At 41.5% G+C, this 72089-nt stretch overlaps 1 protein-coding gene across 3 annotated transcripts; it reads right to left on the bottom strand.

Moving 5' to 3' along the window:
• Positions 1 to 12928: 12928 nt before the first annotated feature.
• Positions 12929 to 62749, bottom strand: CA8 (carbonic anhydrase 8). 3 transcript variants are annotated; one of them, XM_054020835.1, is made up of 9 exons: positions 62337 to 62746; positions 61432 to 61623; positions 56910 to 57034; positions 29857 to 29952; positions 26089 to 26151; positions 23845 to 23893; positions 21901 to 22013; positions 14601 to 14774; positions 12929 to 14202 (listed from the first exon to the last, which is right to left on the bottom strand). In XM_054020835.1, exons 1-8 carry the CDS (start codon positions 62635 to 62637, stop codon positions 14640 to 14642), a joined length of 1074 nt encoding a protein of 357 aa, XP_053876810.1. In that variant the 5' UTR covers positions 62638 to 62746; the 3' UTR covers positions 12929 to 14202; positions 14601 to 14639. The 3 variants fall into 3 exon arrangements, with proteins under 3 accessions (XP_053876810.1, XP_053876811.1, XP_053876812.1); XM_054020836.1 differs by lacking the exon at positions 26089 to 26151 and having other exon boundaries at positions 62337 to 62747; XM_054020837.1 differs by lacking the exons at positions 12929 to 14202; positions 23845 to 23893 and having other exon boundaries at positions 14687 to 14774; positions 62337 to 62749.
• Between the last annotated feature and the right edge of the window lie 9340 nt (positions 62750 to 72089).

Genomic DNA, 72089 nt, shown 5'->3' with positions numbered 1-72089 from the left:
TCCAAGCCACCTCTGACAGCTTTACTTTACAAGATATTTTCATCATCTAGGCTGCAGGTTTCATCAATCTGGCTCTGCTTCCCTTTCCAAAAGCTACTCCCTTCTTCCCTGTGTTGTGTGTGGACTGGGCTTAGACACCAGATAGAGCTGCCCTCACTGCAGTATACAGTGCTAAGGGGCAGCACAGCATTGCACCGGTTTTAATCTAACTTGCCCCTTTCATCAATGTGCAGCACCATGTATAACCTCTCCCTTCCTTGTGAATGACACAGCACATACATGGATGAAGCCCTGTAATTTTCTGCATAAGGATAGAATATTTCTCTGCAAAACTCAACTATTCAATGCGTAGAAAATAATTAACACAATTCAGTTTATTTCAACATCAGTTAATTTTCCATACTTTAAAAAGAATCCTAATAATGCCAATTGCATTCTGCTACATTTCAAATAAACTATGCATTGAGGTTTAAGGGCACAGTTTTTGCAGGGATGCAAGTTCTTTCCATCTCTGCAATTATTTCTGAAGTTGTATAAACTTCCCCATGAACAAACAATGATTTTAGTAACATTGTAGAATGCATCTTTGATCCCTCCTCTACAAGAGAAATGTTGGCTAGTGACAACACATGAAGAGATACTACTAAATAAAATTAAAAAATCAAAATATCCAAAACATGTGAATTTGATGTGTGTGTGTGTGTATATTCACATTCAAACTTAAAACTAGTATTATTTGCATTGTAGACAGCTACAGAGTGCTACAATACAGAAACTGTAGTATGTCAGTAACCGTAATTAAAATGTAAAAAGATAACAGCGGTGACTGGGAGGTTTTTAATGTGTTTTCCTTTTTTAATGTACAGCCCATTCCCAGAATTTCACTGGACCATGTGGACAGGCCAACTGTCACAGCTGTCTATCAAGGCTGAATTAGATGAAGGCAGACAATACAGGCTTTGTGGTTAAACCGAAGCAGCAGTCTCAAAAGTTTCCATTTCTCATCCCAGGGCACTGTGGGAGCATTGTCTTCCCCCTCTCTGAAAGGAGAGTGGAACAATTATGTTACTGAAATTCCTCCACAGTGGGTCTGAAGGACTGTTTATGTCCTGCTAGGGAGACCGGGGAAACTGAAGCAGGAGTTTAACGACAGCAGGTGGGGAGAGTTGCAGAGTGTATCCTTCAATGACAGGATGGACTGATACTCACTTACACCAGTGTAAATCAGAAGGAAATTCACTGAAAGCAATGGAGAAAAACTGACGTGAGCAAGATCAGTCATGCCTGATATTTCTGAGTAAGTATTCCACAAAACCCACTGAAAAAAATTAAGCCTTTGTTGATCTGAATTTTATAGCAGTTCCTTCTCTTCTGTTTCCAGGAGAAACTGAAACATTTAATAGAGAAGGAAAAAAGTCGACATGAACATGTCAAAATGTTAAGCATACTAGTAAAATAGTACCATCATCATAACTTCAAACCAACCCTAATGCTGTAGCAAGCCCTGTGTTTCCCAGCGGACCAACTGGAAAACTGCTGTTAATGTGCATAATACAAACGGTCACTAGAGAAATAAATGAAACTGTATAGCCTGGATTCAGGGGCCCAGCTGTGTGAAGTGCTGAGCACCCTGCAATCATTGTATGTTTCTGGAGGTTACTGTGTACCTTGCAGGAATTGCTCAGCATGTAGCAGGCTGAAGTCCAATTTTCAATTAATAAGGAGATTCATTTAGGTCTATCGTCTAGACATACCTAGGGAAATAATATTATTATTTATTATTTGTATCATGGCAATATCTATGACCTCAGTCATGGATCAGGTTCCCATTGTGCTAGGTGCTGTACAAACACATATCATCCATATCCTTCCAATCAAATAACCTGTGATGCTCTTCACCTTACCTGTCCAGAAATGGCTGGTGTGAATGTAATGAACTATTTCATTGTATTTGACAAGTAACCTTACTTTACTGTTAAAAATACCTCATCTAAATCTATAAACATGGAGCACCAAACGCTGAGATGTGAATGTTCCTCTGAGAATGTGTTGGCTTTTAGACAGAACCTCCTCCTCTCTGAAGAGCCCCAATTCTTTAAAAGGTCCGGGGACAGCTACTGCCTGGCAGTATGGCTATGCTGTGGCTGTCCTGTCAAGGAGCGAGGGAGAGCTGCAGGGAGCTAAGGGTCTAATGTGGAGGAGGCGCAAAGGCATCTATACAACTGTCCCCATGCTTCCATGTTATTCCCTAATCTCCTCACAACTCTCAAGGGATCCATGGAGCTTGGGGATAGGCCCAATGGAAGGATGTGAAGTAAACACTCTGATGGCAGCCTTGCCAAGTTTTCCTCCCGGCAGGCTCCCACCACTGGATGTATCTTGGATTGTAAACTCAGGTGTTTATGGAGTGCCCAGCACAACACAGTGGCCCCCACAGCCTTACACATGGTACATAACACTGCCCTGGGAGGAGGAGGGAGGAGCAGTTTGCCTCAAGCCCCCATTTAAGAGGGTCCCCACAATGAGTGGTGTTGTGACCTGGTGCACTAGGCGGCAATGCCACTCAGTAACATTTGGCCTGGTGGCCCCTCCATCATGACAGAGGGGCAGCTGGGCCAAACCTGAATGGTGCTATGTTAAATTAAAGTGCGAGTGGTTCAGTTGTGTGTTCTGTGTGAAAAATGTCTAGGGGTGCCCCTGCAATGGATCCCCACTCCTCACTGTGGCTTCCTTGGGGCCATAGCCTAATAGCATTTCAAAAAATAAATAACTGGTATTGTCGGCATAATTATTGAGGGGGTTGTTAGGCAGGTAGGGCATAATCCATAAATCACTGAAGTGAAAACATCAATAGCCTTAGTTTACAAGTTCTGGACCACAGTTCTCAAAGACAGCTCTATGTAGGCAAACCTACGTTATGACACACTGACACTTTCTCAATCTCAATTAGTGCTAAACTAATTAACAAAACTGTTCTATACACTACAGTGAGTAGATTCTCTCTTCTTTCTTGGCTAATCCCTCGTGTGATGTAAGGGTGATTGAGAATCTAATTACTCCTTAATTGAATGCACACATGATACATTTTTCACTACTTCAAGCTTAATGCTTTTGGTCCAGAAATCAAAGTCAGTGAAATTAAGTTGAATTGGGATTTGGGCAACTATTGTATTAAAGGAAGGTTTGTGGCAAAGAGTCTAGTTAAGCATAAATGTGAGGATTTTGTATTGTGTTTATTATGCAAATATATGTAAAGTAAAGTATTATGCGACAAAATGTTAATTTTGTTAATTAATAGTGTTACAAGTTTACCCTTTATTCTTGTTTAAGGATAATTTTACTACCATGTTATATTAAAAGTAGTAATGTTCTATTAGATAAATCTTGCACTAGAGATAAATATTGTACAAGATTTTTATCAGCCAAAACAACAGCTTTTTTTTATGTGTATGAAATGAGTTTGGAAAAAAATGTGTGTGTGTAAAAATCAGAAAATTCCCCAGGTGAAATGTTTCTTTTCAGTTTATGCCCCTGATCCTGGAGACTGCTTTCCATGGGTAGAACCTGTATCCATATCGAGTCTCATTGATTCCAGTGAGGTACTATGCAGGTAAGTTCATAGACAGCAGCTTGCAAGATCAGGGCCATAAACTGTAAACATTTTACCTGGGAAATTTTGGGGGCCTATTATTAGAATACCGCAATTTAAATCAATTGCAAAAGAAGTAAATATTAACACATATAAAATAGCCATAAAAAGCAACTGATAATTCATTCCAAATTCTGAAAAGCATTGTTTCCAAGGCAATTCTGCTGATCTCTTATTTCAAAGGTCATTTCTTGCATTAAAGAATTTATTGCTTAGGAGATTACAGAAGCATCTTGATCAAAACTTTTGAAATCACAATGCTCCACCCAGTCGGTAGTTTCTGTGTCACAAACATAAGACTGGGACTTCAGATAGGAAATTAACAGTGGTGGAAGTAGAAATCATTTCTTGGCAGCATGCTGCACTCATGGGAGGGACGGGGGGGGGGCATATGACCTCTCCATGTGACCCGCTACATGACTCCTCCCCACCCTGCCCCCAGCCCGAGATCCCCGCGCTCTCCCCATCCCCTCCCCATGAGCCATATCTATTCCATGCTGCCTGGGGTGGACTCTGTCCTCCTCCCACTGAGCTGGAGACTTCTGCTGTACAGACTCCAGGCGGGAGGACTCAGGAGACGCAGCTGCATGGAAGGGCTGTGGGCTGGGCTTGGGACGGTACAGCCGCGCCTGAGGAGCTGCTGGTGTGGGGCCACCTGGCAGCCCCACATTCTGCTCCTTTTGCTGCTGGGGTTCCCAGGAGATCAGGGCTCTCTGGAACCTCAGCGGCGAAAGGAGCAGAAGATCATGGGGCTGCTATCGGTGATGATGGTTTTTATGATGTGGATTCTTGTTTAAGTGAAAATATGTACTAGTAACCTAAAGGTAATGACCCCAGGCCATCTCTTGATTTTGTTTAGCTTTAGAAAGAAAGCAAAATATTTTGTTGTTGTTGTTAATAGTCTAAAAGATTTTGACATGCTATATATGTATCTCTCTACCTATCTCTATTTAGGTATTTATAAAGCAGTTCAACTACAGGTTAAACAAAGACAATTTCAACACTGTGTTCATTCTGAAAATGTAATTCCAGCTTAGAGACAATTCCCTCCTTCTCATAGGGATTGATCATACCTGGTGAGAAGCACTCTGGCCCAGATCCAGCGACACAAAATCATAGAAACGTAGGTCTGAAAGAGATCTGGAGAGGTCATCTAGTCCATCCCCCCTGTGCTGAGGCTGTTTTAATTATACCTAGACCATACCTGACAGGTGTTCATTTAACCTTCTTTTAAAAACCTCCAATGACAGAAATTCCACAACTACTTAGATAACTTCCAATGCTCAACTACCCTTACCGTTAGAAAGATATTCCTAATATCTAACCTAAATCTTTGCTGCATACTGTCGATTACTTTTTGTCATATCCTCAGTGAACTTGGAGAACAACTAATCACAGTCCTCTTTCTAACAACCTTTTACATATTTTAAGACTGTTACGTACCTGCTCAGTCTTCTCTTCTGAGGACTAACCAGGCCCAGTTCTTTTAACCTTTCCTTACAGGTCAGTTTTTCTAAATCTCTTATTATTTTTGTTGCTCTACTCTGGACACTCTCCAGTTTGTCCACATCTTTCTTAAAGTGTGGCAACCAAAACTGGGCACAGTAATCTAGCTGAGGCCTATTCAGTTCCAAGCAGAGCAGAACAAAAACTACCCATGTCTTATATTTCTGTTAATACATCCCAAAATGAGATTTCCCAACAGCATCACAGTTGACTCACATTCAATATGTGATCCACTATCTCTGCAAGATCCTTTTCTGTGGCATTTCTATCTAGCCAGTTATTCCCCATTCTGTATTTGTACATTTGATATTTTTTCCTTCCTGAGTGTAGAACTTTGTACTTGTCTTTACTGAATTTCATCTTATTGATTTCAGACCAATCCTCCAACATATCAAGATCGTTTTGTGTTCTAATCCTGTCCTCCAAAGTGCTTGTAACCCCTCCCAGCTTGGTGTTATGCACAAATTTTATGTATTCACTCTACTCCATTATCCAAGTCATTAATGAAGGTATTGAATAGTATTGGTTCCAATACATATTTAAGTACACCCAGTGTAAGTGTAACGCTGACAGACCCTGGTTGTCGGTGGGTGGGTGGCTGGGACCTCTGGAGCTTAGTGCATGAACCTTTACTGCATGACCTAAAAGCCACATGGCCATTAGCTAAGGCTGTAGAGCAGACTCATTAATCTCTAAGTGGTTTCGGTGCCACTAGAGGGGACAGAGCACCACACCCAGGAAGTGTGTGAGTTACATAAGCATGTAGGTTGTCCTGTTGACTTCAATGGGACTAGTGCTGTGCTCAAAGGTAAGCGTATGTTCAAGTACTTTGCTGAATTGGGGCCAGAGAGCTAAGCCCCACACAGCAATCTTTGCAAAAGGAGGAAGCCCAACACTAGATTTTGGCAATATACAGTACAGCCTTTTTTAAACCTGAAACTTAACCGTAAAACTAACCTGTTTTTTAAATACTGAACCTTAACCAGTGGATACAGTAAGAGGAATTGAAATGGCTGTGATGGAGTCATTAACTGAAAAATGGAACAAGGTTTAAATGCGCAAATGTTCCTATTTCTTCATTTCTAAGACATCAGCCTGTACTTTTTGAACAAACACATGTTGATAGTATTTCTTAAAACTAGGGAGAAGAGAAGAATGGTAATCACATCAGAGTGATGAATGACTGATGAAAGCTTGTTCCAGCTTCTGTATCAACATAACAGGAAAGAATAAAATCCCAATGTGTTGGAATTTCCCCAGGGCAGCTTCTTTGTGAGCTTCAAGAACCGCAAAGGCTTCTAGTAACTGGGAAAAAAGATACTTATTGATTGGTAATGTCAACATCTGTGAAATGTCAAGTTTGCAGAAATCTGCCTCAGCTGTTTACTCAGCAACAACAAACTAACAGAACCATAGTTTCCTTAATTCAGTCTCATAATGGCAATGCATTGCTGCATATACCATCCCTTGCCTGGGTTTCCATTCATGCTCTGCAGTGTGACATACTTTACAAACATTATATGAAATGTATGGATCACATCTATTTATATGATGCTCATTCCTGTGGGCTACACTGACCCTTTCCACTGTGTAGGGGGAGGTGTCTAGTTGCACCACCCCAGGACAGCTCTCTGGCTCATGAAGGGAAGCATTTGCACCACCTGTTTATTGGGGGTAGACTATTACAGTGTCTTCTCCCCTCACTCTGACATCCTGCCCACTCTACTGACTAATATGTTAGGGGTGCACCAAAGCTCCACACAATCTATGCCCCTGCTCAGACATGCAGGTCCATGAGGGCAGGGGACTGGACTCGATGACCTCTCGAGGTCCCTTCCAGTCCTAGAATCTATGAATCTATGAGTCTACTTCTCCCCACACCAAGTTACTCCGTTCCCTGCTCTCCTGTGCAGCCATCAGAAGGCCAAGCCTAATTTCACCCAATGGTATTTTAACACCTACTGTTTATTTTTCCTACTACTTCCATTCCAGAGTTTGGAACACTAGTGATTTTACTGATCAAATTATTTATAATCCAAGTTACTTTCTGTTACTGCAATAAAAGCTGGTGTACATTGGACAAACATTCAGTTATTGACACATTTAGTATTAGTTAAGGCTGAGTACATCAGCAGTTCCATTGTAAATAACATGTTTTCAAAAACTTTTAAATCATCCATAAAAATCAGCATAGGCTGTGACTTGGAGGAAAAAGTGTTGTTATATCTGAAAAAAATCTATTTGATTTAGGGTTACAATATAAACAGAAGATACTTTTAACTGCAAAAATACTTACATCTGCAAATATTTGTCCACCAACCATTTTTTTAGCACATGAACTTGGGGCCTGATCCCATTGCAGTCAATGGAAAGATACATGGCCTTTAGATCAGGCACTCCTGGCCTCATCCTGCACCATCCAGGTTTATGGGAGGTCTGCCATTAACTACAATGTGCACAGGATCAGGGTCATAGACCCCAGTTCTGCAAGGTACTTAAAAATGTGTCTAACTTTCCACTGAATGCAAAAGTTAAAAGTGGGAAACATGCTTAAAGACCTTGCTGATTCAGGTCTAGAATGTTCAGCACCTTCAGGATCAATAACAAAGGGTACGTCTACACCAGGGGTGGGCAAAATATGGCCCACGGGCCGGATTCGGCTTGTCTAACATTTCTGTCCGGCTGCCATGACTAACTTATCTGTCTGGCCTCCTCTTCCACCTCATGATCTCCAAATCTGGGCCACTAAAAGTCCCGCTGTGCAGTGGGATGCTCAGGCAGGCTGTCTGCCTGCCATGGCCCCACGCCGCTCCCGGAAGCAGCTGGCTGCTGCTGGCATGTCTCTGCACACCCATGGCGGGGGGAGGCGGCTTTGCATGCTGCCCCTGGCCCCAGCACCGTCCTCACAGCTCCCATTGGCTGGAAACTAGTCAATGGGAGCTGGGAGGCAGTGCTTGTGGGTGCGGGCAGTGCACAGAGACCCACTGCCCTCCCCCCCGGGGTGCGCAGAGATGTGCCAGCAGCAGCCATCCACTTCCGGGAGCGGCGTGGGGCCATGGCATGCAGGCAGCCTGTCTGAGCCCTGCTGTGCCACCGGCCAGGAACTGACTGTGGTAAGCGCCTCCCAGCCACAGCCTGCATCTTGCACCCCCTCCGACATCCCAACCCCCTGCCACAGGTCAGAACCCACTCCTGCAACCCCTCCTGCACCCCAATCCTCTATCCCAGCCTGGAGCCCCCTCCTGCACCAAACTCCCTCTCAGAGCCCACACCCCTCACCCTATCCCTGCACCCCAACACTCTGCCCCAGCCTGGAACCCCCTCCTGCACCCAAACTCCCTCCCAGACCCCACACCCCCTCCATTTCATTCATTGAATTTCATTCAAAATTCATGGAGTGGCCCCCCTGCACAAATTATTGCCCACCCTGGTCTACACTGTAGCTGGTGGTGGCACAGGTGGCAGCTCAGTCTAGCTGCCCGAATATGTACCCAAAGGTCTGGGTGGGTTTATACTCAGGTAACTAGCCCAAGCTGTGGCTCATTCTACCCCCAGCTACTCTGGTATTTTTAGTGCGCTAGCTTGAGTAGAGCTAGAGCATGTCTGTCAACCCGGGCTGGGAAGCATGCTCCCAGTTGCAGCGTAGACATACCCTTACTGAGTATTCAAAGAGGCCACATTGATACTATAGAGCAAAAGCAGAGCAAAAGGCATGTCTATCAAGTCAGTGGCTGACAAAATATTGAAGATTATCATGAAAATAGACGGTAATAGAGCCATAGGAAATTATATACAATGCAATCGCCAGTCAAAAATACATGATTGAAAAAACGCCTATCTGCACATTAGATAAATATGAGCCCATTTCTGTGTTAGATCATTTGTGTGTAAGACTCACACATTCAAAAATTGTGAGTCAGGCCCCAAATGACATTATAAACTCATGTGTTTTAAAAAATAATAAATAGGAGGGTTTTTTTATTTGCCTTCTAGTGTTGCAGCATTTAGGGTTCACAGTTTGTAGCTTTTCTCAGCACCTCTGGAAGCTGGTAACATACTTTTTTCTAAAGACAGCTGAGATTATTGGGTAACAATTGCATTCCATTAGAGGAGGCTCTTGGAAAAACACCGTATATTGAAAGATTTGCGATATCGGTCATAAAGGTTCACAACACTGCTCCTGTTTTCAGTTGCTCAGAACTTCCTGAAATGAATTGCTATTGAGCTGAAAACTGCTTGTGTGATATTTGCCCCAAAATGATTTTTTAAATAAAAGTTTTATTGGAATCTGTTGATTTTTTTTTTAAATCCTGCGTGTCGTAGGACAAATATACTGCAATGAGCTTTTTCTGCACTAGTTGTGTTGCAGGTGGTGGGTGTGGTCTGAGAGAGACTGGAAATGGAAACAAGTCTTCTGGGATATGTGTGTGTGGTGGGGGAGAGGGGCTACCTGTCACCACCAGCTCTAGGAGAGGCAGGTACTATTGTGTAAGGGATCTGGCTCTGCTATGGTCATGCTGACAATATGGCTTCACCTCAATTATTTGAAACCCCCTGCGGCAACATCTTTTCTCATGGGTAATGGTAGTTCAGAAGAGGGGACCCAGCTTCAGCAACATCATATAATAAACCCCGATCTCAGATATTAACACTATCAGGTACTGGTGTTAACTGAGAAGTTGAGATGTCAGACTACTAGCACTGAGGGATAACACTACCTGGGTAATTTTCACTTTATAGAGCTGCTAGTGGATTGTTGAGAGTAGAAGGCAACTGCAAAATAAATGACTCATTTGTTTAAAATTTGAATGAAAAACCCCTACCAAGAAATATGTTCTCTATATCATCTCTTCCTTTAAGTTTTGTAGCTCATTAAATCCACTACCATATATTGCCATCAATGTATAACACATCGTTTGATGATAATCGCCTAGATCTTTGCTCAGCTCTGTAAAGATTTCAGTCAATGTTGAGGAGCAGATGTTCTGCAAATTTATGAATGTGGCATACACAGAGCCCACATCCTGATTCACTAGGAAACAATGAAACCTTTCAAGCACCCTCTTCTCTTCCTCGCTACACAATACATTCGTCTGAATCATTTAGTTCCTCCTCCCCCGATAGACTGGTGAACTCGGGGGGAACTCTGATGTTACTGGAGGGGGCCTCCATACTCAATGGCAGCAAGCCTGCTGCCAAACCATGCTAACTTAAATAATGGGAGAAAATGGTCAGCTCACCTACTCATAGGAATACTGATAACCCTGTGTGTACAGAGTCTGCCAGCCTTTATAGATATAATAGCTAAGGAACAATAAAACCAGAAATATATATGAGTGGAAGTGACCCTCCAAAAAGTTACCTTCCCTGCGAAGGGAGGGAGCACTCCCTCCCTGGCCATTATGTAGATGCCACTCTGTGAATTACTGGGGGGAGAGCTGGGTCAAAGAGATGTGCAATACAAGAGATGGTGCTATCACTGGCATCATTCACTGTTCTTTTCCAGTGGGAGCTCTGAATTCCACAGCTGCTATTAAGTAGAGCTGGTCCAAAGCTTTTGGGAAAACATTTTTCTGTTGGAAAATGCTGTGTAAGCAAAACTGAATTTTTTTGCCAAATTGTTTAGATTTTGACAAAAATGGTTTTGGAGAAAAACTGTTTTGAAAAGGTTAAAACATCCTGTTTTGATGTTTTCAGAATGAACATTTTCATTTTTTTATTTCAAAATGTCTTTTTGTTTAGCAATGTACTTTATTTTGTATAAAAATAAATAGGGTAAAAATCACAATGAAACATTTTGATTAACCTGAAAAGAAAAAAAATTGTTTTGACATTTTTGTCTTTTCATCCCTATTTTAGATGCTTTTTTTCCCAAATCTCCAAATTTTTCATGGGACAGAAAATCCATTTTCCGACTAGCTTTAATAAAATTCACAGTAGGATCCAGCCAGTGTCAACACAGTTCTTATTGACACTACACTGTCATTGAGGAGAAGAAAATGCAGAGCATTAGCCATCCTGATGTGATTGCTCTACATAGTAGGGTAGGTGCCTTCCCCATGGATCCCTGATGCTACAGTCCCTCAACCCCTCCCACCAGTGAGGACAGTGCCAGGAACACTCTAGAAAGTGAACATAGAAGTGAGATCGGGGAAGAAGACAAGAATCTCTTTTCTCTAGACAGGGGTGATCAAGGCTGGACTGTGAAGGGGCAGTTTTTAGCCTTCATAAATCATACTCTGAGTTCCTCAGAGACAAACTCAGCAGTGAGGATATACTCTTCCCCCTTGATTAGCTTGATGCTATCTGGACTAATGCATCCAAAACTAAAAAGAAGACTGCCCTTGGCAAAGTGAGTTTCTGATAAATAATTCAATCAGGTGTAGAGTCGAGATCCATGTCTTCTGTAGACTTATAAAATGCCCAGAGCCACAGATCTTTCTCAGTACTGTAGAGTCCTTAACTAGCATAGCCCGACAGCGAATACTAGCATTTTACATATAAAAATCCATCATTTGGAAATTGAAACTGCAAGTTATTTTGTGAAGCAAGGCCAAGGCAAATCTGATTATTTAAAACCATTATTTGTAGGTGTTGACAAATGTAATAAAATTTCAAACATAAAAGCAAAGGGGGATGTTTTCACATTTCAATTCCAACAGTTATAAAAGAAACTCTTTCATGCTTAAAATTCAAAGTCAGCATGTAAAGTAATTTCACTGTTTCGGAGACCTGAATTACCTGCAATGGCCTTAGGGCATTATTCACTCACAGAGGAAAAAAATGTAGTTAAATATTGCTGTGATTTTCCTAAGTAATTTTTCTGCAGGAGACAAGTTGATTTGAATCACCCATTTCAAGATTAAAGTGATGACATTTTGTGACTGCAGAGGCCCATGTAATTGAGGTTTCAGTGGGCTTAGGGATGTGTCCAAAAATTAAATATAGGAGTGTGGAAGCAATGCTGACAGAGAGACCAGTATTTCATTTTCACTGTTAAAATCTGTGCAGCCGGTCCATGACACAGATATGAAATACATGGTAAGTACTTACCTAGAAAATGTTTTTAAGGATTGATTAAAGCCCTCCACCAGAATGCTAGGCCTCTGCACTAGCCTGTTTAACAGTTTCTGTCATTCATATTATCTCTATATAAAGGATTACTACACTAAGAGAGACCATTTATAACCCATTGGTTTTAATGTCTACATTTTCTGATCGTTTCAAGTTACCAATCTACCTGAGGGGCCATCTTCTGCCTGATCACTTGTTATGCCAATCAAGATTCGGAGCTGGAGCTCAAAATATAATCTCATAAAGATGAGGGATGAAATCCTGGTCCCACTGAAGTCAAGTGGGAGTTTTGCCATTGAATTAATCAGGCTAAGATTTCACACTCCAGCAGGATTCTGAAGTACTCTCCCCTCTACGTATAACAAACCAAATGGTGGCATTCTTCCAAGTGAGGTTCAATATGTGCTTGTTTTCTTTTTAACCAGTGGTTCCTGGGGCTACGGAAATTGTTGCTTTTATGTATTTGGATTCTTCCTGCAGAGCTGAGCAGTTTATTGGATAACTGTGGCCTAATTGCTCTTGTATTTTGGTACAAAACTCAGACACTCCAGGGCTAGAGAAGTTTTATAGATGTTCTACTCATCCATTTGCCCAGGGTGAGAACTTTTCTTAGTGGTTGAGCAGAATGTTATTAGTTTTTCTCTTTTGTTTGCAGTGTTGTTGTAGCTGTGTTGGTCCCAGGATATTAGAGAGGCAATGTGGGCGAGGTAATATCTTTTATTGACCAACTTCTGTTGTTGAGAGAGACAAGCTTTTGAGTTTACACAGAGCTCTGCTTCAGGTATGGTAAAGTTACTCAGAGTGTCACAGCTAAATACAAATTATTAAGCATAAGGAGTTAACACAAGTTGCCAGAGACCATTCAAGGTGAAGTGGGCAGTTAACACCTCTGCGGTCATAGAACAAAGGAGGGTTAGTGAGTTACCGATTGTTGTAATGAGCCATAAACCTGATGTTTTTACTGAGTCCATGATTTTTAGTGTCTAGCAAAGTTATGAATTTAAGCTCCCAGACTCACCTTTTGAAAGTATTGTTCAGGTTTGCTTTGTGGCCTGAGAGGTCAGAGATGGAGTGATCACTTTGTGAAAAGTGTTTGGCCATGGATGATATGATGTTTTTGTCTTTTATCATTTTTCTGAGAGTTAATTCAAGAAACATAATGATTGTCTCATTTCACCCACTGGATGAGGTACATCACATTATTGTGACAGGTATGTGTAAGACCTATGGATCCTGAAATGTATGTTGTGGGGGGAGTGTGTTGATCATTGTAGCTATGGAGATATGTCTACTTATTTTGCATCGTCAGGCATTACAGAGAGCAAGTGAGTAGCTTGTGCATCTGGAATGGTCCATTTTCTTGACAATGTTGGAGGGCTGTTAAATAATAATGTTGGTTACCAAGTTGGGGCTGATCCTATTGTCTGCATAGTAAGTTCTCTTTTATTCAGTGTTAGTATATCCCATCACCAGGCTGCTGTGTAGTACACTGGTTATCTAAGTGTAATGAGGGTTGGTGAATTATGCTGGAATATTGAGGGATTTTTAAATGTAAGGTCAGGGGAAATAGACTGTGGGAGTTTTGATTAACTGACGTGTGGGTAGTGAAGGTTCAAATGTGTATTTGCACCTATGCACGGGACCCAAAGTCATCTTTTACTTCTTGTTCTTCAAGCCCGTGGAAGCTAAAAACATTACTGAGGCAAGAAACAATCATAACTACTCTAATTAATGGAACAACAGATTAACATTAGCCATGAAAAGGCCAAATATTCAGCATCCTCTTCTGCATGCATTGGCTGTGCCTAACTAAACATGCAGCATTTGGAGTAAAAGAGTAACATTTTAACAGAGGACAGAGGAGATCCAAATGAAACAATCCTCCTTTGAGACGAGGTCATTTTCTTCCATCTTTATCAGTCTCAAGGAGTGGAGCTCTGTAACACTAAAACGACTCATTGGTGACTGGAGTCCTAAAAATACAAAATGTAAAAATCAACCCGTGCATCCAACTAGGCAAATCTCACTTGTCCTCAGGTTTAGCACACTTCTTGTCACAGGAAACCAAATTGCTCTAACAGGGCCCAATCCAATGTTCACTGAAATCAATGAAAAGACTCCAACTGACTTTACTAAGTATTGGACAGAGGCTATATTGAACCTAATTATTACAAGGTGTTTGGGAGTGCAGATAAAGGCAAAACATATTGTGGTATCAGATGAAAAATTAAAATAATGCAATGCTCAAAGTACATGGGTTACCCAGAACATTTGTCTAAAAGCATTGTCTCCTAAAACACAATCTCTATCATGAAAATTGTTTGAATAGATTTACTTTCCACTTTGGTTTTTCTGCTGAACTTTCCCTTACCTGAATAAAGCTTTGTTTTCATTGTTGTTTCTTCTTTTGCTACTGGAATGCAGCCCTGATGACTCTGTCGCTAAGTGGCTGAGTTGGTCTAAAGTTATCTCCTAACATCCCATCACAGCCTTCTAAAAGTTCTGCACCTTTAACGTGTGTCCTCAGTCTTCGAAACTCTTCTATCTGAAAAAGTAAAGAAATTACATGCAGAATATTTTAGATATTTTGTTCACTGTGGGGCCAATGATCTAATCTTAACTATAGTTGAATGTGTGGTTTTCAATGCCTAAATATCTGAGCATATCAATTCTCATAATCAAGTAATTGTGAGTGGATAAATTAATTTGTACACAAAAACTGCATTTGCCTGGGCAAAATGATTAGCAATTACAACAGATGTCAAACTATTCGATTGTGTGCATAATGTCCCAAAGAGTTCTAGCTCAAACTACAGCTTGCTCTTGAAAAAGTGCTCGCCAAATATTTGGACATTCATACCTCTCCATGCAATTTTAGAAACTTCTTTTGAAAAATTAAATCAATAGATTAAAAACTGAACATAACTGGGGAAGAAAATGCAGATTAGCCAATGTCTGTATTTTTTAAATTGTTGGTATAACATGAATATGGTATTTTGAGCCAATTATTTTTAAAATAAGTGCCTACATTGTAACTGCAGAAAAATAATTGCACATGTCGAATATGTAGCTGTGTGGGCAAAAGAAGAAAGTGTGCGCATATGGTTTTGAAAGCTAATCTCTGCATATCTTATCACCACTTTTTTTAGAGCATAAATTCAGGGCCAGCCTTTGGGGTGGGCAATTGGTGCAGCCACCCTGACTGCCAACATTTAGGGGTGCCAAATGATCACATTCAGGGGTGCCAAATCCCTGGTGTGTTAGTTTTTTCTAGTTGTTGTGTTTTGCTTGTGCATTTTGGGTTGGTGCAAAGGGGCCACCGAAAACGTTTTCTGCCATGGACAACAAAGCACCTAAGGCCTGTCGTGCAGATATTTCCCTATCTTGCATTTCATTTTAGATCTCCTCCTATACATGCAATAACACAACAGACAGGGGGCCTCTTTCTGCTCTCACTTAGAGGATGGTAAATCAGGGATAGCTCCTTTAATAGCAGCATAAGTCTGCTGTGATATCAGAAACGGTGCCAGAGGGTGAGTTCATAGTGACATATCTTCATTTGTTAAGCATGAGACAAAAAGTAGTCTTGCAGCATTACTGAACTAGTCTGTGCACGTTGCTGCAATAGCACACTCTTTTTGACAGTTTGTTTTTAAAATAGGATTTTAAATGAATGCAAATCACATGTATTTTAAACAGAAAAGAACATCATAGTAGAAGGAAAGTAACATGAAAGAGTGATCTGTTAAATAATTAAACTTCATAGAAGAATTACATTTCTTATCTTTTCTTTGGCATAATAACAAAATATAGAGGGTAGATTCTCCCCACTCAAAGTAAAACCCACCCAAGGGGGCTTTTTGCATGGAAATCTCTATAATGATTCTCTCACAGAGACTCCATTGTGTGTAGAAAACCATTCAAAAACTTTGCATTTTACATTGAGCTTCTGTATCTCTGCCCTGGCACCCAACTCCCCAGCAACCCAACTCCATTGCATCCCTAGACTGGAGCTCCACAGAAAAAGTGATGGAGCCTAGGATCATATCATCATTTCCATGTAACGTCCGTGAGGCTAGGGTGGGGGGGATGATGGGTATTCCTACTATCCGTTCATCCTCCTGCATGACTCTGTTTCCACACTGATCCCCCAGCATGCAGAAAGGGCTCTGCCAGCCCCAAGAAGGGAAATGTGTCACAGAGGACTCCTCTATGCATGTATAATAGAGACCAAGGGGCATGTAAATCTAACCCCAGATTTTTAGGAAAGTGAAGTGTTCCAAGATAGCTAGTGGTATTTTCTAGAATCTTTGTAGCTGCTATATTGGCTGGGGACACAGTTTCCAATTGTAATTCAGAAGATAACCACGATCACTGTTATTTACTCCAAAAAAGTACAGAGTCGCTTCTTTTCAGATGTATGTGTTTGATTTAGCAGCTAACTCTTCCCTGTAGCTGAGATTCTCTTTCCTCAGAGAGCAGCATGTTGTGCCTCTCACAGCTGAGATGTAAGGAAGACAGCTTGGACTGAAAAGATGAAAGGAGGGAAGAGTGGTGAGGCTCTTTTAGAATGCTTTTTAAGGTAGAGCTGTTGTATTAATTTAGCTGGAATACAGACACCTATTCTTGAAGATTTTTTTTTTTATTATTTTATGATTATTTAACTCGAACTGAAAATAAACACATTACAGGCCTGGGGACTGAAGAAACCTGCAGAAGTCAAGTGCTGGTAGAAGCAGTGAGCGGCTTTTCTGAAGGTGGCCTCTTCCACCAGAGCTGAACTGAATCAATAGTGGAATCGTCTGAAACCACTGTAGTTTGGGAAGAAGCATTTCACAAGAGCACAGCTTTCGTTTGATCTTCGGAGGCTTGGAGACTTCAAATAAAAACAAATCAAGCAGGAAAAAGCCTTTCTGTAAAGCCAATATTTTGGAATTATCCACTGCTGCAACTTCAAATGCGCTGCAGTGTACGCCGAGCTGGATCACTCACCTCCTGGAGGCTTTCCTCACAGAGCAGCTCCAACACCATTCAGTCAGGAGGGCAGGGTTCACCCGAGTCCCACATACTGAGTTCTGGGGCCCTATCACAAACCTTTGATCTGCAGAGGGTCAGAGCCATCACACTGAGACACACTGTGCGTCTGCATCAGCTTTGGAGCCCCCACTGTCTGCCTGCCCAATTCCTGATAGCGTGGTTCCAGGCCAGACATACTCCATGGGCTCTGCTAGCCACGGCTGTCCTCATGACCACTGAGGAAGTGGCTCTGTGGGAAAGATAATACAGGCCCAGGCTCTATTACCTTTCCCAGATAACTTCCACAGGGAAGAGAAGGGAAACTGTGTAACCCATTGGCTCTGTCCCACCCAATGTGTAGTTTGCCACCCTCTGCCAACCTTCCCATGCCTCCCTCCCCCCCCCCCCCCCAGACACCACCATTTGAAACACACTCTGCAAGGCCCTGCAGGGAAAAAGGATGTTTCGGTAGAGGTGGCTCCCTCTCCCAGCAAAAACCCATTCCACCTGGGAGCAGGGAGATCCAGGCACAGAGGGTTCCATCCATGTTCAGATCCAGGGTGCATGAGCTGACCTTTTGAATGGAATAAGAAGGCCCAATCCTGGTCCCACTAAAATGCATCCTAACAGTCCCTTAGAATTCTATTGAGAACCAATTCAAGCCCAAAATGTTAACTATATAGAACCCTAAACCAGATTAAAGCTCTTTGCTGTATTATAAACACTGTGTAGACACGGCTCATCATTTATATCACAGCTGGTGACAAAAACACCATTAGCTTCTATTTTTCAGAATTAACATTTAGGTCAGATTTCCTGATTTCAGACTTTAAATTTTGCTTTATTTATGGTTTCAATTAAATGGTTATTTTCTTCATAGCACAACACAAACCCAAGAATGTTTCCTCTGTGAAAATCAGATTTGCTTGGAAAATGGACCCATTATCATGTAGGTGTTTTTTTGTTTCCAGTTTTCTTTGAAAATTGCATGTACCTTAGTGACACATTCTATGAAAACAGGTACTTTTTTGGGTGAACAAAATACTATGAATCTCCTATAGTTCTTTATTTTGCTGAACATATTTCCATACCACTCCAGCCACAATCATCTATTCCAGTGACTATTTATTTTCTTTTAAAATTATTCGGTACGAATGAGCTAGACAAAGGGGCTAGAGATCTAACCACTCAATTCAAAACTAGCTAACTCTGGCAGTGAGTATAGTGGAATGACAGCTGCTCACTGTATCACTGTTAGAAAGCCACATTCTGATTGGCTCAGAGGATGCAATTGTTCTGTGCTTCAGTGAACCACAAAGTAAATTCTTCATAAGTGTCCAGTTAGAAAAACAAATTGTCCAGGAAAGTCTGAACAAGCTTTTCCCTATTTTTCCTTTCCTTTGGGAACATCATAAGGGGGAGAATACTATTCTTATTACAATGTTATATTTCTGTAGTGCATAGGAATGTGCTCGGTGTCTCCCAAAACAAATTAAGACATTGTCCTTCCCATTGAAATAAAGGTAACATGAGACAAGTGAGGGTCATAAACAGACAAGAGAAGGGAAGGGAGGAAGAAGGAGAAGGTTGACACTAGGAGGGAGCAGTTATCCAGTAAAGGTTTGATCTTCTTCCTATTGACATGAGTGAAAAAACTCCAAGGGCCAGAGTGTGAACCCCTTGTTCCCACTGCTGAACTGTGACTGGCAAAAGCCATCCAGACTTCAATAGGACTGCTTGTGAAAACAACTGCGCAGTTGGGTCCCAGTTGACTGCCGGGGGAGTAGGATCAGGCCCTAGCATCCTGATAGTTCTGTTCCTTGTTTGTTCTTTTGTTACTCAGGTAATTAATAGGTTCCAATCTCAGCTACCAAAGTGACAAATATGTATTGGACCTGATTCTCCTCTTACACTGGTGTAATCAGGAGAAACACCACTGCAGTCAATGGAATATAAAACTATTATAAGTAAGAGGAGAATCAGGCCAACTGGTTGGAATCCTTATCAGCCACTCATAATTAAGTCTAGATCAAACCAGTTTATATAAGAACTTCTCTACCATCTTTGTGCCCATATTGAGCAAAAATGAAAATGTGTTGAAATGTATAGGAATGGGAGATCTAAACTTATGTTACATAATCTTTATACCCTTCAACTGAGGTGATATTCCCTAAGCCGTTTAGGCCAAGTTAAGGCCTAATCCAACCAACAGTGCAGCTGAAAGATCTGGCCTACTGACACTAATCACTTTTCTTTCCTTTCTCTGCACATCGTGTATTACTGCTTTCTTTCTTAAAGAAACCTGACTGAAAGTGAACTTGGGTAATCAAGGTGAGAGGATGAGGCTGAACCATTGATTAATATAATGGCAGCATAATATGGGCCACATTAAGCTCTATCTCCTTCACAATACATCCTAGCATCTAGTTTGCTTTTTCAACCATTGCTGTGAATTTGTGTGTCTTCATTGAAGTAGCCATGACCTCTAGAACTTTTTTTTTCTGTGTGTTAACTAGTGTGGAATCATCGGTGTGTAGATAGCTTAAATTGTGCCAGCCACTGTGCACTAATTGCCTTAATTTGCCTATCATACACTGAATTACTCATGGCTAGCTAACAGGACACAGGGTTGCCTGAGCTAGTGACTTAGGGCAAAATGGCCACCTATCGAGATGAATAAGGGACAACTTAGTCCTTTTATTTCATCATGAGAATAGCCTCTCTCATATTGCTAGCAATATTTCTCCTAATAAATACCAAAATCTCCAGGAATTTCTGTGATGAAAAAAGAGATTTAGTAAACTTTTCTCCACAATAGCCCGCAAAATCTATTAGCATTTTCAGTTGTGTGCATTGTGTTCAAGGTTTTGTATTTACATACTAAAATATTTTATTAACTATCAGGAAATACAGAATATAGGCTAAAAATATCTAAGTAGTGTAAAGCAGAATGTCATTCAAGGCCTCAATCTGATAGCCACAGTATTATTTGATGCAGCTGAAGAAGTGGTTTTTTATCCACGAAAGCTTATGCCCAAATAAATCTGTTAGTCATTAAGGTGCCACCGGACTCCTTGTTGTTTTTGTGGATACAGACTAACATGGCTACCCCTCTGATACTTGAGTATTGTTTTGTTTACATTCATATTTAAGACCTTTTAACACTATCATACTAGGATGGTTATAGCAGGTGACATAGATTAATACAGAGTACATTTTTCACAACAGTTATTCTGAGTCTGCTGATATCAACAGATGTGTTTTCATTCAATCAGTGCTAGACTGTCATGAGACCTGTCCTTTCAGCAAGAAAAGAAGTGTCAGACTCATGATTAAATATTTTTTAGTTGCAGTCACTTAATTTAAAAATAAGTTTACTGGGAGCTAGTGCTTTTATTCTATGATCAATCATAGAATATCAGGGTTGGAAAGGACCTCAGGAGATCATCTAGTCCAACCCCCTAATCAATGAATTATATTGTTGAATTAACCTCTCATATTAAAACAAACACTGTCAACTTAAAATAAATTGTGAACAAACACATTTCTTTACTTGTGTTACAAGTAACACCTTAGATCAGGGGTAGGCAACCTATGGCACGCCTGTCGAAGGCGGCACACAAACTGATTTTCAGTGGCACTCACAGTGCCCGGGTCCTGGCCACCGGTCCAGGGGGCTCTGCATTTTAATTTAATTTTAAATAAAGCTTCTTAAATTTTTAAAACCTTATTTACTTTACATACAATGATAGTTTAGTTATATATTATAGACTTATAGAAAGAGACCTTCTACAAATATTAAAATGTTTTACTGGCACGCGAAACCTTAAATTAGAGTGAATAAATGAAGACTCGGCACACCACTTCTGAAAGGTTGCCGACCCCTGTCTTAGATTATTAAAAGTGAAAAAAAAATTAAAAATCCAGTTTGTCACTGTTTATGTTCTTTTGTCTCTACTGTTTTGCCTTCTCTCAGCACGGACAATGAAAAATCAATGCATTCATATTCTGTGTTATAGTTAGGTTCACCTTGCTCATTGCTGGTGTTCCTATGACTGGGTTTCAAACACTGCCAGGGAATATTTATGTGTTCAGCACCAACAGTTTTCTTTGGTATTTTTGATTTATGTTGTGCAGAAAGGCTTATATATATTATAAAAGCATATTTTTTTAAAAAATGGGCCAAATTTATATTGACTGTTCATTTGCCAACTTTTATTATGTAGGATTAGGAAAAGAGTAAGATAAATTAAATATAGTCCAAAGTAATAGAGTTAACCTACACTATTAACAATTTCATTCTCCAGGACACACTGTCTCCTAATGTGTCTTTGTTCCTTTAATATCAAAAAGAAGTGCTATTTGAAAGCTTTTGATTACAAAGGATTGAATTTCTTTAGCTCATTGATTTCTTGCTTTCACTTTAGTAAAGAATTATTTTAAATTCAGATGATAAATGATAACAAGATTTGTTTCCATCTTTGACCTTTCCGTGCATTCACTGACTCAAAAGGTTTAACATTTACTTGAAAAGCCATGTACAGATCTAATGGGATCTTCAAGAAAAACTAGGTATAGCATCCTGCTATATATTTGTACGCTATAACCTTTAGCTCAGAACCATATTCTCAGGTCACTTTAAGCATAGTTATTACCTGCAGTTGGGATACAGTCAATGGATATCGAAATAATATCCAGGTAACACTTTCACTGCAAGGAGGGATGGTAAGGGAGCCCTCATATACCCAATAATCACGTAGAAGAGGATCTGAAATTAAAAGGATAATTTAATGTTAATGTAGTAATTAAGGAGTTTCTATTCACATATACACAGATTTTATTATAATAATTTATACTTACTCTGTCCAAGAATCTAAAACTGCTAAAATCTACAAAAATGGCTATTATTATCCCTATATTACAGATGTGAAAAACAAGTTTCAGAGAGTGTACGTCCTCAGTCACACAGCAAATATATGTCAGAGTGGAAACCCGATTCCAGGTCTTTTGATTCCCTGGTTCTCTGCTCTAATCATTAGTAAGTGCTGCCTCCATTGTGCCTAACCCTGCCTGTATAAAAGGGAAGATGAAAGAATTATTTCCTTTCTTGTTCCCTGGTCAGAGGAGATCAGACACAGTTTCTGGCTCTGATCCTGCAAGGAGCTCAGAGCTCTTTGCTGGATTGGGGTTTAAATTCTTGTGCTCCCACAGTGATAGGGCCAAGAGCAGCAACAGAAGCCCCATGAGGAGAAGCAGGTATGGCTAGGGCTGTAGTTATACACTCCCTCCATATCCACATGTGCACCTTGGCCATCATAAGGAAGAACACTTGCTGCACCCCTGTAAAGGTGCCACTGTATGCATTCTCCTAGTTCTCCCGTAGGCATTGTTCCATTGCAAACATCTTCACCCTCACCCAACATGGGCACTGACTTAAAGCCACAATCCAGTCCTTAATTTTAGGCAGAGCTGGTAGGCAAGGGTCCTGTGGAAAAAAAACACTATGTGAGCATGTAATTAAAGACTGTATCATAATGCATATGCAACAGGGGGCTGAATTAAGGTTGCATTTGCAGCCTTAATTCTGGCATTTCCTATCTTTTGAGTACTTGACTTTCCAACCTTAAAAATGTTCTTTTAATGTAGTTTTGGGTCTGTACTGTGGAAAGAGACTGCCACAATGGCATGGAATTTGGCATGGAGGCAGCCCTTACAACGGAAGCTTTGTTCTGAAGGAAACTGGTAGAACTGGTCAAAAAAGGGGTCAAATTTTCATGACACCCTGCAATGGGGTTGGTTACACTTATTTGTCTTTGTTGATCTAAGACTTATTTGCTGTGTGACTTAGAGCAAGTCACTTAACGTCTCTGTTACCCATGTGTGATGTAGATATCCTAGCATTTGGGGCATGCTTTCCATTGACATCAAGCCCAACGGAGCTGTGGGGATTAATTATCAAACGTTGTACAGTAATTGTTTAGAAAAACAGCTCTGTATAAAGAATTACTCGTATCTACCCTCTGAAGCCTGGAGGAGTAGAGAGCACTGCACGAAGAAAACACAAAAAGCCAGCAGGGATGGGAGATTATTAAGTTGGCTGGCCAGAGAGTAGTAGATGCTGTACAATCTTAAAGGATGTACTGGCATCCACACGCCCCAGGTACACTAGAATGCTCAGGGAAACACTGTATCTCCACATCACCTCAGGCTGGGTCTGTGCCTCTAGGTGACCAAAGAAGCCACTGATGTAAATTGTGACTTCCTGTGAGTATCACAGTTGTCAACTGCATGGCAGAGGCAGCAATCTTGGAAACAATGATTCCACACGATGAGAAATATAATGGGTACTCAATGGGTAAATTGCTGATTGCCAGACACTGTTCATCTACACTGTTGGTCAATGGAGCACTCATGTCCAGATCTACAGAGAGTTTTGCTGTTGATTGAACTACATTAAAGTTCTCCAGGAAAGAATGAGTTGCAACAGGATTTTATAAAGTGGCACAAGGCGTTAGACTGTTCAGAATGCAGATGTAACATATGTAACAGTACATCTACACTAGTAAGTAAAGGTTTGCTGTATATGAAACAACACCTACCTGGTAATAAAGAGTTGGGATTAAAACAGGGTATTGTTTTGGACTTCCCCTGAAAAATCAATACAAATCCATCTCATCTCCAATTCTCATTAAAAAGATGTTGAAGGGGAAAAAAGGAGCCTTTGAATGTTGTCATCACAGTAAGCCTTGAATTTCTGTCCCTGGCAACCACTGATGACAGTCTCCATTGAATCATCATTACATTAGTCCTTGCAGCTATACAACCCTTTTATTTATTTATTTTATATTTTCTGTCTAAGGCTACCCAGCCCATTTTTGTAGATCTCTGCTAGCTTAGTCTCTCCTTTTGGCATGGAGCCCTCTGTAAGGCCTTGATCCTGCAGCTCACTGCATTAGCTTCAGTGGGGTTCCACATAGGTGAAGCTGCGTGCCTGCACGCAGTGAACTGAAGGACTGGCCCCTAAGTGAGCTTTGTCCCAAACAGCCTGTTTACTCCATTATTTCTAAGTGCCAAATTCTGCCCATAGATTTCTAATAGCAGGTGGCCTTTGAGATCATGGATGACAACATGTGCATCGAAGGACAGAGTTAACTGCACAATTGAAAATGTCTTTGATTTTCAAAAGTGAATTTCAAGGCTTTTGGGGGTTTTGCAGAAAGGTGTTTTACACCAACATTAATGCTTTATAAATGTAAAAATTACCAGTGAGTGTGGGGGGGGGGGAAGGGTTATCCCCTAGAGGAATATTTTGTTATATGTTGCATGTGGGTTTTTATTTAGTAGCAGATGGTGGGATCTCTGCAGTGGCTGCCTTGCTCAAGGAAAGGGGAAGCATTTTAAGGAAGATCCTTTTAATTGTTCTTTGTTTACATTTGATTTAATTTTTATTTTAAATTGGAAGAACCTAGAGATTATTAACAGGTGCAGTAAAATTAATTAACTAAAAATGCATTTTAAAACAAAGCAGCTGAAAATCAGTTCCTTCCTACACTTACATGCCAAATCCTGAGCTTCTGGATTTGTATTTCCCACATAAAAATGCCTAACACAAATCCAATCCAAAGCCCATTGACTTCCACTGACTTCAGTGGGTTTGGATCAGGCCCACTGAGCAGGAAGTGTTGTGCTTCACTCTGTGATTTGGAAAGCTTATTAGAAAAACATGTAACATACCAATTCTAAGTATTCGTGAATATATTATCATAAACTTCTCATTAATCTCTTTTGATTATGGCAAAGTTGGGTTGAAATTGAAGATGTGACTTTTGGGTGTGACACTTTATAATATAAGACTATGTTGATGTGCTTAGTGCAAATAAAATGTATATATGCACAAAGCATGTATCATGCTGGCCCTCTGAATTTATGAGTGAGCATTCATGATCTTCCTATTTTTATCTGTGCTACCAATAGAGTATAAAGAGTTCTATACAATCTCTCTCTCTCTCTCTCTCACTCTCTCTCTCTCAGACACACACATACACAAACACACACACAAAATAATAGTTTGTAGAAATGAATGCTACACCTGGAGTACATGAGATATTGTTCAACTAAAACAAGATTTAAAATTCAGATTAATTAATAATAATACATAATTCCTAAAATTCCTATACTTCTGTCTTTTCAGACCTATACAGTGCTTGTCATTCATCGATCTCAAAGCCCTTTATAATCATTATCCCCATTTTACAGATGGGGACAGTGAGACAGGGAGATTAAGTGTCTTGATTAAGTGGTCACAGAATAAATCAGTGTCAAAGCTGGGAAGAAAACCCAGATCCCCTGAATCCTATTCCAATGCCATATCTAATTCATTGACTTTCTTAACAGGGTTCCACTATGCTATAGCCATATTGCAGTTGTGATTTTGCCTGGGTGTTCGGCCTGCATATTCTGTTCTTGTATAACTTGAAACCTGACAGGTTGGGGAATACTGACACTGGGGTTCTTTGAACATTCAGTACAGATCTTTCTTGGTGGTTGAGTTCACACTGACAAAGTATTGGTATCATTAAAAAAATCAATACTTGTGAACCGTCACTGGTATATGAGATTAAAACTTTCCCTGCAGTCAGAATAGGAAATAACTGTACTAATTGTGTGGGATTTATTGTTAAATGTTGACTTTTAATGGTGACCACTGTATTATGGCTCCCACATGATATCTTAGCACAAACATTTCTGATACTGTACTCTCTGCTTCAGTTTATCTTCTTTGCCCTTCCCCGATTCAGTCCATCTCTGTCAAGTATTTCTGTTTCCCTCAGACAATTCCTCACCTTGTACTGGATGTCCTGGAGAATTTCAGTTACGGCCTTTAGACCTAAATGTTCCTTTCCTATCTGAAACATAACAAACAAACAAGCAAACCCAAAAATGAACTTCACTGCTGTGTTGTTTCTGAAAACTAAGAGAGAGGTCAACAAGTCTGGCAAGTTCAGTGCTTGTTTGTACACAACCTTGGATTAACCAACTATTCTGTTACATGGCAAATTCAAACAAGAGGTACTAATTCCCATACAATAAAGACCTTGGCCAGAATGAAACTAGGTTTAAGTAACTTTAAAACAGTAACAGAAACTGACAGAATTAAAAAAATAAAGTCAAAGTCAAGGCTAATAAGCCTGAACTCACCTTGTTTTGCCTCAATAGTGCAGCACATGCTTCATGTAAGGGTCAAAGCCATGCAGCATTGTGAGATATAAATGCCAAGACTACAATTTTACACATTTTTGTTAGAAAAATACATAGAAAAGAACTTAGTACACAAGCATGAAAGAAACCTTTGAGTTTGTTCCCATAGTATTGCATAGCTGAGGCTGTGTGCTCCACTCCTTATTGAGGATAACCTCCATTGAAGCTAAGGAAAGTTTGTTTGGATGAAAAGTGCAGAATCATAGTTCACCCCTTTCTTCCCCACTCCCCCCCATACACACCCACACCCCTTTTATACTCCCAAAACATTCCCATTGACTTGAATGGGGCCAGGATTTCACCCCACACCTTTATTGAATGTCTTTGAGAAGCGGACAAAAGACACATGTAGAAAGAAATTTTTAAGGTGAGAGATCCTGATTATTTAATGTAGATTTAAAGTAGCCAGGTTGCATTGTAGAATCAGGATCTGATTCTAACCTGAGATATATACATATGCTCACACATACATGCACGCCTGCCATTGACTTCATTAAGAGCTGTATGCACATGTACATGGGCACAAATGCGCTCAGATAGTTTACAAAATGTCATTGTTTAAATGCAGTATGTTTCTGAGTTAGGTACATAAGCACTAATAGAGCAGCATGGGCATAAAAAACCTACAGAAGCCAAAAACTTCACTGCACACACAATTCTCCCCCTCTGGAGAGGATGAGAGAAAGAATGAACAACATCTGACCGATGTTACTCACGTTGCTTAATGCCTTATTGGAAGGTACTCAGATACTAAGATGGTGAAGGGGGTGTGAGAGTCCATAAAGAATAGAATCATAGATTCACAGTTTCCTAGGATCAAAAGGGACCATTGTGATCATCTAATCAGACCTCCTGTATAACAAGGGAAATAGAATAAAATATGGGGAGCATTTTCAAAAGCATGTAAGTGATCTAGGAGCACAGGACCCATTGACTTTCAGTGGGACTCATGCTCTTAAGTAGGTGATTTTGAAAATCCCTCCCCCCTAAAAATCAGGAACTCACAAAACTTCCTGGGCTTGATTTTGATGTCACCATGCATCATGTTTTCAGCGGAGTTATTCCTAACTTACACCATGCTTGTGAGAGCAGAACAAGACCCCTCCTCTCCCCCACACCAGTGTTTTTACATTCATAAGAACTCTAACAAGATTGAAAGACCTAAAATTTGACTTTTCTTCTAATCTGCCAAATTTGTGTAAATGCCCGTGCATGGGTGGAATTAGAGTGCAGGGGGAACTGACACCAAGGCAGGAATAGTTTTTTTTTTAAAAGCACCCAACACTTCAACTGACTAGTGGTGTTGGGGGTGTTAGGGCATGTGTTTGTGCGTATAGGTTTTTAGGAGGAAAAAAGTTTCAGTAGGAGTTTGAAACCTCCAAGAAGCAATTATAAACAGTGGCTTAAAAAAATCACTCTTTCTGCCTTTAACAGAATTGAAAAGAAATGTGACTTAATTTGTTTTCTCACTGGACCATTAATAAGTAGCATAAAGCAAACTATGATTTTTTTAGACAATTTTTAATTATGTGGAGCCTTTCTTGGCTAATAAGAAAACACCATGGAATGCTTACGGCGAGAGACAGAAGTAGAAAAAAAGATATTGGTTACGTTTCAAAGATTTATTTAAGAATCGTATGTAACTTTGTAAGTGACTCCAAAGTTACCTCTGCTGGAATTAGAGGGCGACTTACATAAGCAATTATGACATAAGCCTGTAGGATACGAAGCTGAGAGAACTGAGAATTTCTAGCATTACTGTTTAACAATTCTATCTCAGCGCTGAGACTGTAACCAATGTCCCTTTACATTCAAATAGAGGTAAATCTCAGAGGTGCTCAGAAGCTCATTATGGAATATGACTAATTAACAGTACAACTGTGAAAGAAAATCCATTTGATCTAAATGTGAATCATAACTCTCTTCCTCAAACCTCCTTAAACGGAACCGTTCACTGCTTGTCATGACTAGGGCTATGTGAAATCGATGCTTTGGGTTCACAGGGGGTTTGGGAATCAAAACTGGTTGGCTTTGTTCATAGCGTTCACAGCTCTTGAAGCCACTTAGTGTCACTTAGAGTCAGGGGATCACATGAACACCCAATTAACACCCAGGGTCACCAACAGGCCACACGGCTCCTTTATTTTTGACTTTTCAGGAAGGGCTGCCCTCTGAGCACCATCACCCAGCATCTCCCAGTCCAATGTCTCTGAAGAGGGAAAGTCTCTCCCCTCCTTATACTCCTGTGCAGAGGCCATACTATGCTGGTGTCCTTGGGTCTAGCACAAACTCTCTACAGGGTTACCCCCATTGGCAGCACTGGGGCCAGAAAGTAAGTGGAGACTAATCCACACAACACTCCTCCCGTCCCCGTATCTCCCAGGGCCTGAATAACAGAATTGGCCAAGAATGGAAGGGAGCAAACTTTAAGTGGACGTGGTCCCTGAGAGCTCTAGGAGGTGTCATATCCTAGAGGCACACTACCTCCTTCTGTTCCCACTGGAAGGGTGTGATTCCACACCTGTCCCAGCAAAGGCCTGTGTTTTACTGCCACCATTTACAGGTAGCACCATGCCGTTGGACACAACAGTTTAGGACAAGAAACTAAGAATTTCCTTTTCCAATTGAAACTTCAGGGTGAACTGAGGTAGACAGGATGTAATTACCCCAACGGAAGTTTGGCCAGAACATCAGTGCTGTGGGACTTTTAACAAACAAAAGAGTGGTCAGCACTTCAGTTTTTATACAGCACCTGCAGCAGCACAATACCACCTAGCACTGACTGAGTGAGAAGACAGCGTGGCACCTTCTAAATTTCCTACACCACTTCCTGCTGCCACCTAAGTGTTCTTTAAAGGTATGTCATCCAAGTACCCAACCAGCCCACTGCTCTTTAGCTTATATGACATGACAAGGCTGTAGGACAAGACTGTTAGATGGTACGTTTTCCATTCTTTAGTTATATTATTTTAAATACACCTCTGCCCCGATATAATGCGACCCGATATAACACGAATTCGGATATAACGTGGTAAAGCAGCGCTTCGGGGGGGGGTGCTCTCCGGTGGATCAAAGCAAGTTTGATATAACGCGGTTTCACCTATAACACAGTAAGATTTTTTGGCTTTCGAGGACAGCGTTATATCAGGATAGAGGTGTATGTTGCTTTTAATCAAATATCATTTTAGTTACCATTTGCACTGAAGATACGTGTAGACAAATACTTGTTGTATTAGAATACAAGCAACTGTCGATTTCTTTTGTTTTCTGAAATCACTAACAGTAGAAAGTAGAAGGGGGCTCTTTTATAGGAGCCAAATGATAACATGTGATTACCACAGTAAAATATTTACCTGCACAAACAGAGCAATGATAGCTATCCCGTGCTTCTTCCCCACTGCCTCATCAATACTGCTGTACAGTGTAGAGTTCCAGTGGATTAGATGGAGCTAAAACAAAATGATGCAGACAATGTCACCAGTAGGTAAAAGTTTGTGTGTGCCTGAGAAACAGGAAGGTGATTTTAGCTAACAAAGCCAGCACATATTATAAAAGATGGAATCGCATGATGACCATTATAAGTCCAGAAAGAAAGAAGGTACTGTTGATAACTTCCCCTCCTATTTTAACCACAGAAAGGATGTCTTGCATTCAGCTGCCAAGTATCCGTGACAAAGGCATGGATCAATGTGGTAATAGACAGTGCATTACAAATGGTGTACTCCCTCATTTTGAGGCACTGAAATAAACTCTGCAAACTCAACCCATCGACATGGCCTCTGTCACTGCCAGCTAGCTCTCGTCCAAGCCACAAATTCATATTCGCCACGTTAGAGTATGGCTGTGGACATAGATTTTTCCTAACATTCATTTAATTGGCTGGCTGTGCCTTTTTGATAGTACATGTCTCATGAACTACCACTGCGATGTTGAACCGCTGGGACCTCATCAATGAACAACAATCCCTCCCCCCCGCTACTCCTACCCCCACCCCCATCCCCCGCTCATTGAATGTAATGGGTTGGGAAAAGGGAAAATGGGGAAAAGGTAAACACAGGCAGCATGACTGGGGAGAAGTGGAGACAGGCAGCTTGCAGATGCAAGAGTGAAGGTATTGGTGGATAATAAGTGTGTATTAAACTGCCTTCACCCCTCCCCTCCCCGCCCCCAAAGTGCCAATAAAAGCCTGTGGACATCCAGCTACTTTTAACCAGCTTCCCTGAATCAGGGCTTGCATTAGTAGCAGCACAGGTAAACAGGAAGCAGTAGTCACTGGCTGGTAAAAGGGAGGTCTTATTCTGGCAAACTGGTACAGCTGCCCAGCAAGAATTGGGAACCCCTGTCATAGAAGCAATCTGTTAATGAAAAGAAAGAAAGGGGAACATTGACAGCTTTATATAGTCAATGGCAATATGCATTTCAAACAGCTGACTGTTTCCAGCTGTAATGATAACACGTTATCTCCTTGGCTATGGCATTGCAGAGGTTTCCCCCACTCAAGCATGTCTGCTTTTAAGTATATCTAGGAGCAGCCCTGGCACATTCCATGCAGATAAAACAGGTACAAAAAACTAAATTTAATTCCCTGTTGTAAAATCGAGTGATTGATGTTTTGCATTGTTAGGTGTTTGAGGGGTGAAAATGTCACCTGCTTAGCTAGCATTTTTCCCAGTTTCACAAAAAATAGTTTTTTAAAATAGAGTTTTTCTCCATCTTACTATTTCTGCCTGGCACCCCCAAACAGTGATGACTGCTCTCCACCCCCAGAGAGTTCGCTTAGATTACTCAGCATCTCCCATGATCAGGCCCTCAGACTGCTGCCTCATCCCTTATTTCAGCTCGGATAGAAACCAAACATACAACTCTGATTATCATTCTTTCAGAAACATTCAATAAAGGATTTTTAAATGTACTGTTTCAAATCAAATTAGCATAATAGATCATTTTGTTCATTCTGAACACAAATATTTGACATGATAAAGAAAACTCCAAGCTAAGTTTCATTAGAAAGTCCACTTGCATTGAGCAGTGCTAATATAAAAAAACACTTACCCATCTACAGGAGTTATAGGCAAATAAATTACCAGCTAAAACAAGACACAGAACTAAGTTGTGTCCCTGAACGTCCTGCATTCATAAAACCTTACTTGGAAGCAAATCAGTGTGAAGGAGCAAATCAATCTATTTGACATCTTGTTTAAGTTTACTATTTAAATGGGTCCTTTTGTAACTTTGTTCTGTTCATATATTTGAAACTTTCACAAAATGACCTTTATTTCCATTTTCACTTTTTAATATTAAATGATTCTTTAAAAAGCAAAACAAAAAATCAAATAAAGACAATTTAGTTACTAATACTGTCTCTAGGGAAAAGATGAACTAATACAAATCCAATTAGTTTAGAAGGCAATGCTACACCTTAAGTCAGACTATTTGTCCAAAATGCTACATTATTTGATTAGACTGGAATTTGCAGATATTACATTAGCCACTAGAGGGGGCTCATGCAATCCCATGAACATAACAAACCCTGAAATTAACAAGGAAAATCTACTTCCTACAAACAGGTTTGTACAGACACCCAAAAAAGAACAACATTCCAGTGACTGCAATTGTGATGGCAATGTCCTTGGTACTGCAGAAAACAATACCCCATATCACTGCTATTAATTTTATTTTAAATGTCAGCATAAACCTTTCCTTCTGTGACCGTAACAATGGTCTTGAACGTTTAGAGAGCCCATTACTTTGACTAAGTCAACAGGCAGATCTGAGCTAAAGCCACCATGACATTCAATGTGTTGTTACGTTCAAAGAGGTAACATTTGTAAAATGACATTTTTCTGCATTCTGACAGCAACGTTGCAACAAGTTGTTTTCTGAAGTTCTAAAAGGAAAATGCATGACTTCAGATTTTGCTCAATCAGGGGGGAGAATGTACAAGCCCCATATAGCACTTCAGCACCCTTTACTTGTTGAGAGGCAGACTGGCCTAGTAGCTAGGGCCCTAGACTCAGGTATAGGAGGCCTGGGTTCTATTTCTGAAGCTGACCGGCTGTGTACTGGGGAGCGCAAATTACTTCACTTCTCTGTGCCTTCCCTGCTGTGTCTCGCCTATCTATTTAGATTGTAAGCTCTTCAAGGCAAAGACTGTCCACTACTATGAGTTTGTATGTTGTCCAGTACAATGGGGCTCCAATCTCTGTTTAACGTGACTGATAATTGTAGCTCCATTATTAAGAAAAACATTAGTGATCAAATTTTGCTGTGGCCAGTCTACAACGAGGAGCAGAAATACTGTGAGGTGCGTCCTGTGCTACAGAAACCCTGGTGGGGATTTGTGCTGTGAAGTGCACCTTGCTGCTGCTCTGAACTGGAGCAAAGCTCATGACTACCTGTTTCTAGCTAGCACATACAGTTAACCACAGGATGTATCAGCTGGCTGGAGAGCAGTCACATCCCCACAGCCCACTAACACTTGGAGAGGTAGTGCTGTGAGCTGACATGCTAGCATGCTATCTCTAGGGCTCTCTTTAGTACTATAGAGATATTCTGCCCTAAACTTTTCCAGGAGGGAAGAAGGTCCATATGCCTTTTCCTCGCCTCTTTCCCTCCCTTCCCTTCACTAGTTACGCATCAATGTAGTAGACGTCAGTATTTAATCCTAAAACATAAAGAGAAGTTAGACAAGAGAACAAACTGCCAAAGGGAGGTGTGGAAATGTCCACACTGGAGATATTCAGGATTAGTGTAGACACCAATCAATTAGGAACAGGTTAAGTAATTATTAAATCAATCCTGCCACAAGGCCTGGGCAGGAACTAGGGGGACATTTGTAGGACTTTCCAACCCAAAAGTTTCTAAGACTTCAGGACTCTGGTCATGGATGCCCTAGATTTAGATTGTAAACTCTGTGGGGGCAGGGACCATCTTTTTGTTCTGTGTTTGCACAGCACTTAGCACAATGGGCCCTGGCCCATGACTACAGCACTGCTGTAATAGAAATAAATAACAATAGTAATAGGCTGGTGGAAATCAGGATGATTATGGTCCACATCAGAGGAGGAGAACTGCTCTTTTCTTCTTGTAGCTATAGAGCCCTGTAGTGGATATCCACATCCACAGACCATTTTTGTGGCTCATGAATCAGATGAGGAGACAAATTTTGTATCTGTGTAGGGCTCTATGTACCTGGTTCTGTCCTTTGGCTTCAAAGGTTGCTTGAGCCACCTTGTGGGTGCAGAAACCAGGCACTGAGATGACAGTTACTACTAGGAGATAAAAATGGATGCAGAAGGGAATAAGAGAGTGGCGGGATAGGATGGCATGAATTAAAAGACTCCTGAATTTAACTGTGATGACAGATGGGAGCATACGAGCATTAGTTAGGGACAGACTGGGCCTAGTTTTTGCATGTGCAAGGAGCCTTCCCTCCCTCACGCTCTCTGAGGCAGGGGCCAGCCACAGTGGGAGGCCTGGTATTCTCCTGAGCACAGGTGCTACTCTCTGCTAGTGGCCACTACATAGCTCAGAGTGGCAGGAAAAATATGGGGGGACAGCACCACCCCCTCAGGTAAACACACAGTGCATGGGGTTACAGAGAGAATGCTCCCAGTGCCTGCTGGAAGAGCTCCAGGAGACATTGTGCATGGTATTTCACAGACAAGTAAGGAGTCAAAGGCCTTGTCCTCAGGAGTTTACAATCTGAATTAGACAGGCAACAGAATGAGAAATGACCACAAATCATACTATTAGGATGACCATACGCCTCACTGCATTCACTCTAGCACTGATGACTTTATATATGCACATTTAAACAAATAAATAGATTTATAGCTTCATTAAAAAACCAATCAAGCTAATTCTCCTCCAGACTTGGGAGGAAGAAAGAAAGTTCAAAACTGTACCTCTTCCTTCTAGTCTTATATGCTTGGGAATCATTCAGAGGCTAAATTGATGGAGGCCATAAAAGTATAAGTAATAAGGAGGAGGGATAGCTCAGTGGTTTGAGCATTGGCCTGCTAAATCCAGGGTTGTGAGTTTAATCCCTTGAGGGGGCCATCTGGGGCAAAATCAGTACTTGGTCCTGCTAATGAAGGCTAGACTCAATGACCTTTCACAGTTCCTTCCAGCTCTATGAGATAGGTATATCTCTATGTATTATAAGTAGATAGGTGAACCAAGAAAGGAAGACATCAGAAAACAAGTAGAAAAACAATTCTGCTCTGAGGAAACTATCATTTATTTTTTACTTTTTTGTTTGCCTGTTTTTTTGTTTGTTCGTTGTTTTATTTGTAATATGGGTAGGCATACAGAAGTCAGGTGACAACATGAGACACAAAAATAAAAACAACTACTGGTGGCAAAAAAAGAAAACCCATCTACCAACAAAGATTATACAATTTAAACTCTAAGGCCTACATTCCGCAGTTGATAGAACAAACAACTCCTGTTAATATTAATGGAGTAGGAGGTCCACCTTGGGAGAACTGATCCTAACACTTTTGCAGATTTTTATAATACAAATATATGATGCATTTGTAAACTGTACATTTCATAGCTTCACTTCCCATCCAACATGCAACAATTTATATTCACTACACCTCTACCCTGATATAACACGAATTCGGATATAACGCGATAAAGCAGTGCTCTGGGGGGGCGGGGTTGCCCACTCCAGTGGATCAAAGCAAGTTCGATATAACGCGGTTTCACCTATAACGCAGTAAGATTTTTTGGCTTCCAAGGACAGAGTTATATCGAGGTAGAGGTGTATTCTGAGAGTGATGCTAACTTTTTGATCCTTATCAGACTAATGCACAATATTCTGCTAACCTTCATTTTACATTGATGTGAGGCAGTCATATAAAGAGCACATATTGGTGATACCAGACTGATATGAATATAACCACAGATCTGTTAAAATAATAGATTAAAACCACTAGACTGTACTGGCAGTTTATCATTATGTGGTTTTAAAGCATCCATCATTCAGAATAGAAACAAGCTGAACATGTCAGTACAGCAGGAAAGGTTCTGTACAATTTACTCAGCTAAAGTTTTGATTTTCAGTGGTTATGCTGTTTTTATTGAGCCAAAAAGAGTCAGCTACTCTGCTACTCTGCCAGTCGGGTGCACAATGGTAAGTATTTTCAAAAATTATTTATAAAACTAGGAAAAGGTCCTTAGCTGTCAAAGAATAACTTATTTTCCTTGGAGGAGAAAATAATAATTCAAAGGGTTTTATTGTAGCTGGATGAGTGGCAAGTTAGTAGCGAATTCCTTTCAAGGTGAACTGAAGCCTTAAAAATGGTAAATAAATAACACAGCGCTGATGAAATTGACTTGTTCTGCCATCAGTTAGAGAAAAGTTTCTTCTTAAGTATCACTAAGAAACTCAGAATTGAGCCTAGGAGAAATATTTCTTTCTGTAGGGGACATAGCCTGAGGACCTTACTTAGTTTTTTACTCCATCCTTCCTTAATCCAAACATGCGCTGATCTCAGTTCTTATGGCTTTACTCAGACAAAATCCTCACTGACATTAACTTGAAGTTTGCATCAGTAAGAACTGAATACAAACTCAGTAAGGACCTGAGCTTCAGGCCCTATGTTAACGATGTACCTGCAACTTTAGAATGATCAACTCGCCCTGATTTAGGAAACCATGCCTTTCTGTTTCCAGGCCACCACAGCAAATCTTTTATGTCTGAATGAAAAAATGGGGCTCTGGGATGCTGGAGCCTGACATGGAATCAGAGGCATTCTCTGTACTGCTGATAGGTTTATTAGATCTGGCAGCCAGCTTCTTTGGATAACAAACAGAGTCACAGAATTTTGTAAAAGTTTACTTCTGACTACGGCAATGGCTGTTCTATGCAGCTCAGAGGGGTCATGAGTTCACAGACAACAAAAGTGATCAATGAAGCTCTGATGTCAGCCAGTCTTACTCTTACACATCGAGAAACCTAGTCAGGAAGTGCTATATCACGTACCTGGCTGCAGACATCCAGCAGTGCAAACTCTGGATTGCAATGTTACCTAGTCTTCTAAGCTATGCCTGACTTGACTCACTATTAGCCCTGCCCTGTACTGCCACATTCCCATATCCAGCTGTCATCTGAGTGACAGACCCCTCCTGAGATGCTGTATGGAAAAGCTCCCTATGAAATAAATCGCAGCCCGTTGTTTATGATGACACATCTGATTAACAGTACAGATTGGTGTAGGATCTTGCCCAGTGGCTGTGGTGGGCAAATGGGAGCCAGTTACCTACTAGGGTGAGTTGGCCTGTTTCTCTTCTGAGTAAGGGAATGGGCTCACCCTTAGGAGGAAGTCTGTCTGGGAAAGGGAGGCTGAGCAAGCCATCTGTCTAGGGAGATAGGTGCACAAAGGTTTGGTGGCTCTAAACCCCATTTAGCTTTAATCCAGCCCTGACTGTAAGTATCTTATACATTTACACAATAGGGAATAATTTGCCCAGTTTTTCTACATTAAAAAGTATTATATATAATTTTTTTTACTTCCTTTAACTGTTATGAGAGGAATTCTGAAACCCTCATTTGCTATTTGGACAAACATAAGGAACTATTCATCCTCCACTAGTCAAAGGACAGTTTTAATAGTAAACTAAGCAGCTGGGACTGGAAAGGCAATTACAGGCCAGCTCATGTTCCCTCAAAGGCAAACTTCTATTGACCTCAGTGGCAGCAGGACTGGGCCCTGACAGAAAAAGTCTGCACAAGGCAACAGCATTTTGGCTGAGAGAACAGAATGCAGCATGAAGCACCCGCACAACCTGGCTGTAGCCACTTCCTCCAGTCCAGCTAGCAGCCATGGCCCATGGCACCCCTTTAACATGGTGATGTGATCCTGAGGATTAGTTCTGCTCATGAGCTTACCAGTTGTGCTCTTCCCACACTGAGTTCTTCTCCATGCCTCTGTGAATAGTATGGCTGAGGATTTAAACGTCACAGTTGTGACACTCTGTGCCTCGGGGGAACCCCCTGCACCTCTATGTTCATCCTTATAAAATGATTGTGTGGTATCCAATGCAAAGTTTGTCATGTCGGGTGTCTTCGGAAGGCTCACGATGCACTGAGCATTGTTGTTATAGTAATGGTATAGGTTGTAATTTCCTGTATATAGTTATGAGGCTGAAAATGTGGCTTAAAACAAGTCCAGGCAAAACTCTCCAGAAACAGAGGGGCAGTTCATACCTCATCAGGGCATGTATGGGACGAACCCAGCCCAGCCTCACAGGAACAAAGGACACTGGCCTAGGCAGCAACAAGGATCTGTTGGACTCTTGAGTGAGTCACCCCCCTTCCCTTGGTCTGTCAGGGACTGCGATGAGGTAATGCTCATCTGACTCTGAAGTGGGGGGGACAAAGCCAAGAGGGAAGAAAGAACATGATAAACGGGAGAGACATTTGCCATGCTCTTCCTCTCTCTTCCACCTACATCTACAGACATCACCTCCAAGTGACTGAAGTGCTGATCAAAGGGGAGAGCCTGGCTGAAGGGCAACCTGCCAGCCTGTGGTGAGAAGCATCTAAGTTTGTAAGGGCACTGAAAGTGTTAAGATCAGCTAAGAATGCGTTTTGCCTTTATTTCATTTGGTTGCACAATCAAAGCAGCTTACATGCCAGAGGTTGTGCATGAACAGCCCAGGAGTGGGGGTTCTCACAGCAGAGCAGGGTAAGGCTGGCTCCCAGAGTCAAGGATTGGAGTGACCTACCAGATCACTAGTCCAGAGAACACCAGGGGAACGTCACAACAGTATGCTGTGGATTCTCTCTACATATCTGCTCCACTACTTGTTCCCCATGGGAAGGCAGAAATGTGGCATGCCCTTGCTGGGTTTTGTGGGAGGGGCAGGGAGGGTCTGGCAATGCGGGACCAGAATGAGGATCATAGTGAGCAGATATGTACAATAATATGGTGCCATTTATGAAGAATTATTTTTCAGATCCACAGCTTAAACTGTATCAAAGTTAGAAAAACATCTTGTTGCTACTGTAACTTCACTATGATTACTGAGCATGTGCTAATGTGCTATTTTTGCAATCAGCTATTCATTTTCTTCCATTGCCTGAATTCTTACTCTCATTGAGGGGCTAATTATTACAAAGACTCCCTTCTTTTATGCAAGCAATGTCAAATGTAAATTAATCCTTGGGAGCTTGTTTGTTTCTCCGTCAGAACTAGGTTACACAGAAATTTCCCATTAACTGTGCAACTAGGTACTGTAATCTCTGCAACAGTTTGTTTAGGCCAGTATTGTTGTCAGCTAAGCATGTGTCTAAAGGCTTAAGACAAAGACTGTCCCTATTAGTTCTGTGTGTATCTCAAGTTCAAGAGATTCCAAGGTTCTCTTTGGGTGAGCTAAGCATCACAAAGCTTATCGAGAGGGGTATCCAAATGTATCCTATCAAACCTGATTTCACTCTGGTTTTAAATATTGTATGAATACTGTGGAATGGCTCTCTCGGACAAAGACGAAGTGCAATACAAGCATGGAGTCGAAGTTACAGCTGCTAGGATCAGCATTAACTTCCAGACAGATATCTGCATGAATAGCAACCCAGTTCAGAGGGAAGCCTGCCCTTCAACAATGACTGCAGTCCAGTACCCCTTTGAATTTCCCTCCTCCAAATTGCTGAACTACTCCATCATGTGGCATGGCTGCAGAGGAGCCTCTTCTGGGTCCCAAAATGGAGGGTGAGTCACAGACTCGACTCCTGAGCTTTTCCACCTTGTTGTATTCTTCCTTGTTCTCCTTCACATTTCGCATCTGAGGGCATGCTCTAATTTAGGTTGCACCAGAAGAAAGGCAGAGAAATCCAGTATAGGCATCCCAGTGCAAAGGTTTACATATAAATGAGTGCATCATTAAACATAAAGACTACAAATGGCTATATACCAATGCCGGAAGCTTGAAAACCAAATAGATGAGCTGGAAAGCCTGAAATTTGGAGAAGGTCTCATAATAATTGGCTTTCGTGTACTAGTTAGATGAGAATGAATTGCATTATACCATGATTTCCGGCTGCAATTTATACTAGAAAGATGGTTTTGGTAGAAGAGGAAGAGAAGTATTACTACATATTAAAGAATCTATGGGATATAGAGAGAGCTTCTTAGGAAGAATAGGTTTTCTGTGTAGAGAATAGTACTTATGAGGTAGATTCAGCATGAATACAAATCTGAGTTTAATAAAATTAGGATGCACATGGGGCTCTCAATCAGAACAAAGATGAAGTCAAAGGGCACAACTGTGGGGGAAAGCAAAAGCTGTGGTGAGCCATCATCACCTTGCCCTTGGCCTTGGGGCTGAACCTGCCCTTGACATCAATTGGAACATCCTAAGGACTGCTCTAACTTATACTAGCCAGTAGAGTCCTCTAGAGCAGTGTTTCTCAACAACCGATCCGTGGACTGGCACCAATCCCTGAGATCTCCCTGGCACAGTTTAGGAAGGCAGCAAGCCGGTCCCTGATATCAAAAAGGTGGAGGAACACTGCCCTTAAAGGACATTCCATAGGTTCAGGTTTTCTAGAGGGCATCATGTTTTGGTTCCACCCACAACATGATACAAAAGTGGAGGAGAGTGTATGAAGTAAAGGGAATCTTCACCTGCCCATTTGGAACTGGTATGATGTTCCTTTTATAGCTTCTACAGTGCAAAGGGACCTTAGTGAAAGCTTAGGACAGGGGTTCTCAACTGGGGGTCAGAATCCCTCGGGGGGTCATGAGGTTCTTATATGGGGGGATCGCAAACTGTCAGCCTCCACCCCAAATCCCACTTTGCCTCTAGTATTTATAATGGTGTTAAATATATTAAAAAGTGTTTTTAATTTATAAGGGGGGTGGGGGTCGCACTCAGAGGCTTGCTATGTGAAAGAGGTCACCAGTACAAAAGTTTGAGAACCACTGGCTTAAGATATGGCCCAGAAATGTATGTGAGATCAGAAAGGCAATAGAAGCTAGTAGAATGGTAATGTGTAATTTCAGCTACCCAAATACTGAGTAAACAATGTCACATGAGGGCATGACTTGGAAAAACAATTTCTTACTACCATAACCAATAGTTTGTGTGACCATTTAAAAGGGAGAAACTTGACTTACTGCTGAATTGTTTTAAGAAGCAAGTGTGTTTGAGCCACTAAGACTGACTATAATATACAGTAATTAAGTTCCACATCCTTATAGGGGGATCATACCAAGGAATACTACCATGGCATTCAATTTCAAAATGGTGATTTTTTTTTAAATAGGAAGTTAGTTATTAACAGCCTGAAGGGGAAAGTTAATAAATTAAAATTCATAGAAGCAGTATAGAGGCTGTTGGAGAATATCTTAACGGTGAGGCAGAAAGTCTGTGTATCCCACAACACAAAAAGGAAGCAAAAAAGTGAATGAGCAAAGCCTGTGTGGTTAAATGGCAAGGTGCAGGTATTCAGTCAGGCTAAAAATATATCATTTAACCATGCAAATTCAGTCTGACTGAAGCTAAGTGATAACTGAACAGAACATCAACTTTGGCCAGAACTTGCCTTCCCTCCCTAGTCCCTTCCGTGGGTGCAGAAGGCTTGATGGGAACTATCTTTTTGTTCTGTGTTTGTATAGCACCTAGCGCCGTGGGGCCATGGTCCATGCTACCACAAGACAAATAAATAATAGTGAAACCAATGTGGCTCTGACTCCAGTGTGGCTCTGAGGAATAGGGTACAAGGATCTTGAGCTGAGCATCCACATCAGCTGTACAGTTTTGTTCCACGTGGGATACTTGCAGACTGTTGAGGAGAGGTCTCAGTGGATGGAGACGCACCTGGGATGCTAACAAAGCTATATAGTTTATCATTACAGACTGGGCTTTTCAAATGAACCCCAGGGATGCTGAAATCCCACTGAATTTTAACAGGAGTTGGGCACCTAACTCCCTTAGTCTCCTTTAAAACCAGACAAAAATGACTGCTATACAGAGAAGTGAATAGAACTCTGTGCCCATGTGACAGAGTGCTATCAGCAGCACCCTGAACACTGACATTGCTGCAGCCTGGAGAAGGCTGCAGGTCCAGCTGAGGACAATTATACACTTTCCGGAGGGGAGTGCATTGTGAGCACTTGGGTGATAATCAGTGGGCTAGCAAGGTAATTGGAGAGAACATAAGGGGAGGAAACAGGAAGCAAGGGGCAGCTCAGAAGGAAGCAAACAGAGTTTGCATGGGCTGCAAAGAAGCCTACCCCGGCTGTAAGACTGCATTGCGTGGTATTACTATGTAAGGCTAGGTCTACACTACCCGCCTGAATCGGCGGGTAGAAATCGATCTCTCGGGGATCGAATTATCGCGTCTCGTCGGGACGCGACAAGCGATCCCCGAATCGACGCTCTTACTCCACCAGCGGAGGTGAGAGTAAGCGCCGTTAATGGGGAGCCGTGGAGGTCGATTTTGCCGCTATCCTCACAGCGGGGTAAGTCGGCTCCGATACGTCGAATTCAGCTACGCTATTCACGTAGCTGAATTTGCGTATCTTAAATCGACCCCCCCTGTAGTGAAGACCTGCCCTAAGAGAGAAGGAAATACACACCTTGATATAAGATAAGCAGCCCAGTGTGTGTGGCTGGCTGTGAAACTACCAGAGCTAGTTAGGCAGTGAGGTTCACTGGATAGTAACAGAGGCACCCTGTGACAGCCCATCTTTGAAAACAATGTTAAAGGTGATCCTGAGAAGTATGGACTGAAGAGCAGCATTTCAGTGCTAGGAAACATAGTTGACAAATCATTAGAGTTAGAAGGCACCTCAATGAGTATAATGGGGAAAAAACAGCACATCTTCTGCTAGGGTAAATGGGATCTCTCTAACCTGTTATAATTCACTGAATGAGAAAGAACCATTGGATATAATTGACTTTGAAAGTCTAAGGGCTGGTGATATAAAATCCCTTAGAATTAGTATGACTATTCATATGTTTATTTATTTTTATTGCAGTAACCTTTACAGGTCCAGTTAATGATTGGGGCCCTATTGTGCTAGGTTCTGTAAACATACACAACAGAAAGATAAGTCTCTGACCAAAAGAGACAACAGGTGGGTACAATGAACAGATGTGAGGAGAGCACAAGGTAACAGTGAGATGCTGTTCAGCAATTTTCATTCTGAATCATGGAATAAAAACTAGCTAAGAGATAGAAAGCGTAGATTAGGAATAAATGGCCTGTTCTATAGCAAGAGGCTGGTAGTGGTGTAGCCCAAAACCAGCACTGACTAGTGTTGTTCAATTTATTTACTAGCAACTTCGAAGAAGGGTTGAAGATCTGCTGGCAATGCAAAATGAAGTAACAAGTCAATAAAGGGAAAGACTGCAAGGCACACACCAAAGGGCCTGAACAAAACTTGATAACCGTGTGGCACACCTACAGTTGAAATTTCAATTTATATGAGTGAAAGCGTAAGGAACAGCTGGAACTATCCATACGCACGGTGATAGGTTCTGAATTAGTTGTACCATGTCAGAAAAAGCCCTAGGTGTCATTGTGGACAATCCAGTGTGCTTAAGCAGTCAGAGTAACTAAGCTGTTAGGCTTTTGTTAAGGAAGGGATAGAGAATTGAGACATTACATATAAATCAGTGGTATGTCCTCGTGCTGAACAGTAAATTCACACATGGCAATCTCATCTCAAATAAGACATACCAGAAATATTGACAGTCCTTTGAAAAACAGAATTAACAGCAGGAAGGGCTTCCATAGAGGGAAAGACTCTAAAGACTAGAACTATTTTTAGCAGGCTGGAAAAAAGAGTAAAAAGAGATACAGAAAAGGATGAGGAATACAGAAAAGGCCAGCCAAGTTCTCCTCTTCACCCCATCTTACAATACAAGATGGGATTAATCTTAGCAGAAATACTTCATTTTGGGGCTGTCAAGCGATTAAAAAATTTAATCACGATTAATCACGCAATTAAAAAAATTAATCATGTGATTAATCACACTGTTAAACAATAATAGAATACCATTTATTTAAATATTTTGGATGTTTTCTTCATTTTCAAATATATTGATTTCAATTACAACACAGAATACAAAGTGTGCAGTGCTCACTTTATATTTATTTTTATTACAAATATTTGCACTGTAAAAAAAACATAATAGTATTTTTCAATTCACCTAATACAAGTACTATAGTACGATCTCTTTATCATGAAATTTGAACTTACAGATGTAGAATTATGTAAAAAAAAACTGCATTCAAAAATAAAACAATGTAAAATTTTAGAGCCTGCAAGTCCACTCAGTCCTACTTCTTGTTCAGCCAATCGCTCAGACAAACAAGTTTGTTTACATTTGCAGGAGATAATGCTGCCCGCTTCTTGCTTACAGTGTCACCTAAAACTGAGAACAAGTGTTTTCATGGCAATGTTGTAGTTAGCATCGCAAGATATTTACATGTCAGATGCACTAAAGATTCATATGTTCCTTCATGCTTCAATCACCATTCCACGGCACATGCCCCCATGCTGATGAAGGGTTCTGTGTGATAACAATCCAAAGCAATGCAGATCAACACATGTTCATTTTCATTATCTGAGTCAGATGCCACCAGCAGGAGACTGATTTTCTTTTTTGGTGGTTCAGGCTCTGTAGATGCCACATCGGAGTGTTGCTCTGTTTAGACTTCTGAAAGCATTCTCCACAACTCGTCCCTCTCAGATTGTGGAAGGTACTTCAGCTTCTTAAACCTTGGGTCGAGTGCTGTAGCTATCTTTAGAAATCTCACATTGGTACCTTCTTTGCATTTTGTCAAATCTGCAGTGAAAGTGTTCTTAAAATGAACAACATGTGCTGGGTCATCATCCGAGACTGCAATAACATGAAACATATGGCAGAAGGTGGATAAAACAGAGCAGGGACATACAATTTTCCCCCAAGGAGTTCAGTCACAAATTTAATTAACACATTATTTTTTTAATGAGCGTCATCAGCATGGAAGCATGTCCTCTGGAATGGTGGCCGAAGCATAAGGGGGCATACGAATGTTTAGCATATCTGGCACCTAAACACCTTTCAATGCCAGCTACAAAAGTGCCATGCAAATGCCTGTTCTCACTTTATGGTGACATTGTAAATAAGAAGAGGGCAGCATTACCTCCTGTAAATGTAAAATAACTTGTCTTACAAAAAGTAGGACTGAGTGGACTTGTAGGCTCTGAAGATTTACATTGTTTTGGTTTTGAGTGCAGTCATATAACAAAAAAAATCTACATTTGTAAGTTGCACTTTCGCAACAAAATGATTGCAGTACTTGGGTAAGGTGAATTAAAAAATACGATTTCTTTTGTTTATCATTTTTACAGTGCAAATATTTATAATGAAAAATAATATACATTTTGCTTTCAATTACAACATAGAATACAATATATATGAAAATGTAGAAAAACATCCAAAATATTTAATACAGTTCCATTGGTATTCTATTCCTTAACAGTGCGATTTAAACTGTGATTAATCGTGATTAATTTTTTTGAGTTAATCGCATGAGTTAACTGCTTCATTTCCATTGTGCATGAGATCAGGAAACAAGGAGGCCACACAGGGAGTCTCTGATGGACACAGAGATGAATGCTGAGCAGCCCTCTCAATACCGATGGGAGTGGCAAGATGTGGCCTTGAGCCACCTGCACGTAATGTAGTAAGCCACAGCTGCCACTGCAGTCCACAGGCCTTAGTATCTCCTGTAGCAAGCTGCAAGGTTCTCCTCTCTCTGCCTTGGTTTGCAGGGAGAAGGACCTGATCCCCCGCAAAATCTTTTAAGCTCCCCACACACAAAACCTTTTTACTCCAGTTTTGCATAGGAGACCAAAATATCACCATGATAATCAATATGATTAACAGGCAGGGCTCACTGCCATAGAGTACTGTGGGGCCAACAGCTCAGTATGATTGGTAGAGGAACTAAGAGAAGGTTGTGCAGTTAGGCCATCAAAGGTAACAATACAAGGGTCTTATGTGTCAGGTCACATGCTGTTCACTAGTTATGGGAGGAATAAATTTCACCCCCACAATTGTATAATTAAGGGATGCATTATAAGTAAATTATTGGGTGTGTTCTACAATTTTCCTTTACTGAAGGAAAGTGTGCAGGAGATGAAAACTGTTTCCACCATTAATAAATATTCTATATAGTAACAAAAGAAGAAAAAAGCAAATATGTCATTACTTGGCTCCCGATTGTTGGCTTTTTGCAACAAACCCTTCACCAGGAAAGTGAAATGCTGTGTAAATCCTGCGGTCAGATTTATAGACCAGATTCTTTGCTGTGCCAAGTTTCCGCCCAGGTGATACAGCACCCTTGGAGCTGCTCTAATCTGTGCCAGCTGATAATAGTATTCAAGATTCTGTACTTCAACTGGAGACAGCTGGAGTACAGTACACTCCAGCCTTGCCTCCCACTGCCCCTTAATTAGGATGACTAGGAAGGGGTGTGTAGGAAAGATGGGGATTTCTGTAAAAGTCTCTCCAGTCTGTTTTTGCTATGTAGATGTCTTTGCTGTGTGTGTGTGTGTTGATATATTATTTTTAAGCTTTGAGAGACCAAAACCTGGCAAGAAGACTGGATGAATATATAGTGATTATTAATGCATACAAGTTTGCTGCATCTTGTGAAAGAGTCAACTATATTGTGTGCTATCAGAGTCACCAGTTTTCTAAGCTGCAAAGAAAACATGAAGAGGTGTGATTTAAGAGAGTAATTCTGGAAAATGTATTCACATGACCAGCTTCTCAACTGAAATCAGTGGGCCTAAGGAAACTGCAATTAATTTCCAGGGATTTAAAACCAGACTATTCACCCGAGAAAGGACTTGTCATTTAAACAAGGGCTGCAGGGCGGGAGATCTTAATCTCACTGATTTTATTTTTATACATAAATTTATCTAATGAAGGCAGAATAACACAATGATCACTCCCATCTGTTTATTTCATTTTTACAGATAATTTGGGTTGATATTTGCTGTAAGGTGACCTGAGGTTCTTTCTAAATGGATGACAGTAACAGCAAGAGTAAGTTATTTTCCAAACATAATCTTGACTTCTCTCCAATGAGCAGTTATACTTAAATAGTACACACTTCAAGGAAGCTCAGAACAATTTTCAGTTCAATACTGCCCAAGTTTCCAACATAATAATCTTCATTGTGTATCTTTAATGGCCTGCTGTTGAATTGCAGTTTTACATGCTGCATTAGTATTGTATAATGGCTTTTCTCTGAGATAGTCTGTGATTGAGGTACTAGATTGGGCCTCAGGGGAATGGTCTATCTATATAGATGCTTATTAGAGCTGGTTGAAACTCAGAATTTTAAATCCATGAGAAATTCTGACATTTCAAAATTTCCATTCATCCTAAATCATAATGAAAAGTCATTTTCCGCAAAATGGGGACATTTTTCATTTCAGAAATATCTAAATGATCTTATGAAAACATTTCATTTTGACATTATTATTTTGACTATATTACAGTATGTTATACTGAACTTCATATAGCATAAAAGTTGAAACAATAATGTTGAAATGAAGTGCTTTGGCCATATGGAAACTAAAGATTTTGACTTTACCCAAACAAAATATTTAGATAATTATTGGTCAAAAATGTCAATGAAATCGATACATTCCCACAAAACATTTCAATTTCATCAAATCAGCATTTTCCTCATCTACTCAAGGGGTGGAGGAGATAATGCTGAATCCTTTAAAGAGGTCTCAGAAATTGCATTCCCTTCAACACAGCCAGGGAACTGTGAGACATTCCACCTTCAGTGCTCCCCCCTAGGATAGTGCAGTTTCAGATCAGCCATTACTACACACTGTGGCTAAGTGCAACAGCATAGCCCTGAGTGAATACAATAAGATTTGGTCCTAGTGTGTTGGCCTTCTAGGCAAAGATTAGCCCTCAACCACAGACCTCTCCCATGGCTTGCTACTCATTTCCTTCTACCAAATATTCCCTACCCTGTTTCCCCGAAAATAAGACAGTGTCTTATATTAATTTTTGCTCCCAAAGATGCGCTAGGTCTTATTTTCAGGGGATGTCTTATTTTTCAGAAATGAAAAATGCCTTATTATCGGTGGATGCCTTATTATCGGGGAGGTCTTATTATCGGGGGGATGCCTTATATTACAACGAGAGGCAAAACTGTAAGTAGGCCTTATTTTCGGAGGATGTCTTATTTTCGGGGAAACAGGGTATGTGTCATTTCTTACCCAAAAGGGTACCTTGCTTTCTGGCTGATTTATCTGTAGTGGGGACCTTCCAGTTCTTAAATGCGTAATCCTTTGCACTGTTAACAGTGGTGCTTCAGAGGAACTATTGCAGCAGCCAGCCCAAAAGATTCTGAGGTGCGCATGAGACTCAAAAGCATCTGCTGCACAATTGGGAAAAAAACAGGAAAATCCCTGGAAATGGGAGCAGATGGGCAATGAGCAGTTTGGGACCCACCTGCTGGTGACTTTTCCCTTAAATGGTGGTGGCTAAGTAGTATCGTGTATGTCTTCCCAGCATCACCCCTGGATTAAACTGCAGTTTTTGCTCACAAAGAAGGCCCCAAACACATTTGACATAAGCACATGAATACCCTTCTTTCAAAGAGTTTGAAGAAGCATTTCTCCCTACATCCGGCTATAGCAAAGCCATCCCCGCCTGCTAGCATATCAACCATTAATGCACCCGGTGTGCCTTATGTATCAACACTGCAATACAAAGTTCTTAAATGTATTCTTTGCAAAGTATAAACTATGCGTGACTGAGCTAATCCATAAGCACTCAGTGTTCATATTGGTGAATTACCTAGAATCAAAGTACAATTTGGGGACTGTGACTGATCATTTGGATCAAATTATCTGTCAGCAACAAATAACAAATCTAATACTGAAAGAGCTTAGCAACTGGTAACAAAGCTATTTCAGGAATCATATGCTGCTCATATTACTTTTAAAATGATGATAATGAATGTATTTCATTTTGTCAGTTTCTCTTTGGTCTACTGAGAGGGGGAGAGAGGGTTTCCAGTTTTGCACAACAGCCAAAAAACAAAACACAAACCAGTAAATAAGGGGGAAATCTGAAGTTCGTACTAAGTGAAAAACTGCTGGAAAATACTTTTTTGCAGAGCATCAGCTAGATTCAACCCCCAGTGTAACTCCAGTGATGATTCTGGAGTTGTACCAGGAATCTGTCTGATCCATAAAGTATTATGTAAGGGGTACAGATTGTGATTATACCTTCATTCTATATAAGAGGTAAAATTATGTATTTCTTTTTCATCAGTGATAGTTTGAATCTGGATCCGGTTGTGAATAAAAGAATAGTTGTTAGTCATAAAAAACACTACTTTAAACACTACATTACTAATCAACAATGATACTAGACTGAACAGTCATTTCGTTATTTGAATATTAAGTTAATATTCTATTAGGGAACTTCCTTTATTAAAAATAAGTTTCAGAGTAACAGCCGTGTTAGTCTGTATCCGCAAAAAGAAGAACAGGAGTACTTGTGGCACCTTAGAGACTAACAAATTTATTAGAGCATAAGCTTTCGTGGACTACAGCCCACTTCTTCGGATACATATGCATATGTAGTCCACGAAAGCTTATGCTCTAATAAATTTGTTAGTCTCTAAGGTGCCACAAGTACTCCTGTTCTTCTTTTTATTAAAAATACTTCTTAAAAATTATGAGCAGAAAAACCTAAAATTGAAATTTAAAATAGCAGAATTAAGTTTTGTTAAAGCACTCTGAGCCAATTCCTGCTTGTAAAGAGTGAAATTCACCCCCTTATTTTGAGATCGTAAGTGGATCTTAAGCAATTCATAAGCTTTGTGCTGCCCCTCTGCAAAGGAGTGAATTCCATCCTTTACAAGCAGGAAATCAATGAGATCATTGAGGTGAATGAGACGTAGGCCTGCGTTTAAAACATTCCCATTTGAGTTTATGGCCCAGATCAGGGATCGGCAAGTGATGTGCCGAGTGATGTGCCGAGTCTTCATTTATTCACTTTAATTTAAGGTTTTGCATGCCAGTAATACATTTTAACGTTTTTAGAAGGTCTCTCTCTATAAGTCTATAATATATAACTAAACTATTGTTGTATGTAAAGTAAATAAGGTTTTTTAAAATGTTTAAGAAGCTTCATTTAAAATTAAATTAAAATGCAGAGCCCCCCGGACCCGGTGGCCAGGACCCGGGCAGTGTGAGTGCCACTGAAAATCAGCTCGCGTGCCGCCTTTGGCACGCCTGCCATAGGTTGCCTATGATCATAGTCACATTAAAGTTACTGGCAAAACTCCCACTGATTTCAGTGGTGCAAGATTGGTGCCTAATCTTGGAAACAAGTGTTGTTAAAATGGGCCTGCTTGCCTTAATCCTCTCACCAGACTCACTGAGGTCAAAGGGAGTACTTGTGTGAGATAAAGGGAGTAGGATTTGTGTGTGCATGGAGGGGAATAGACATTGCCGACCTGGTGTTACAATTACATGTATTTTGTTTCTTTGCTTTGTTTTATCAAGCAAACTTACAAATGAAGCAATAAATCATTGAATAAAATAAACAGCACAGAGGCCTCTGAACTACATATATAGGGTGACCATATTTCCCTATGCTAAATATGGGACACCTGGTAAAATTACTTGTATTCAAGCAAATTCAATGGCAATCAGAACTATGCAGTACAAACTTTCAAATTAACATCAAGATGTCTGAGCCCCTGTCAAAAAGAAATACTGTGTAGTTGGATCCTTTTTATTTATCTTCTTATCTTTAAGGCTTTGGGGTTCATACAGGGAGAGGTGACACATACACACTTACATACACCTTTCTCACACAGGGGGATGACCGACTGATCCGACCCTCCCTGCCCGGCGCTCTCCACCCTCCATGCCTCGCTGGGCCCCTGGAATGGACCCGCCTCTCCTGATACATGGTGCCACGTCTTCCCGAGGTAACACGTGGAGGGGGGACGACGCAGGGTCACATGCTCCCCCTCCCCAGATTTCTGCCAGGGTTCACACCAGAATGTGTCCAGCAACAACCTTTCAGCACTGTGCCGGAGGGAAGGGATGGGAGCTGCTTCCAGCCGCAGGGGCAGGAGGGGGGAAGGGATGACCTGGACCATGTCTTTGCAGAGCTCATCTCTTCTCCCTGCCCCGCTCCCCTGTGGTTGGAAGCAGCTTGTTCCTTCCTTCCCACACAGTGTTGAAAGGCAGCTAATACCTCCAGGCTGCTGCTGGCCACCGACAAAACCCAGCCGCCTTCTGTCCCCCAGCTACAGCGTGGGCAGGGAGGGGTTAAGCCCTATGGATGCGTTGTGCACCAAGGCCCAGGGAACCTGACTGCAGGTGCTTCAGCGAACCTGGCCAGAGAGGTGGCTCAGCAGCGGAGGATGACTAGGGGATGGAGCAGCAGCCTTGCACTCCCTGGGGGAAGGACGGGGGGGCAGGTGAAGAGGGTGCTAAGCTGTGAGACCTGCAGGTTTGGGGCATGAACAGGCTGGAAATCGCTTTCCCCACACACACTCCAGACCTTAGCTGAGGGGTTGAGAGGCTTCCCCATGCCAGCACTGTGCTGGGGGATTGGCACATGCAGGGCTCAGCTCCTCCTGGCCAGTGCCCTGGGCTGGAGGGTCTTGGGTTTTTCAAGGGTGCCGGCCCAGCCAGAGGCAGTGCGGGACGGAAAGAGCCTGCCGGCCAGGCTGCTGGTGAGCTGAGCACCCCAACCAAGGGCTGGTTCTCTGCACAGCGCTGGGAACAGGACGCACCCCGCCGAGGGGAGATATGGAGGAGCAGTGGGGCTGGGGGGATGTGAAAGGGCAAAGCAAGGAGAGGACAGCAAGAGGGGGAGCACGTAAAGGGCCGATGGGTGAGCAGCAGAGGCCACCAGCTAGCGCCTGCACACACTCACCAGCTATCGCAGCGTGCAGCCAATGCCGGCCAGAAACGGGGTGGAGGGGCGAGGCCTGCTGGCCAAGAGCCAGCACACAGCAGGGGCTGTGCTGACAGACCAGCCTGGGGAGCAGCCAGCCCCACCACCAGCCTTGCACACCCACCCCCATTGTCGGCCACTGGACACCCCCCCCAACTCACCGCTGGTGGGCGGGCAGCTAGTGATCAGGGATCCGGCCAGCAGCAGGACCCACCAGTACTGATGGTTGGGGGAGACAGAAAATACGGGATAATTTGCCTTTTTTTAAAGAGAAAGTTGGGACACCTGCTTAACTATGAAAGAAGAGCTTAAATATGGGACTGTCCCTTTAAAAATGGGATGTCTGGTCACCCTATACATATATGCAAAATAAGAGGTGACTTTCACTCAAAGACATGTCTACATTGCAATAAAACACTCACAGATGGCCCATGTTAGTTGACTTGGGCTCGCGGGGCTTCAGATGTGGAGCTACAAAACTGCAGTATAGACATTTGGGCTCAGGCTGGAGATTGGGCTCTGGGACCCTCCCCCCTCAGGGTCCCAAAACCCAGGCTCCAGCATGAGCCCAAACATCTGTACTGCAATTTTATAGCCCTGCGGCCCAAGCCCAAGCCAACTGATATGAGCCATTCACAGGTGTTTTACTGCAGTGTAGACATACCAAAGGTGAGCAGAATTTGGTCCAAAATGCTTTAACAAAACCTAATTCGGACATTTCAAGATTAAGGTAAAGTTGAGAATAAACCTGTGCGTTAGGGGCATGGAATTTTTTCTCACAGAAATGAAAAAGAGCAGATTGGTACAGTCTATATATCTGATTTGAAAGCTGTGCTCATTAAAAAAATCCAAAGAACCAAACCCTATGTATTGCTAAACAGATGGTGAAGATGCTTGAGGGAGAGAAATGTAATATCATAATTTTAGTCTGAAGCCATAAAATAGTACTTTGTCTCAATTAAATACTTAAGATGGCATCTTTCAGATGAGCAAAAGAAAATCTAATTGTTTCATTTAGACTGGGTGAGTTTTACGTATTTATTACAGCATTTTTAGTGATAGTTATTGTTGTGATGAAAAATACTACAGAACAAACGAGTTTGGTTTATATTACATTACGCAAAAGACAATTTTATTTTATTTTTTACTTTTGTTTGGCTTTGCTGTTGAAAACTCATTCGGACTCCGCAGGCAACTGTGAGGTTGGTTTTTTTTAATTGAAAATTTATGACAGCAAAAGGGAAGGTGTTTCTCTTCCTCTACATCTTGGAAAGGCTTGGAAATGATTTGCAGCTTATTCCCTTCCACTGATCGTTTGCACAAGGTTTGGAAAAAACATACTGCAGTTGGCTAGTAATGTGTGTACAAAACAAGCTAACATCAGCCAATATTTTAAAGGGTTGGATTCTACAGAATTCTCCACTCTGCTCCCAGTCAAGTTGCTAGCATTGCGAGGAACCATTTTTGACCAGTGTCAGTTTTATTTTATAGCAGCTTCCTGTGATTGATTCTAAAAATTAATTGTTCTTTTAGGGTTAAATTGTGCTGTTTGGCCCAGTCCTGAGCAAGTACCAGTGTGTAAGCTACACCGTCCTAGGACAAGTTCAGGGACATACTATGACATTCAGAGACACGTCTCTGAGGCACAATTCCCTCCAGGCTTCTCCCTTGCTCCAGAAGGGTGGTAATTTGCTGTTGGCCTATATCAGCAGTAAATTCTTAACCTCCATTCATGCACCAGGCAACAAGTAGGAGGGGGAGAATCAAGGTTCCACACATTTGCCACCCCTTCCTTCCCATTCCCCAACCACCTTCTGGAGGGGGTGAAGAGTAAGGAGGTTGCAGCACCCACTTATTCATTCATCTCCACACTCAAGGCTTGGGTAGTTCATGCACAGGTAGAAGAGTAGCTCTTACTCCCTTTTCTCCGCTGTATAGGTGTGTACTCCAAGTCACAGTCTAGCCTTTGTATCTTTCAAGGAAATGAAACTAGATACTAATCTTCTATTGTTGAGCTCTTTATCAAACTTTTAACATCAACAGCAGCCTGAGAGAGTAAAGTATCCCTGAGTATACTCAGTAGAATACTGCATATGATTTCTGAGGAAGGCTGTATGAAATACCTCCTCCCAGTTTTTGGCTGCAAGGCAAGATTGGGCATTGTATTTCTTTCTAGAAACAAAGGGAGGAGGATTGTGAACAACATGTACAGTACATGTTAAACAACATGTTAAAAAAGGTGTTACAATGTTTACATTAGACTGCAGTTTGCTGCTTTGTCGGGCTTATCTTGGTTATTGCAACTACAAGGGTTTCAATTAAAATAATAACATATATATTAAAGTCAACATTTTGATTTCTTCCAATGGGGAAGCTGAAAAAACAAGACTTTACTGAATTTCTGATAATAATAAAAACAACAAATTTAGCCTCTGAGGAGTCACATGAACAGCAGTTTTATTACAACAACATGGTAAATCATTTCAAGTGTTTGTCCCAGAGGTCACAGTACAAACCTAATTTGCTAATCTATTTAGCCATGAACCTGAATGTCCTAACCCTGTGCAAGATTCCAAGATGTCTAGTCAGAAAATAATAGATTGTTACACTTAGAGATACAGGATATTGCTTAATTCCTATCTAATAGTTATATCAAGGGTAAAGAACCAGAGGAAGGAACTAAGCAGTAATCCTCTTCCAAACATTGAGAAGTAACATTCCTGTCTAAAGTCAGACTTTACAAGGGTTGTTACGCTGATATTCTGTAGCTGTTCTGTAATAGCTGGCCCAGTTTATTAATGTAAGGGTGTGTAGGATGGTTCCTATATCTTAGAGTCGGAATTCAAAATCAAACTGCTGCTCTGATCGATAAATACAGAGAGCCATATCAGATATATCAGTTGAAATCCAGAGTTACTACATTGGCTTCAATAGAATTACTCGGGATGTTAATGGAATAATAGAGATTACAATCTAGTCCCAGTTTGGTGTGTTGCTAATAGATTTAGTAAAAACCATGCAGTTTTGTTTATCATTTGTTCATATACTTGGTTTGTGTCCTCCTGAAAGTCTTATCATCCAATGTTTTTTATTCTCAGTGACAGAAATGTATTTCAGGCTTCTAAGGCAAAAATCAGCAGTTGGGACAGACATTCTCTTCTAGTGGAAAAGCCAGGCACAGCTCTCAGGGGCCTGATTCTCAGGCTTGCATTTGTGTATACCCATTTACACATACACACTACAATATGAGAACACATACTCCACAGATGGGTATGCAACTGGGTAGACACCTATCACTATCTATTAGTGTACACATTAAATTACTGTTACCTACCAACCCGCTGAAAACAAGGCCCTAAAATACATACTATGACCACCAGCTCCTGAACAAAAAGATGCCCGTATAACAGGCAAGAAAATAGCTCTACTGATCAAAGTGACTGTTCTTGATAAAAGTAATGTGTGGAAATCTCCAGAATGAAGACAGTGATTAGAATCCCGTGTTCTGTAAGATGTGACATAAATCATACTATTGAAGGAACATATGTATTTGTCATGAACACCTACTTTCACCCTCCTCAATTTTTACAGTATGATATTTGGACCAAAATTTAGCTGCCCTGTATGCCTAAGACTAGAAAACTCATAGGTAGAAGGGGAACATGGAGCAGAAGTTTTCTACAGAAAGTGTGGTTCCTCCACCATTTCAATCTCCCCAAAAAACATGCAAAGAAGTCAATCTACAGGTTGTCAAAGCAGGATAGTGTGGGAATAAGGGACATGGGGTTACGGCCTGTATATCTGTCTGTCCATGACTTCTAACCCAAGAGTGTTAACATCCCACAAAAGAAATCTGCTTGGAGACCTGTGTATAAGGCTGCATGTGTATGCTGCTTTTACAATGTATTTTAAATAATCAATAAATCTTAACTTCCAGCCATTAGACCTATCCTACTGTCACCAGTAAGCAAGATCCTAGGATCAGAACTTAGCCAAAAATGGCTTTGATGCAAGAGATGAAGTGGAACCCAATTTGCTCTTCTATAGATCTATATACACACTTCTGTGCTAACTGTAATGAAATCTTGGGTTTGACATCCCTCACTTTGTCAGGACGTTTTAGCACAGCTGTCATGCTGCCCTTAAAGGAGACACAGCATGGGTTCCCACTGAGGCTGATCAGATCCGTTGGCTAATCCCTGGACCTTTTTCATGGCTTGCCTCCATGCTGACCCTTTTTTACATAATGATTTATTTTTAAATGGACATTAACTTACTGGGGACAGGTTTGCTTTATCTTGCATCAGTTGCCCACTGTCACAAGGGGCCACTGGAACTGCTTTGGCGTGGGGATGCATCTAGACAGGGTCCAGTAAAAGGGGGTGTAGAAGCTGTTACTCTGGCCCTACATTACCTGGTGAGTCCCCCATATAGGGGTAACTTTCCTGAAGCCAGTTCTGCAGTGGACTGATACAAAACAGTCACAGCAGAGGCCAAGATCTGATCAATGTTCCTAACCCAGTTATTTAAGCTACGCATTAAACCTGTATCTTTTCCACAAGTCCATGTGGATTTTTATATTTATTTTTTAAATAAACACTGATTTTTATCCTTTTTCTTTTAAAAAATTCTATTCCAGCAGAGTGGGCTCCATGTGTAACCAGTCAGTAACAAATGCCCAAGCACTTGAAGAGGAGAGCATAAATGGAGCATTTTGAGCTTCTAAGGGATTATGATAAATAACAAGACAAAAAATAATTTTAAAACCTCTGAAAAAAGGCATGAAAGTCTCCTTATAATACAAAAGATGAAGTGCATAGTAAATGAAAATACTGGAATGATCTTCTGCAGTACAGTTGCAATCGTGGAACATAAAGCTGAGTATCTGTGGAACAGCTCAAATTTTAAGATTGCAGAACATTTGTACCCTTCTTTCCAAACCTGAGCTTCACTCCATGCTATGATTATATAGAAGAATTTCATACATCCTCCAGTTTTCAGATGTCTAAAGCTTTTCATGAACAATTTATTTATGCTTTTTTAAAACAAGTTTATTATTTAATTATTATTTACCATGGAAAGGCTTCCAGCAGCTATTTCCCCCCAACTATAGCTATTAGTCAAGGTGACATAGGAAGTGTTGAAATAGCAGATCTTGTTAGAATGCTAATATTATTAAGACAGAAGTTAATAGTTCTGCAAGTTAACTTTATGGCCAATTAATCATGCAATACGATGTATGCTAGAGGCACATTACTAAAGACTCAAATCTCAATTTACTGGCACTAAAGCACACTTCAGCAGACGGTTTTTTCGTATGAAAAATGCTGAGCTAAAATAAAAGCTGTTTTGAACTACCAGGTTATCAAGCAATGATTTAACATCTTATGCATAGCACAGGTTTTTTGTAATGTGTTGTCATTCTTACCTCCATGGGAAAAGCTTTAAAATTAACAGTGTGTTCAGAGCCACGCTGGTTTTCTCTCCCCCAGTGAAACTGAACATCATGTAGTTCAAATTCATGTCCCCGAGGTAATGGACCACCTACTAACACTGGAAAAGAACACAAATGAAGACATACTTAGTTTTCCAAGCAAACAAGCTGCTGAGTACATTGTCCACAAACAATTGGGAGATTGTTGCAAACTTCTTTATTATGATTTATCTAAGAGAGAATGGGAGCAAAGCTAACATACCTGCTGCCTTTTCTCCTGTGTTATTACCCATCTGCAGAATCCCAATTCATTCTCAGTTATATAATGCTATGAAAATGGTATTATCCTGCATTCTGAGTTTTACAAGGTGGAACAGCTAGTCATATTGCAAGATAAAACCATTGTATGCTTATCACTCCAAAGAGTGAATAGGTTTATAGATTGATAACCAAACAGACGCTCTGTGTTCTAACCAGATGATGTGGTTTCCTTCTGGTGTCAAAGTGCATAATTGCCTCGTAGCTGTACAAATGCCTCGCCTGTATCACCTATGTTTGTTGTGCGGAAATTGGTCATGAAACTCTGGCATTCTTGGCTGCCAATGTTTTGTTAGATAATGATATTTTGATAGACAACACCTGCCAGGCTTGTGAGATATAGGTTGCCCTTATGTTCCATGAGCTCATAATAAATAAGCTTAAGAGTCAATATCAACACTATACTATATTTACTTAAAGTAAACCACTAGGAAGATGCTTCACAGTACTCTAGACCACCAGAATAGTCTTACTGCTGTTTCTAAAACCCATAGTTGTGAATGTGGGATAATGCTTTAAAATTAAACAACAAAAAGATCCATCCCCCAGTCATAAAAAATGAAAAGAAGTATAAATTATAACTTGAACATTTGACATTAATCTATCTTTTCACAATGGTATATACACATAGGTGTACAGATCTGAAGCCAAACTTTGGCCCTCACTTCCATCCATACCAGAGTTTGGTCCAGTGAGTCCTGAAGCTGCTTAGGACCAAATATTGCATTCAGGTACATGCTTAAAACTCTTCACTGAAGTCAGTAGGAGTAATGTTCTCATATACAAGGGCAGATTTGGGGCTTAGAATGCTTACAGGTCTGCTCCAAAGCCTATCAAACTCTAGTCTCTCACTGTCTTCAGTGTGATAAACATTGAGGAAATCAACATGTCCAGAATACAGCAAAATCTGATAATGTGTTATATTAATATTATATCTTTAGTAACACAGATTTTTTTGGTGAAAGGAAATATTATTCCCATTATATGTGTGACTGGAAGTGCTCTCTACTGTAATATTGTTTTGGACTTACAGGACCATCACCAAACCTATCTCTGAGGCTTAATTCATAACATTCATCTCATGTTAAAACTATTTATTATTAGTGCATAGAACATATTCATGTGCACTTTGCCTCTCTGCAATGTGTGATTCCCTATTGGAAAATCATTCTGAAACTTTTTTCAGAGTAGCAGCCATGTTAGCCTGTATCCACAAAAAGAACAGGAGTACTTGTGGCACCTTCGAGACTAACAAATTTATTTGAGCTTAAGCTTTCGTGGGCTACAGCCCACTTCATTGGATGCATAGAATGGAACACACCGAAAGTAGATATTTATACATACAGAGAACATGAAAAGGTGGGAGTAGTCATACCAACTGTAAGAGGCCAATCAATTGAGATGAGCTATCATCAGCAGGAGAGAGAAAAAAACCTTTGAAGTGATAATCGAGATGACCCATAGAAGGTGTGAGGATATTTTAACATATTTTAACATGAGGAAATAGATTCAATTAGTGTAACGAGCCAACCATTCCCAGTCTCTGTTCAAACCTAAGTTAATTGTATCTAATTTGCATATAATTCAAGTTCAGCTGTCTCTCTTTGGAGTCTGTTTTGAAGTTTTTTTGTTGCGTTCTGAAACTGAAACTGTCACTCCTTGTAACTTCCAGTATACTTGACCTGCATTGTGGTCAAAGAAGAAGTGTTTCTGCTAGTAGAATGCCCCTAAAATATTTCTGAAATATTCAAGAAGGCTCTCAATCATATCTATTCTCCTCCATTGTAAAGTCAGTCATGCTTTCTCCATCTTATATATCATACATGCACAGTGCCCAAACTGGATGCAGCCTGTAAAATGTTTATAAAGTCAAATGAAGAGTCTGAATGTATGTTCTGAATTAAGGATCAAAAGAACCATCATTAATGATAGCTCTATAGATGACAACAATATGTGCACTGTGCAATGATACAGATGAAAAATGTATAGTCTGAAATGGAATAACTATTGATTTTAATATACACCTTTACCCCGATATAACGCGACCCGATATAACACGAATTCAGATATAACACAATATATAACACGGTATATAATACAGGCGGGGCGGGGCTGCGCGCTCCGGCGGATCAAAGCAAGTTCGATATAACGCGGTTTCACCTATAACGCGGTAAGATTATTTGGCTCCCAAGGACAGCGTTATATCGGGGTAGAGGTGTATATTTTAGTCATTCGACTTTATATATTTGTAGGCTTTTCTATGGCTACTACGCCATGTATATGGGAACCTCTCATACATTAATTGGCCATATTTTCAAAAGTGCTCAGTGCTCAGGAGCTCCCATGTAGAAAATCTGGCTAAATGGATTTGTCTTCACAGCAGCCCATGAGGTGGCAAGCTGTGGGAGCCATAGCAAGATCCTGGGTTTGGCCAGTTTAGAGACCTGGACACAGAGGCGTTCTATTGTTGTGGTCTTTAAGCTTAAGGGAGCTTATATTAACTCCTTCCTCCCCCTCCTGGAGGCAGAAGACATACACCTGTAATGAAAGATTTATCCTGATTTTACAGATGGAGAACGGGGACACAGAGAGATTAAGCGACAGGAAATCTGTGGCAGACCTAGGAACAGAAGATTGGACTTAACTGAGACTGCCAGCTTATTTCCCACATGTCACCAAAGACAGTAACAGTTAGGCACTATCACTATGAATTCACGGTGGTGACCTAGAGGTGACTTACTCCTTTTCAAGGACCTCATATCCAGACATGTATAACTTTTTAACTCTCTGTAAAAATCCCCCTCTCCCCCACCAGAAGTGCCCAAACAATGGCCCATGTATCACTGGTGGCCCTCAGAAAACTTGCTGTGGTGAATTGACTGGTCACATCATGCAAGTTTTCATCCTTGTTAAAATATGGTAAACAACGTACTTTCTGAATATTAACATGAATCCCTAGTGCTATCTTGACAGACTAAAGCTCATCTCAAAGATGTACATTGCATGCCTGTTTCTCCTTCCACTATACAAATCCGCCACCTATATTATTGGTTTGATGAAAATAAACATCACAGGACAGATCCTGGGCCCTTGCTCTGACCTCTTTGCACTAACAGAGCAACTGGGGATTCCCCCAGAACAGGTGAATAACCAGGTGGCATAAAGCTGGCTCTGCACCATCCTTCCCAGACTGCTTTGAGTAGGTGGCATGTCAGGCATGGCTGGAAAGCCTTGGGCTCTAGCAGTCTTGTAACCAGCCAGCATAGTTCTGAGACTCCTCTAACTTTATGCAGGGTCTGAACTGGCCCCTGTCCACCACAGGACTGGAAGGTCACAAAGGATTGCCTCTCTCCACCTTCCCTCCAGACTTTTAAGTCCTGCACTGAGCATAGCTCATCCAGATGCAAAGTTCTGATCACAGAATTCCTCCCCCAAGATTTCAACTTTCAGTTAAGCTGGAAATGGTGTTTTTATTGCTTTCTAGGGGGTTTGGGGGGGGCGGGAAAAGCAGGGGGGGGCAAATACTGATGCAATACCGTTTACAATTGAAGGCCTATCAACATCCTAAGTATAATTCAAGCATCTTATCCAAAATGAACCATCAAGGTCCACAGTTATCCATATAGTGCATCATCAAAAGCCATGGAAGTCAATGGAAAACTCCTGTTGATTTCCATAGACTTTGGATCAGTCTGTCAGTCATAAGTATAAAATACAATTTGGGTTCCACAACATCTTAGTTATATTCTGGACAATTTCTAAACTTCAAACACTGTTGGCTCAAGTGAATTAGGTCACATCATCATAAGCGGAAATTTTGAACAATGCTGCATGTTGTGAACCAGGCTGGCATCAGCAAACTTTCTTGATATAAGGATTAACTATTAGATTTCTAACAGCAGCTAACTTTCTTGACATAGGATTAATTATTAGATTTCTAACAGTGTCACAAAAATGAATGTCCAGTTTTGGACCACAACAATCCAGCTACCCACAAAGCTCACTCCTGCTTCCATTAAAGTCAGTGGCAAAACTACTATTGACTAAAATGATGCAGAATCTGGATCACAGCTCATTTATAGAAGTGAATGTTCTTTCTCAGTTCAGTTACTGTGCAGAGAATATTCCTTAAGACAATCTAAACTTTATCATCCATTTTATTGTGTTGGGAAAAAATGTAAACAATGATTAAGCATACCTGATTTTGACTTAAGGATAATTTGAATGGAATGCCCATCATTAATTACTTCGCAGTCACGGCAAACAACATAGTTTGGTGATAAACGTACTTCTAGTAGTGAGGGATCATATTTGGCTTCTCTTGAATTCAAGTTAATAGGAGACTGGTATTCTCCATTAGCATCAGGAAAGATCAACCCCCATTCGACTCCTAAAAATAAAATGAAAAGCTAGCATGTGGAAATAAAATATGACTGTTTTTCATGAAGGGCATGCAGCTTTAACCTTTACATACATGCAAAAATATATAATTGAATAGACCCTTTCACTTAAAGGGACACTGTCAAAAAATGCTGTAAACCAACAAATTCCTTTACCCCTGTTACTAATACTGTTAGATAGTTCAACATGAATTAATTTTTAAAATCCCATTGGCTACTCATAATTTATGATCAGTTTGCCTTTTTTGCATTTCTTTGAACTTGAACAATGAAATCAACTAAATCAGTTCTACTTTGTTTTATAGTCGGTTTCACTATCAGGTTCTTAGTGCTCCAGTGTCTGAATTTTAAAGGCAGCAGAGGAATATTTATTTATTTTTAAAATACCTGATTTCTCCTGTTAGGTTTTTGTTTGTTTGTTTGTTTAATGGGGAAAATATTTCTGTTGGTCTTAGGTTGCATAAAAGGGTGTTTGTACCACATATGGATTTGGTCAAATGAAAGTTGGCAGTGCCCCTTGACACCATGAAAGTTTAGCTGCTAAGGAGGAACCCGACAAGACAGCATTACCACGGTGTGATGATGGTCTGCATGTCACTGTACTTTGCCTTTCCATAGGTGAAACGTCCCTTTCTCCCCCGCACAATAAAACTTCTCCCTCCAGCAGCTCCGGGAGCCCGCTGCCTTCCCACCCTCTCCTTACCTTCCTCGTAGCCCCACTCCAAAGCCTCCTCCTTCTGCGGGAAGGGCTCGGGTTTCTCAATGAAGCTCTTGTCAGCCATGGGCAGAGTCTCCACACCTGCTGTGTCCCTCGGAGCGTCCCGGGGTCTCCCTCTCTGAGCGGGGCTGCCTTGCGGAAGCCTGTTCACTTCGGACGGGAGAGGGGGGTTAGTTTGCAGCGCTGGGCGTGTGAGTGTGTGTGTGTCTGTGCTGCGCGTGTCAAGCAGTGGCTGGAGGTTTGGTTTGCAGAGCAGCCGGTGTGTGTCTTCCTGTGGCACACACATAGCGGGGGGGTTGTGGGACTGTAACACTGTGCAACTCTCAGAGGTGATTAGACAGATTCGATCTCTGGATGCTCTATGCGGAGATGAACTGAGACGGAGTTGTGAGGACAATAGTACAGAGAAAATCAAGGGGTGTGTGTGTGGGAGAGAGAGAGAGAGAGAGAGAATATAGCCTGAGTAGACGGACAGGTAGATACTACACAGACCTACAGGTGCTGTAAACGGAGTGGGATGATACTGTTGATCTGTCTCTGTGTCCGTCTGTCTGGCGATGCTGCAAGCAGGATTATACTGCAGGTAAATTTAGTTAATGCAGAAACTCCAGTGAGTGTGTGTTGGGGCTGTACTGAGCCATCCCATTGGCAGCAGCTCATAGCCAGATATGAGATCAGAAGTGAACTCTTGCAAGAAGCAATGGGCTTAAATTGCAGCAAGGGCCGTTTAGGTTGGACATTAGGAAAAACTTCCTGTCAGGGTAGTTAAACGCTGGAATAAATTGCCAAGGGAAGCTGTGAATCTCTGTCACTGGAGGTTTTTAAGACCACATGTCAGGAATGGTCTAGTTATTGTGTAGTCCTGCCTTGAGTGCAGAGGACTGGACGAGATGACTATTTGAGGCCCTTCCCAGTCCTACACTTCGCTGATTCTTACCTGACTCTGTTCACAGGTCTGATCTTCTCCCTATAACCCCCACCTCTGCCCCCTCCCCTCACCATATCTGTTTCCTCCTCACTCTTTCTTCCCCCTCATACCTGTAAATATCCTCACAATCTCAACTGTCCCTAACCAGAGCTGGATTAAGGCAACTGAGGATCCTAGACACACCCACTCAGAGAACCCCAGAGGTGGCCCCACTCCATCCCACATGACTCTGCCCCTACTTAGATTTTAAACTCCTTGGGACAAGGGCTTTTTGTTCTGTGTTTATCCATTACCTAGCACAATAGGGTCCTGCTCTCTGACTGGGTCCTGCTCCTAGCTGCTATGATAATAAAAACAATAAATAATCATAATACTTGTGTTGGTGATGAAAGGAGCCTTCAATTAGGCTGATGGGGCCCACTGCCTGTTCATAACCCCCGGCTATTGCTGCTTTTCAGGGAAGCTGGGGCCTCCTTGTTCCCTAGTCCAGTGTTCCCCATACTTGGGTAGGCTGGGTGCATCCAGGAGGAGGGAGGCCTCAGCCCTTCCCACTCCAGCAGAGTGCTCACTATTGGGCAGCATACTGTTGAAGGGAGGTCCCTCCCCACAAACAGGACCCCCCCCCCCCAATCCAGGTGTGGCAGGCAGTCTCCTCACAGGGCCCGGCCCCAAGAGCACCTGTGGAGGTGAGAGCCCTCAGCTCTGGTGCAGGGAAGTGAACCAGTCTCATCACAGGGCTCCCTGCTTCAGAGGGTATAAAGATGAAAAGTGATCCAGGCCATTGCACAAGCTGCACCAGTGGCAATTGGGTAGGAGGGAGCCCAACAGTGGCAGTCAGTGCTCCCATCTCCACCCAGAGAGGCAGAAGCAGTTAGGAAGTTCCCCCAGCCACCTCTAGCCAAGTAGCTGTGGCAGCTGGGAGCCCCCCTTCCCCATACACACACTCCGTCCTCATCCACCCAAAGGAGGCAGCGGCTCCTGACCACGTGGTAATGTCACTGATGTCATCATATTCCTCCTGGAGCCATTTGTGCCTCTTGGTGAACCTGGGCCTTCCCCAGCTCACCTGTAATGCCTATGATTACTGGGCAGGACAGTAACAAGAGTAAAAGTTAATGTCAGTCTTGGATTGCTATTGCAGGAGAGGAAGGAATGGGTTGGAAAAGGGGTCTCAAAATACAATGATAAATCAAGAGCTAATGAGTATCTCATTTGTGAGATATATGCAAATACACAAGGTAGAAAGAGGATGGGGCAAATTAGGAAGAGCACTTCAGGTCTGCTTCCCGTTCTTGGACAGGAATACAAATGCAGGATTCTTTCTGAAAGACCTTTATTATTTATTCTTCTGAGCTCATCAAGGGAATGAAACTACATAATGAGCTATGTTCAAGGGCAGCAGCTTGTTGGATCCTTTCTAAACCAAGATGTTATTTTCCTTCCTAAGTTTATTTCAGGGTCACTTGCCTTGCACAATTGCAGCTTTGCTTGACCATGAGGGTAGCACTGCAAACCTAAATTCCATAATTCATCATCTAATGAATCCTTGACATTTGTACAAATGAAACACACACATTATATAACAGAAACTTTTGGCACTAAGGAGATCATGTTGTCCATCCATGTCTGTTTTTTCCAACTGTATCTTGTAATATATTTTTCCCTCTAGGCATTTCTTAAATATACATATTGATGTTTAAACCAATTGATTCTACACACTAACCATGCCAGTGAAAAAACAAGTTCCTCCTAAAGCTCCTTTGATTCTGGCCTACCAGACTGCAAATTCATTTCCCTTTCCTTCCAGAATCTCACACATCTCAAAACATTCTGGGGCATCTATAGTTTTCCCATCATACCTTTTAGATACAGTGTTTCATTCATGTCCTATATTAAGTCAGCTCCTGTAGTAGTTTTCCTTTCAGGGGGGGAGGGTCCATGCTTGAATTTCATACATGGACGACTGCATGATTGGACCTGCAATTTCCTGATTTGTAATAAATACTCAAGACTAGTTTTTCTAGCCTCCATTCACTGCTTAAGAAGCTACATATATTTGTTCCCCTTCATTTTTATCTTTCCATCTTTTCACTATCTTTCTGCAATACTAGGCACAGTAGGCAAAATTCTATTGAATATTTGGCATTGCATTTTCCCTTAGCATATGTTTAATTTCTCCACGCATTCAAATATCTTATTACTTCCTTGATTGTGGCCAGGCACTCAGTCACCAGCTTCCAGATTTCTGTTAAATACCAGCACCTCTGCAGTCCTTTTACTGCTGACTTTCTTGTGAATCAGATGTAGGTGCTGGATAAAATTTTCAAGAACACCTATGTGACTGAACAAGCTAAGTCTTCTTGAAAGTCAAAGGGATTTCGGGTCCTAAATTAGAGCCAGGTGAAAATGTTCAGCCAAAACTTTTTGTCTGTTAAATATGCAGATTCAGCAACATCAAGACATTTTGTGAATTCATTTCAGTTTTGTTCATTTTGAAAACAAACAAATCTGGAAAAGATAAAATGTTTCATTTCAACATTTTTTTAAATGGAAAGTTCTGATTTAGGGTGTTGAAATGACTCTGTGTAGAAATTTTCTTCATTTTATTTTTCAAAATGCAAATAGTTTAAAAAGGCTCATGAAACATTTTGATTCCAGTCAAACAAAAAGTTTTGTTCTACCCAAAATGAATTTTTTTCTTTTACTTTTCAATTTGCCATGTCTGTTTTGGTGTTTTAAATTATTTGCAGGTTGACCCAAAGCAATTTTTCCCCACTTTTCTGGAATTGTCAGCAAACCAAAAAAAGTATTATTTGCACAGCTCTCTCTGAAGTGACTTAGGCACTTCTGAAAATTTTACCCTCTAGCCCCATTCCTGTTCTGTGACATAGGTGTGATATACGGAATGTGCATATATTCTGCATATTGCTACATATTCCTATAATACTCAGCCCTACACATTCTAAAAAACCTATTCCACGCTATTAACTAACTAATAGTATGCTAACACATAGTAAGAGATAATCCCTGCCCTCAAGAGGCATATATTGTCTATATATAGAAGAACGATAGAGAGGAAGCGTAGGAACAGCGGCTTATACAAAGTCACGCAGCAGGTCATTGGCAGAACTGGTAATAGAACTTGGGTCTCCTGAATTTCAGGCCAATGCTCTACTCTTTAGACCATGCTGCCTCTCAGGTATCTAATGCTCCCTCAGGTTAGAGTCCTTAAACAACCATTTGTGGAAAACAGCAATAAAAAGTCTATGAGGAACTTCATGACCTAACACAAGTTCATTTTCCTGTTGCATAATCCAGTCTCTTGGAAATTAGAGAACAATTTAGCCCAAAGACAGCTGAGTCTCCTGGATTCCAGTGGTCTCACATCTGCTGTTGCAAGCTGAAGAGTTGTATTTTAGAACATTTTCAGTGTCTGAGAATGCAATATTTAATTGTCATTAGATTGCAATCAGCCATTCTTGTGTTACCCATTATCTAGGTTGTAATTATTATTGCTTGTTTATTGTTTTATTTACAGATTCTTATTTGTATAGCATCAACACTATGCTAGGCTTGGAACTTTACAGACAGGTGCTTTCTGAAGACGCTATCCCAGCTTCAAAGATCTTACAATTTACATACTGCTAGACAAGCCTGAACCAAATCTCTGGATCCAAACACCTGTAAGGAATTTTGGATCCATACATTTCTACTGATAATGATCCCAAGTTTTCTAGATCTGAATACCAAACTTTTTAAAGCATTTTAGTTCCAGCCCCCACAACCCACAGGAGGATGAGCTGGTGGAGAGAGCAGTAAAGAGTGCTTAAAAAAAAAAATCCTCTACAGCAAAAAGACCCCATATTAGTTCTGCTGAGCTGTAGGGTAATCCTCATGTCAATCACTGGAGTAAGCCCAACTAGGATGCCTCTGGGCTGACAGACCAAAACAACTCTGCCGACCTTAAAGGTTGTGAAGCTGAGAGATAACAAATCCTAAGAGGCCTCAAACTTTCTTCTTACAGTGTTGGTACACAGTCCATGATTAAAGCAGGGGCCCCAGTTTGGATCAGTATTTTTTGTTAACCATTTTGCTGATGCAGAAAAAAGGGGTGAAGACATGATATTATGTGTACTGTTTCTTTCAATTGACTCAGAAAGCCGAACAGGATGGGGCTGGGACAGTGAAGCTGACAGAGTAGCTTTAGTGATAAAAATGTTTTCCTTATCCTTGTGCTGCATTAGAAGAAAGCAATTGTAACACTCCCTGCCCTCTCTGTTGCTCCAGCCCTACCCCATCCTTTGCAGGCCACTGAAAGAGGAGAGAAGGAAGAGGATGCCTTGCATGTCAAGTATAGCTCCTCTTCCCCAAGATTTACTTCCTGGTGCCTCCCCACCCCCAGAAACCAGCATGCTAATGCTTGGTGGTGGCTGCAGAAGTCACAGCTATTTCTCTGACTCTCAGGAAAAAATAGGATTGGTTTGTGATAGGAATGGGATTCCTTCATGATTTACTTTTCCTTTTTTAAGACGTTCCTGGAAATGGGGCCCCTAATGAAGGGTGGAAAGGGGACACTAGGGATTTATAGTGCCTTTGGGGAGAAGAGAAGCTCCCCAAGGAGTAGTAAGAGATGTAATGTTGGCCAGCTGTGCTGAAATGTCAGCCTAAAGAAAGAGCTAATTTAGAGTCTAGGAGAGTGAGGAGCACCTGGCTTTCTAAATGAATAGCTTTTTTATTTTTGCTTTGACTATCTCTGTCTGAGGCTGGCTAGCCACCATCCCTCTCTCACACACTGTCTGGCTGTTTCTCTCTTGATTTCTTGCCAAGTTGCTTCCTCAACTAAGCTTTGTGGGGGATAAAGGGTTGTTTTGTTTTATTCAGATGGAAGAGAATAATTCAAAATGTTGCTGGATTTGTCTGTTAGACCCTGGGGTTAATTATGATAAGGTAGAAAATTTAGCTGCACATTTTAAAGGGCAAGGGTTCAACAGAAATGGCTGATTTCTAGGGAAGGTTCTACAGAACAGTACCACTTCTGGGATGGCAATAGTTGCTCATAATTTTCTCTGTGATTGGAGCACTGGATTATGGGAGAAACAAGCTGTGATCAGGTGGTATAAAAACCTGACCCATGGTGGAGAAAGGGAGACAATCTGATTATGGTTAGGTAAAGAGAAATGCTTCTCAGTGACAGGTTCCATATGTGCTTATATTTCACGCTTGTGCTGGCAAATGCTGCCCTAGTATGTTGACCAGAGCTCTGCAAGACCACTACCCACAGAATTTTCATTTTCTTCAGTATAAGAGTTCCAGATACAGAGAATTTTCAAAATTGGGCCATCTGTTTGGGGATTTTTTGTTTATTTGTTTGTTTGTTTGGGGGGGGGGGTTAGTTTGTTTATTTAATAAACCAACCATTTTAGCTAACTCAGCACCCACCTATGTTTCATGGTTTTGTATGAAACCTGTTAGTTTAAGTTCCATTGAGAAACATTCCTATGAAATTTTACGACGTTCTACACAAAGAACCTTTAAAATGGTTACAGCGTATGATATATTGAAATATTGCTGGTTTCTAAGGCCTGATTCTCCTATGTAGAACCTGAGTATCTCTTGTGGAAATCAATAGGTGTTGTTTGGATCCTGTAGGTAGAGAAACTGGCTTCCTATTTTTACCAAGCGATTGAACCAAAGACCCTGATCCTGAAAACCCTTACATATGTTTCACTTTACATACACTCGTAGTCCAATTTTAAATTGATAGGTTTGCTCACAGGCATGAAAGCTTGTGCATAAGTGTTTGCAGGCTCTGAGCATAAAGTGATCTTATGTAAAATCATCTCTGTCCAGGCAGCAAAGGAGAAATGTTGAACTAATGGACACAATAGGCACATATTCTCCTTATGATTCAAATGTGTATAACAGAAGCACTGTACTACCAACTGGAGTCCACACGTACATCTAGGAATCAATAAATCCAAGAAAGGATAGCTCATACTTGTTTAAAAGAAAAATAATGGTATGGGAAACCTAATGTTAAACCTGAAGCCTAAAAAGGAACAATCCTAATCAAAAGGAAAACCGTAAATAGTAACAAAACACTTGATGTGGTTAAAAGGAGGTATACAAAAGAAATTAAGGGAATAATCCAATGGTGCCCATTGACACTAATTTGACCCTTTCCACTAACATCAGTTGATAGTGGATCAGGCCCTACATTTGTAGAATTTCTACGTGAGTGATGCCAAATACAGAATGCATAACACCCATCAACAAGGGTATGAAAAATAAGGGAAGCTAAAAAAAATAAATAAAAAAATCAGCAAAATCCTGCTGACCATAGGTGTGGTGGAGAGATAAGAGTTTTTCCTAATATATTAAGGGGAAAAGACAGACAGAGGATGAAATAGGATGTAGAACACAGAAGAGAAAACAATATCCAAGGGCTCTAACATGGCAGAACTCCTACATAAATATGTCTTCATTTTTAATAGGAAGGACAAGGACTAGAGATACACAGGGAGCCAAATTAAAAGGAATAAAATAGACCATGCAGGAAAAAAAAGTGCAGTAAGGAGGTGGTAAAAATTATTCACCTGACCTTCACCAATACAAATCTTGAAGACCAGGTGGGATTCCTGAAGGACTATGAGAGCCTCATCCAATACGTATTGATGTCAGGCGGAGTCTTTCCACTGAAGCCAATGGGCTTGGGATCAGGCCCTAGCAAAGGAAATCGAGAAAGCAGTAGTGATTACATTTGACAGATCATAGAAATCAGGTGAAACATCCAAGGACGGGGGGTTGGGGAGGGAATTAATATAGGTCCAGTGTTTAAAAAGCAAAAGAAGAATGATCTGAGTAATTAACCTGACCTCTATCCCCGGTAAAATTCTTGAAAACACAATGGCTGATACCCTACCTGATTTTATTGAGGTGAACAATCCCGCTGAAAACAGTGGGATTTTTCATGTGAGGAAGGTGAACAGTGTTGCTGTATTCAGGGAATCCATTTGTGGAGCACGTCTAGAGAGGAAAGCAGTGCACAAAAAGCAAGTGGGGTTAAGGACCCACATTTTCTATTATATAGAATGATATCAAAGAGATGCTCAGATCTTCATTTCATTAATTTTACTTCTCAGTATGTAAACGTGGGGATGACTAATGTGCCCATGTGACCTATTTATATTTATAGAATTTAAGGCTAAAAGGGACTATTAGATCATCTAATCTATCTCTTGTATATCACAGGGCATTACATTTCACCCAGTTACTGAGCCCAGTAACTTGGGGTTGACTAAAGCATAACTTCCAGAAAGGCATCTAGTCTAGGGTTACCATATTTCAACAATCAAAAAAGAGGACGGGAGGAGCCCCGCCCTAGCCCCGCCCCTGTCCTAGCCCCGCCCCCGTCCTGTCCTAGCCCCGCCCCTTCCACTCCCTCCCACTTCCTGCCCCCTCAGAACCCCCAACCCTCCCCCCCACTCCTTGTCCCCTGACTGCCCCCCAGGATTCCACCCCCTCCCTAAGCCTCCCTGCCTCTTGTCCCCTGACTGCCTCCTCCTGAGACCTTCCCCACATCCTAACTGGCCCCCTAGGACCCTACCCCCTACCTGTGCCCTGACTGCCCCAACCCTTATCCACACCCCCACCCCCTGACAGTCCCCCCCAGAACTCCTGACCCATCTAAACCCCTCTGCTCCCTGTCCCCTGACTGCCCCCTCCTGTGACCCCTGCTCCTAACTGCCCTCCAGAACCCCACCCCCTACCTAAGCCTCCCTGTTCCTTATCCCCTAACTGCCCCTTCCTAAGACCCCCCCAATACCCCCCAGCACCCTACCCCCTACCTGTACCCTGACTGCCCAAAACCTTATCCACCCTCCCCCAGAAAGCCTGCCCCGAACTCTCGACCCCCCCCCCCGCTCCTTGTCCCCTGACTGCTCCCTCCTGGGACCCCTGCTCCTAACTGCCCTCCAGAACCCCACCCCCTACCTAAGCCTCCTTGTTCCTTATCCCCTAACTGCCCCTTCCTAAGACCCCCCCCCAACTGTCCCCAAGGACCCTACCCCCTACCTGTACCCTGACTGCCCAAAACCTTACACCCCCCAACCCCCAGACAGCCCCCCCCGAACTCCCTGACCCATCCAACCCTCCCCCCTGTTCCCTGTTTCTTGACTACCCCCCCCACCCCAGAACCTCCCTGCTGCTTCTCTGGCCCCCGGCCCCCTTACTGCGCTGCAGAGCAGCGCGCTCAACAGCGGGGGAGGGCAGCAGGGTCGGAGCTCCAGACGAGCGATCTGTGAATGCAGGGAGGGAGGGAGGGAGGGGGAGGAGGGGAGTGGTGTGGTGTCAAGTTTCAGGAGAGAAGTGCAGGAAGGGCTCTGGCTCTGGCTGTGGGAGCCCCGGCTGCTCTGTAAGCCGTGCCCACGCTCTGCATGGGGGAGGGGGGAGGGGAAGTCCGGACATTGACAAATTCCCCCCGGACGCTATTTTTAACCCGAAAAAGCCGGACATGTCCGGGGGAATCCGGACGAATGGTAACCCTAATCTAGTCCAGATCTGAAGACATCTGGGGATGCAGAATCCACCACTTCCTGTGGTACTTTGTTCCAGTGCTTAATCACCCTCACTGTTGAAAATTTGTATCTAATTTGAATGTTATTGCCTAGGGTTACCATATTTCAACAAGCAAAAAAGAGGACGGGAGGAGCCCTGCCCTAGCCCCGCCCCTGCCCCTCCCACTTCCCGCCCCCCCAGAACCCCCAACCCTCCCCCCGTTCCTTGTCCCCTGACTGCCCCCTCCTGGGACC

The sequence above is a fragment of the Malaclemys terrapin genome, chromosome 2, assembly GCF_027887155.1.
Source record: "Malaclemys terrapin pileata isolate rMalTer1 chromosome 2, rMalTer1.hap1, whole genome shotgun sequence".
Classification (NCBI taxonomy): Eukaryota; Metazoa; Chordata; order Testudines; family Emydidae; genus Malaclemys; species Malaclemys terrapin.
The sequence above is the reverse complement of the archived record's forward strand: the minus strand, read 5'-3'. Positions and strand labels throughout refer to the sequence as shown.

Bases quoted from the DNA above. Each gene is read 5' to 3' on its own strand.
- CA8 (XM_054020835.1), bottom strand. From the start codon at position 62,637: ATGTGTGTGCCACAGGAAGACACACACCGGCTGCTCTGCAAACCAAAC. The intron at 57,035-61,431 runs GTATGCTTAATC...GTTCTTTTCCAG, and splicing joins TATCCTTAAGTCAAAATCAG to TGTTAGTAGGTGGTCCATTA. The intron at 22,014-23,844 runs GTAGGTGTTGTT...TTTTAATTTCAG, and splicing joins TCCCAACTCTTTATTACCAG to ATCCTCTTCTACGTGATTAT.